This window comes from Pararge aegeria, chromosome 20 (genome assembly GCF_905163445.1).
Source record: "Pararge aegeria chromosome 20, ilParAegt1.1, whole genome shotgun sequence".
NCBI lineage: Eukaryota > Metazoa > Arthropoda > Insecta > Lepidoptera > Nymphalidae > Pararge > Pararge aegeria.
Genome location: NC_053199.1, coordinates 2,006,313 through 2,058,778, shown reverse-complemented (window position 1 = coordinate 2,058,778; position 52,466 = coordinate 2,006,313). Strand labels below are relative to the sequence as shown.

The window sequence follows — 52,466 nt, the reverse complement described above, 5'->3', positions numbered from 1 at the left end:
AGGCTTACTTTTATAAGTACTAAGGCCAAGCGCTTATCGTGTTAATTTACACCTTTATTATTGGTTTGAAGATGTCAAATTTTTACGTTTGGTCTTCCATAAGAAATGACGGGCTTACGCTGACGTAGATGTGACGTTAATTCACATGAAAGCTTTAGTAAGGGACAACGCACACTAGCCGCGGCCGTTCAGAGCATTTAATCGTTACCCGTTTTAACTCGCAGTGGAATAAAAACCTAAAGGTAAATTCATACATAACCAGTGGTAGTACAAAACACTCACATTTACCCAGGAAATCCTTTGTGATGTCTTGGCGTCGACCTCTCAACATTCGAAACTGTATCTTGTTACCACGGGTTAAGTATAAAATTACGTTGGGTAATGATATAATGCTCTACACTATACGGTGTGCGCTGGTTAAAAGGATACAGGCTACAGTGGTGTCCAGGTTTCTTGATATATTTTGGTATATTGCTATATCACAGCAGAATTTTTTTTTTTTAATTTGTCAGTTATTTTATAGTCGGAAAAATGTAATAGGCCCGTTTTGACATTTGTGCAAGATCATAGAATGTAACTTGGAACGAAACTGAAAGAAACAAAAAAATAAAAATCAATTACATACAGTGTTTAAAAAAATACGTAAATTTTTTTGGGACGTTAAATAATATGAAAGAATATATCGCGAGTATTCTTTTTGCTCTTACTTCATAGTAGCATGCAATTTATAATTGTTGCGAAACGTTCCGAAAACAGTTACGTTCTCAGTCTTTTTTTTTTATACTAGAGCTGTAACCATTTTTTTACTGAATATCGAAACTAAATATTGTGTAGTTATCTTTACTGCAAAGAATAAGCTTGGTTCTCAAAATGGGTTCTAAATAATGAGTCTGAGATGATGTATCTGACCAAGCGGCACATGACTGAAGCGTCCCCGCGCGCACTGCGCAGTTTTTCGTTCCTCATCTTGTAAAGTTGACTGTGCGCTCGTTTAAGTTTGATATATATTGTTTACTATTACGTTAACTATGGCTCTTCTATTTTGGACATTAATTTAAACATAGTGATTTGACTCGAGTTTTGTGTTTGTTGTTATATAGTACTAACTCTGTTTCAACATGTTGAAACGTGGACGTATAATCAACAGGTACACGCGTATTGGTTGTGAAGTTAAAGGAATACTTTGAACGAACGAACACTTTACAATACATAATAATATCAATCCAGTACTGATACAAACTTGAATTGATTTATCGTGAGTATCGAGTACAGAGTCTTATGGTTCCATAACTAGTTACGTCGCGATGACAAATGTCAAAACGGGCCTATTACATTTTTACGACTATAGTACAAGATTTGTTTGTTCGCGGACAAGCAGTTTTTTTCGCATATCAAACTCTATACCGTCAAAATAAAGTGGGCCTAATGTCACACATGTTAAGAGTCGTTAATCTTGTATTTATAATTTTAATTTTACAACCGCAAATCTGACCTTAAATACAATTTGAGTAACATCCATTTTACTCTGATGTTAAAGCAATTTGATAATCGAAACCGACTCATCGATTGCAAGCGAGCAAATCTTGTACTAAGGGTACAAGATTACGTCATCAACACTTATTCCCAGGACCCTGATGTTCTATTATGTTATAATCGTATCACTTTTGGTGGCATAAAAGCATTATTTTTGCGCAGTCAAATTACATAGCCAGAGTTAAATAGATGTCGATAAATAATCGTTAACACTTTAAAAAACAGTAAGGATATGGATATGAGGTGGTCGCTTAGTTTTTAAAGCTTTAACGATTATATTCTTAATCATGTCATATTAATATTAAGTAAACAATCTATTCAGTACTTTTTAATTTTAGGTTATTTTTATAGAAGTTTGTTAAAATAATTTAGAGCAAAGGAGACATTTACGTTATGAGTGTGTGTTGTGTATTTTTTTCTTTGTATTTTTCATTACACTTTCTAGTAAAATGGAATTCATTACAAGATATTAACTTGTGTTTTATTTATGATGTCCAGATTAGGATAAGTTTGTACCGCATTACAAGTCATAGGTATTAAGATGGACAATCTTTAATCTAACAGGGAAATACAGATTATTTTTTTAAGTCGAACAGAATTTTCTATGCGGCTAAAAATAATAATTTTCTTAAATTAAAATGAATGATTTTGGACCTTCTTTATAATGATAAATTAACGTCAAATTAAGATTTTAAAAAATCACAAATTATATTTAGCCTGTTTTTTGCTTTAAGTGTGATGATTATCATCGTATGAAACACGTATTGTATATTGCTTTTTACAGTTGAGACGGTATTAGGCGCGCGAGCTGAAAGCGAGGCCGATTAGGAAGCCGAGAGTGATACAATGTGCAATACTCGTTTAACGTATTTAAACATACTTCACTCTAAAAATTTAAAAAAAAGGTTGTTTTAATAATATTATGACAAGTAAGAAATAATGGACTACTAGATATCTATTCATAATAGCTAAGGGACCAGGGTCGCGAGCCGAATGGGTATCTTGCAGCTCGCCTCGAGTATCCGTGTCACTGAAGATCGCCAGAGTGCTTCTGTATTGGCCTGGCCTGGTGGGACTGGTGAGCCTGGTGCGGCTGCGATTGATGAGACTGGTGCGGCTGCGGTGGGTGAGACTGGTGCGGCTGCGGTTGGTGAGACTGGTGCGGCTGCGGTGGGTGAGACTGATGCGGCTGCGGTGGGTGAGACTGGTGCGGCTGCGGTTGGTGAGACTGGTGCGGCTGCGGTTGGTGAGACTGGTGCGGCTGCGGTTGCTGAGTCTGGTGCGGCTGGTGCGGTTGGTGCGGCTGGTGCGGATGCCTGCGCCGCGGCGCCAAAGCTGCGAGCAGCGCTCGGGCGGCCGGGCCGCACAGCTCCGTGCCATCGCGGGCGCCCGCCACCCGGCCCCCGCCGCCCAGCGAGTTGGCTATGTGCCTGCACCACGTCAATTATTCACTATCAATATCAATAAGGAACTCATTCAAATATCACTTGCTGCAACGGTGAAGGAAAACATCGTGAGGAAACCTGCATACCAAAAGTGTGTGGAGTCCACCAAACCGCACTGGGCCAGCGTGATGGACTACGTTGGCCTTAACCTCTCCTCGTTGTGGGAGGAGACCCGTGCTCTGTTAGTGGGTCGGTAATAGGTTGATGTGATGAGATAAAGACTAGAGACTTATATTAAGTTATTTTTATATTGACGTATAGTATTTATCCGTAAGTCATCACTGGCAACACGTGTGAAAATGGGGTCGCTTACTTTTGCCCTCATAAGAGATCCGTAGAATTAGAGGTGACATACTCAACGAGTCGCAAAGCTGAAGTTGCAATGAGCGGGGCAAATAGGTCAGAAAACTGATTATGGGTTAAAGGGTGCTGGAATATCGACCGCACAGGTAAACACAGCGAAGGTCGGCCCCCAACGAGGTGGACAGAAGTCATCAAACGAGTCACTGGGAACCGCTGGAAACAAAGTGTTGTTTAACTCTCTACAAAATACCTAAGTCCAGCAGTGGCCGTCAATCGATTGAAGTGATTATGATGACAGTATTTATAAGGTTTTTTATGTTTTTTTTATATGGACCAACTTGCCCCATCATAACCATCATCATGTAGTTTAGGTTTAGGACTACACACGCCAATGAGAACGTTTTGGAGAAATTTTAGGTATGCAGGTGTCCTCACTACGTTGTCCTTCACCACGTTGGTAAACCAATATAATTTAATTGCTTTAAATCAAAAACGCACATAACTCCGAAAGTACGTATAACCATCAACTGAGCTGTGTAACTATCTTCCTTCAAAGTAAAACCAGTACCTGTGTAGCTGTAACTATCGCTATACGCAAGCGAAGATCGAAGAATTACAGCGCTGTGAGTGAGCTAAGGTACTTTAATTGTAAGTAAGTAAGTATTTTGTTACTATAGCTGCAGTTTATTTTCTTATACAGTTGTGCGTAAATTGTGAAAAAGTAATTCTTGGTATTCCTTATTTAACCTTTTCCATTGGTAAATGGTTGTCCGGTATTTGGTAGCGGTAAGGTTGTCTTTCAAAAGGTAAGTGACGAGCAGGTGATCGCAGGAGCGTAAGTATGCCGTAAGTATTAGGTCCCCATAAATTAGAGGCTCGTACCGGGGATCAAAGTCGGTCCCTCCGGAAGGAAGGCCAAGTTCCATGACAGGTGGACAGCACTGTTCCGTGAATGTTGAGGTACTCGTAGAATAGTGTATGATTTAAATTCAATATTCGCCACTAAAGTACACTACACTACAGTCTTATATAATATTTTAATGTCATCTTTCGTTCATTTGTAGTTATCAATAAGTAATGTATTTCAATGTAGTTAGTGTAAGTGGCGCTGCCGTACAAGAACAAGAAATAACCTACAGAAGTTTGCACTTAAAAAAGGTTTAAAAGTTGCTTAAAAGCATTCTTGCCAACTCGCTCACCTGACCACGTGGTAAGGCACATGTTGCGTAGAAATGAACTCGAGGCTTCCATTCGCATCGGTCAGAGAAGCCGCGCCCGCGAACTTTGACGCGTTCGCACAAGAGAAGAACACCACCACGCGATGGCCGTCCTATGAAAACAACAACAGTTGAAAAATCCAAAAGTACACGCCTCATAATCGCATTCACAACAGAAAAAATGAGATTAAATGTAAATAATAATTAAACTACATCTAATTATACCGTGAAAAGTAATAGGCTTCTATTCCTCAAAATACTGAAGCCTATAAAAAAAACAAACTCGATAAGTGACCACAAGATACGGGATCTGCACATACAGACACACGGACGTCCAAGACAGAACATTTTTTAACAATTTTTTTATTATTTTAAATAATAAAAAGAGATTTAAAAATATCATGAGTGTTAAAAATAGTGTTTTTTTTTCACCATTTGTGTATTTATATTCACTTATTAAGCAATAAAGAATAAAAAAAGTGACATTTTAAGTTGAAGAATCACTCGGTGTGCGTAAACTGACAGTAATACCCACCTCAACGCTTCGCTTATGAGGCGTGCAATATTACTTATGGAAATTTAAAGAAAAAGTTTTACTGGACATTAAAGTTTTGAGGTTTTTGTACAATTAAACCATCGGAATGAACCTGTTATTTGTATTCATGTCCATGATAATAAAAGCCTTTTGTTAAACTTAATCTAATTTAACTTTATTTAACCAGTTTCTGTAAAGTTGCATTTGATCATTTTTCGAAAAATAAGGTCTTTAAGAAGTTTCACTTTTTACGTGTGTACACTAGTACACGCACACATTTTTTTTCTTACCGCCGCTAAAGAAGTAAGTTCTTGCTCAGTCTTGTTCCACAATACTTTTTTCCGTTCGACACTCTGCTTGATACAGAGTTAGGTAAGGCCGTTAAATTGCACAGTGCAGTTTGGTTATAGGCCTGAGCTGTCAACTGAGAGCCCAATACTGTGTCTTAAACAGACTGTGACAGATAGGCAGACACGTGTAAATATGTGGGTGTTTTTCGGATCTGTCCAAAGCATTTGACCCCGTTTCCTACGAAATCCTAAGGAAAAAAATCTAAGGCGGGAAAGCAGTCTGAGACCAGAACTAATTTCCTTATTCTAGAATACTAGTATGATAACCAGGCTAACACGGCGAGAATTGAGATGAGGAAACGCCCTCAGTGGTCCCTATAATGGCTGGAATGGTGCGTCCATTCGCACCAGAGCAAATCGCATAGGCGGCTGGCCCATACCGCGAGGTAGATAATAAGGAGTAACATAAAATAAGTAAGTAAGTGCTACAAACACAAAAAGTTTCCTAACATAGTTTACTGAGTAAATTGTTACTAACAAAATAATTATGGTCCATGTTCTGAAATAAATACATTATTATTATAAAACAAATTCTTTTAGAATTTACTAACTAGTGTATTGAAATAACCCACCTGCTTGATTTTCTGCAACTTCTTCCCTGTGTTTTGCGTGAAGGGAAAGCTGGTGCCATTTTGAGCCGCCTCCACGCTGTGCAAATCATCGGTTTTCACCACAAAATATCTCGTACTACCCTCATTGTTTTCCGCGTACTTCTCTATGTTCGCCAATAGAGTCTTCCCATTCGGGGACATGGGACTTTTGGGGCCATTGTATGCTTGTGGGGAGAATCCTTGGGGCATCCCATCGTTCCTCCATCCAGGCCTTTGCCCGTTCCTGTTCTGATAATAGTTGTTATGGTGGTGGTTATTAGGGAAATCGCCTTGACAATATTGAGGATAGTATTTATGCTCCTGTCGGTATTGTTCTTCGTCCAATCTCATACGCCAATTTGGGGAGTCGACCGTAAGTGGCTTTGGTCGCTGGCCGATTCCACTGGGCTGATTTAGTCCTACATTCTTTTCCTCAACCCCTAAAACGTGGACAACGGTATTTAGGATTTGATCGTCGAGTTGACTCATGGGTTTGGCTGGGTTAGACATCCTTCGGATGACTAAAGCGCAGAGTTTTTGCCGTAAATAATACACGCTTATTGCGTCAGACGCGTCTGCTGTAAAAGCCATCCAATCATCTAAAGTTAACACTGCTGTATCCGGGGAAGCGTTGTTCTCTTCAGCCTCACTGTCTGAGTCGCTTGACAACCCAGGAGGGTTAGCTCTTTGAGTTAACGCTCCAGGTGGAAGTCTTATTGGACCGCCGAATAAAGCGACTGTCAAAGGAGTCACCAATGTGGTGCATCGGATGAAACAAAATCGCCCAACCCGAGATATTTCCTCAAAGACAACCCAATCTGTTGGTAAATTTTGGACGGATTTTAGTGATCCAGAAATTCCACCTCCACAGTGTAATGTCGAACTGGGATGGAAAGCCACTTTTACTTCCTTAGACGTCCTTAATGTGCAAGAATCGCGGTCTACGCGTGCTATTGAAGGATACAGTCCACTAACCAGAACAGCTTTTACTACATGCCACTTTTCCGAGTTCACATTCACGTCTTTTATATCACCGGTCCCTCTTGCTTTGACTAGGCATAACGCTCGAAGCTGTGCTAAAAGTTGGGAACGATAACCTACTATCATTTCCATGGTAGCTCCGCATATTAAATTTTTGGCGCAAAATGACCGCTCTGTGCCATTCTGCCTGGCACATTGCCAGGCTTGGAAAGCTCTCAATAATGCCATATGATCGGAATGACTGTCCGCCGCAAATTCCTTCCGCGCTAAACCTCCTTTCTTTCTGTTCTCCGGGTTCATTGATATTTGAAAAGGTTCTTTGTTCGCCAAACTGCATACAATCGTCAATATAGGATCTAAACATTTCATGACGCAAGCATAAAGCAACATTTTACCTAACTTCGGTTCCACAGTCAAGTCTAGCAAATGCTGCCCAATTTCAGTCAAATCTTCCATGGGAGTTAAAGCACCGATTGTTTTTAATAACGACACGGCGTTGCGTACTGCCAAAAAAGATGGCGGTTCTAATGCTTTACACAGGAAGTCGGCTATGGGAGTGTTTCCTGGCGACAGCAATTTGGTATGAAGGCATAACTCTTGTAGAGGAACTCTCAAAATTTCTGGCACGGAATTCAATGGTAGCGTTTTAAATCTCCTTTTGGAGCACATATGGAAACAATGCCCAGGCTTGGTTCTGCCCGCTCGACCCGCCCTTTGCTGGCAGCACGCCCTCGAAGTCCAAACACATTGTAAAGAGCAAACACCGCCATTCGACTCGTAGTATTTCTCCTTGACCTTGCAAGAGTCTATCACGTAAACTACATCGTCAATGGTGATAGATGTCTCCGCTATGTTTGTGGATATGATTATTTTCCTGGCGTTCGGCAGAGGATTGAACACCTTTTTCTGGTCCATAGTTTGCATGTTGCTGTGCAGAGTGAATATTTGATATTTCATCACTGTCATTTCTGTACATCCTTGGATTAAATCTTTTAGGGTGACGATGTCGTCATACCCCGGAAGGAAGACTAGTATGCTTCCTTTGGGCATATTCAAGTGAATGTGCTTCACTAGGGTGAGCATGAGATCATGGTCTATGACCTCTTCTGAGACGGCATGATTATAAACGTCTAGAAGGAAGTTGTCTGCAGCGTTGTCATCTTCTTGGTTGCTCTTGGGTTCCTCTGTGTTGTTGAATGTAGCTAACAGTTCGGCGCACTCTGTGTGTCCGTTATCCACGGCGTGATCGTAAGCCGATTTGCCACTTTTATCTTTGATAGATGGATCTGCGCCTAAAAGCAACAATGATTACATTTTATTACCGGGTTATCATAAGACGGAATTGGCGATCAACTGATCTCGAAACTTGGATGTTTCCGGTTAATAAGGTCGAAGAAGGGTTGGCAGAATTTTCGCAACAACTAAAGTGTTAAAGTATTTTGTCATATTTAATTATTTTATCTCTCTCTGCTTTCTGCTGTCGTATGTCTGCCTAATGGGAGGATCTGCTATCGCTACAAAATTGCTACGATGGCAGATCCAGGTGTGGTATGGTAACGGCAGATCAGAAAACAATTGTCTCCACCGCTTCTGTTCGCGCGGGTGTCGTGCGAGGGACATAGTAGAAATAGAGCGGTCATATTTATACGGAATTTCAATGTATTTAGCAGAGACAATCTAGATTATTTAATAATTAAGTATGGAGATCAAATGCCAGACTGTGAGTTAAAGTTAGTCAAGATGACCAGCAAGCGAAATGAATCAACTTCACGCGTGTTATTATTTGCGTTACAACTAGTTCACAGATAAATGATTATTGATTAATTAATAACTAGCCAGAAGTTGATTATTGTTTTTTTGAATTGAAAAGTGCATTTCACTGGTTTGTTTTCTCATAAATTAAAGTAAATATTGTCAAATATGGGCTCAAATTGCAAGCAAGTGTGCAAGTTGTTTCTGTGGCAAAATTTGGCGTGTTCGAACATAAATTGGCACACAAAAGGTAAACTATTTAAATTTCATGAATAAAAATACAGCTCTTTACTGCACCGAAACTTTCACCAGACTTGTGTATTTCTCATACTAAACCCATCAACGACAGTCTAATAGATCTGTAGAACTCTGTTTGCTCCCATTCTAATATATTTTTTTTAATATTGCTTTTTTTTTCTAATGAAAAGAATTGTTGAAACGCGTCTGGTCACGACGTAACTTATCAGGCGCTATAAAAATTAAAGCGACCAGAATTCACAGAAACCCTTATCGGAGTTATGTGATTTTTTTTTTAATTTTTACAAAACGCGCACAGAACTTCTTTATCCACCCAAAATTCCCAATCATAATTTGCATGTTGATCTCAATCGTAGTGTTTTACAACAAGTTGATATTGTTTGTCATTTAGCACAACAAGACCGATGACTTCGAGATCATGACGAGTTAAATTTGTCCTATAGGTAACTGCTTTAATGCTTAATAACATACCTAGTGTTAAGCTTAAGTTGAGAAAAAGATTATTGCTTAAGTAATTTTATTTCCACAATATTTTGTTTTTTTTTCTTAGTAATTTATATTTTTTTATATTATTTTAAATTTGTTTTTTTAGCCGTTTGCAGCAGCCTTATGTACCCAACGTTTTTGCATGCTATGTTCGCATCGAGAAGGCACAATTGTATACACATGCCAAATAGTTTATATTAGAGTAAGCAATTGATTGTCAGTTTTGCGAACTAAAAAATAAAAAAGAAAAAAAAAAACTGGGCTTGCTCAAATAGGGTCTTGAACCCTAGGAACGCCACTGAGTGCGATAGTCTGTGGCTCGGGCCAACCAGTGGGAAGTGTTGTTTTAAGCTAAACTGTAATATTTTTTGAAAGGCCTTAAAGGACTTCAATGAAATGGCCATGGCCGTGAAATAAATTAAAAAAAACAAAAATTGGAAGTGAGTCTGTGTGCGGCGGGGGGCTCACCGATGCGCAGGATCTGCTGCGCGGTGTTGCACAGGCCGCGCGCCGCCGCCGCCATGAGTGCGGTGCGGCCGCAGCGCGCATGCGCGTAGTGCACGGGCACGCCCTCCGACAGGAACATGTATAGGATCTGGCTGAACGAGTCCTGCGACACAAACACCACGGATGCAGGCGGCGACCCCCCACTCCCACCCACCCACTGTGCTCTTGTGAGTGGGAGGTCTGCAGGGCGCTCACGAATCTCGCGACAGGCGCAAATCTTGCAATCACTGCTGTCGAACGGCAGCTTTCCATACAATGAACAAACAAAAGTGTCGCAAGCCAGTCGCGAGATACGTTATACCCCTGCCGGTCTGGTGGGAGGCTTTGGCCGTGGCTAGTTACCACCTCACCGACAAAGACGTGCCGCTAAGAGATTTAGTGTGCCGGTGCGATAATGCGTGGAAACCAATTAGGGGTTATGACTAACCTAACCTAACAGGTTATCCCGCTACCATCTTAGACTGCGTCATCACTTTACACCAGGTCAAATCAGGAGATTGCAGTCAAGGGCTAATTTGTAGTGGATTAAAAAAAAAACCTGTGAGCCGCCACGGGACGCCTGGCAGATGTTAAACATCGAAATTGTTTTCTGTAAGTTATTGCAGATATTGCATAATTAAAAGATAAAGCATTACAAATTTGTTCCACAAATAAAAAAATACAACCAAATGGATAACCTCCTTTTGTAAGTCGGTTAATAACGACTGTTTTATTACAAAATTTATATTAATTTCTATTGTTACATACGATATACAAAAATGTGGCGACACAGGCCGTCAAGAGTGAATTTTTACGATGCGCGCGCACACCGACACCTGAATTCTACATCGTAAAGTTCGTTCTAGGTGGCATGAAAATCCATAACTATGTTCAAGTTGTATATTCTAGTATTTTTATATTTAGAACTAGTGTTTCGTAATAGTACAAACAGTGTCAATAAATAATTATTCTGACGTTAATAAATCCTTTACTTAAATAAAATCTTTTTGATTAATTTTAATATTTATCGTTAATCACTACTGCATTTTAGTTATTTTTTTTCCATACGCCAAAGAAGTATAACTTCCAACGCGTGTACATAAGTACACACTATTTTTGTTTTTGTAATTCGATGTTTAATATGTTACTTGGGATTAAATGGCATATTTATTTATTTTTTAAGTTAATAAATAAATAGAAAAAATAAGAGGTACAAAAAAAATTACCAGACTGCCTTCATTGAAGCATTCATCAAGAAACTCATCCATGTCGGCTTGTAACGCAGGGTCTATATCCGTCTGTTTCTCATCTTTACCGCTCCCCTCTTGCGCTAGCTTCTGACCTGAAATTTAGCTCTTTTTAATATCTGCCTGACCTTAAATTACTTGATCATCATGACAAGGTATTCGGCAAGTAACTTTTTATCTGTTAGAAAAATAATTATGGCACAATACATGTGATAATATTCTTGGCGAAATAGTATTTAAACACAAGCTAAAAAAAAATTACATAAGCTTAGCTTACAAATTGAAGCAGCTAGATTTATGTATGCAAAATGATTTCTGTTTGGAATAAATAAATAAACAGGAAGTCATTTAATCAGTTATATATATTTGTTGTTTTGTTTATTTTTGAACTTTTTTTTTTTTTTTAATTTTATTTCTTTACTTTAAAACGGTTAGTTAGTTTTAGTTTTATTTGTTCTTTTTACAATTTTTTTTTTTTTATTTATTTAATTTTTTTATTATAAATTAACTCTTGTTATAACGCAACGGGCGACGCGGTTTTTTGCTCAGTCTGATACTGGTGACTGACTGACTGAAAATCAGCGCTAAGCATTGTTCCTAATGCACAACATAAGGCTGAGTTTGCGGCCATTTGCCATATTGTTACTATTAATTGATAAACATTTAGTTAAAAATCTTGTATTAACAATAGTGTATGGCAATAAAGGATTTTAGTATTTTTATTATTATTATTAAAATAAGTATCATAAGCTTTTTAATTTTCTCTTGGTACTTAATTTCTAAGCCATTGTGGTTAAAAATTTAATTAATTCTAATACTAGAATTGTGTGCATGGATTTGAACTCGGCCCTTCAAAAGTGAAGTTCTAACCAGCTAAGATCATAGCTTTATCGGAAAGTATAAAAAGTCACTTTCAATGTCATTCTACAAATAAATTATTAGTTCTAAAAAACTTTAAAAAAAAAAAATTAATTTCTCCCTTTTACTATAAAATTAACGTAAAGTTTATTTAAGAAAGCGTGTTTTTTTAGTTTTTTTTTAAAACTATTTTTTTTGTTGTTGTAACCCATTGACCACCATATTTGATATTATAAGAGAAATCGGCCAAAGGTAATGGTTGGAAAACAAAATTAACATCATTCCTGCCATATCGAGTATAGATTAAAATTATATAAATCAACAAATATCTTATTTTGAAAATTGTAGAATGGAATAATCTTACCAAATTAGTGTAATTTCATCGGCCCTCGATATAACCGCTAAGTTTAAACGAAATCAGACCTTTTTAAAAGACTCAAAATCAAGTCCAAAGTTGTCGATTACAAAAATACAAACATACATACAGGCAATGGCGTGCACTTAATATATGCACAAAAGCACTGCATACCCTAATATTGCTATATAACCCGTATTATGTATAGGATTAGAATTTTAGCCGTTATATTCAATTTTCCTGCAGTATGCATACCCTGGTAAGAAACCCAATGCACGCTACTGCATACAGATGAAGCTAATAAAAAGTGTGTAATAAAAGCAATACAATCCTTCGCTCTTATTCCATTTTAAAGGACAAATCAAAATCAACAAACGTTATTTTTATCTCACCTTCCAATTGTGACCAGAAGCTCTGGCCACTCTTCAGTTTCGACTTCAACTCCATTTCGATTTGCATCATCCTCTTGGTGTTATACTTGGTCATCTTCAGGATGTCTTCGAGGTAGTAGCGTTGCACCTCGAACAGCCGCCCGGGTATGGTTACCACGGGACAGTTGCCGAAATACCTGGAAATTAAATTTTGATGACCCTGGCGCAACGGTGAGCGCTGGGGCAGTTTGGGAATTTACAATTTCCGAATTTTCTCTGCTCTAAATCTGGCGGAAGGCTTTGGCCGTGGCTAGTTAGCACCCTACCGGCAAAGTCGTGCCGCTAAGCGAATTAGTGTTCCGCTGCGATGTCGCGTAGAAACCGATTAGGGGTATGACAACCACACTAACACGTTAGCGCGCTACCATCTTTGATTGCATGATCATTTACCACCAGAGATTGCAGTCAAGGGCTAAATTATAGAAAAAAAAAAAAAGTGGGCTTTACATAGTTTAGCCGCCATGGAGTGGCACGATTATGTTGGCAGCCGATTGGCGCAGTGGGCAGCGACCCTGCTTTCTAAGTCCAAGGCCGTGGGTTCGATTCCCAAAACTGGAAAATGTCCCTGTGATGAACATGAATGTTTTTCAGTAATTATCTGTATTTTATTAGTATTTGTGTATACTTCATCAGTAATCTTAGTACCCACAAACTACACTAACTTTGGGGCTAGATGGCGACGTGTGTATTGTCTTAGTATATATATATTTAGTATATCTAAAAAATTAAAAAGATGTGTGGAACTCGGGGACTTCCACGGTTAAGCTATTGCATAGCATTTTTTATGAACTTATGCTATTATAGTTATTGTAATAAACAAAAATTAAGTTTATTCATATTTAAAACACTATGTACACAAATTATACAGGAACATTGTCCAACAAAAGAAAAATATTAGCATGTGTGCTACCAAGATTGCGGGGTGAAGAGGGGTATTACGCATGCGCAATAACGCCGATGCAACCAATGCCACCTAGAGGCGAGTTGCTGAACTAAAGAGACAAGCGTGACATTTCAAAAAAGTCATTAAAAGTTCTTCTATTAATCGATATGGCATTTGATGGCATTTGATGGCAAAACTATATATATAAAAGAGAAAGTGTGTGGGTATGTTCCGTATAGGCTCCGAAACGGCTGAACCGATTTCAATGAAACTTTCAGGGAATCACCGGATTGATCGGAGCACTCCTATTTTTGAACTGTCAAACTGTCAAATACAGCTTTTATTTACTATGATGATATTCTACTGTTGGGTGTACATGGGTGTACCCGCACGAGAAGAGAACAGAAGAGAATGGATACGGAGAGAAATAAATGATTTAATATATTATGAGACTTAAATTAAAAATTTAATGATGTAAGTTTATTGTTTAAATAAAATAAAGCAAAATCTAGCCCGGCGAAGCAGCTGGGTACACTTATAAAAATCAGATTACTACAGCAACGAATAGAAAACGGACCTGGAGAATATGAGCGTGTCCATGGTGGCGGACATGAGCACCAGTTTGAGGTCCTTGAGCCGGAGGAGTGCGTCGCGTAACGCGATGAGCAGGAAGTCGCTGAACTTGTCCCGCTCGTGCACCTCGTCCACCATCACGTGCGTCACGCCTGCGGCCGGATACAGCACTTTGAGCTGGTTTAGCTCAGATACCTATTTTTTGGCTTTTCTCCCTGGCTTTTTTTGCTCTACAGTAATAACTAACTGTTGTCTGGGACTGGGAATACTTAACATTGCTATCCCCGCCACATAAAATACTTATTAAGAAATAGTTTATATTTTAAGCCTACTTATGATTTTATTTGTAATAGTGTAGAAAAATTGTAAGATTTAAGCTAATTGTAATGTTTTAAAGAAAATGATAATTACTTAGTTTTAAGCTAACATTTAATATTTCTTATCTTAGTTATAAGCTAAACTGTAATATTTTTTTGAAAGGCCTTAAAGGACTTGAATCCATGGCCGTAATAAATTAAAAAAAAAGAAACACATTGCTAACTGTCAAATTCAAATTCAATTTCAAAACTTCTATATTCATGTAGGCCTATCACAGGCACTTGTGAAGCGTTCATACATATTGACGGCCGACTGGCGCAGTGGCGTGGGTTCGACTCCCACAACTGGGAAATGTTTGTGTGAAGAACATGCATCTTTTTAGTGTCTGGGTGTTTATCAGTATATTATAAGTATTTATGTATATTATTCATAAAAATATTCATCAGCTATCTTAGTACCCATAACACAAGCTACGCTTACTTTGGGACTAGATGGCGATGTGTATATTGTCGTATTATATTTATTCATTGATATATTTACACCAGCGTATTCTCGCGACTTCATCCGCGTATGAGTCAATCGAAAATCTAGAATAGATCTGATCTCTGACGTGGCTTTATTGTTTATCGGAACAAAAAGTATCCTATACCTTGACCCGGAATATCAGCTACCACTATACCAAATTTTATTTAAATCCGTTCAGTAGTTTTGACGTGATGCCCGGACAGACAGACAGACAGGCAGACAAAAATTAAATAAAAATCTGTTTTGGACTCAGTATCGATTATAAAGCATCCCCCGGTCAAAATTTTCACTGCAGGATTTAATAATCGAAAACGACTCCTTGGTTGCAAACGAGCAAATATTATTGTGAGGCTACAGCTTGACATACCAGTAAGTGCGGTATCTCCGCCCATGAGAGTACGTAGAAGTACTCCGTTGGTGCAGTACGTGAGCACCGTGCGAGGACTGACGCGGGACTCGAGCCGGATCTGGTACCCGATAGACTGACCTATCTTCTCCATACGCTCGTACGCTACCTGCGAGAATATTTCACGTTATTTAAGAAGACTAGTTTGACCAACCTAGACCTCATCATTGCTTTCTAACGGGCATGATTGTCGTCAAACGCTGGCCTATTGTTAATAAAAAAAAAAAAAAAAAACGGACGATTGGAGCAGTGGGCAGCGAACCTGCTTTCTGAGTCCAAGGCCGTGGGTTAGATTCCCACAACTGGACAATGTTTGTGTGATGAACGTGTCTGGGTGTTTATCTATATATTATAAGTATTTATGTATATTATTCATAAAAATATTCATCAGCTATCTTAGTACCCATAACACAAGCTACGCTTACTTTGGGACTAGATGGCAATGTGTGTATTGTCGTAGTATATTTATTTATTTATAGACTTTATAAAGCCCAGTGCCCAGTTATTTACTATTCCCAGTAGGTATTGCTTCGTCTTCACTCTCGAGGGGCCGATATCGGATTCTAGCACGCCCCTGTAACTATTTCAAAGTTACGTCCGTTTCGAGCAATTAAAATATCACTTGCTACAACGGTGAACGATAACATCGTGAGAAAACCTGCATGCCTGAGAGTTCTCAACACTTTTTTTTTTTTAATCCGTGCCCTGTAGTTGGCCGGTAATGGGTTGATACGATGATGACAATTCCCGTAGCCATTTATTATAGTGTGCGCTAAAAACCGTAACCATTTATTGCAACTGTAGACGGTGCATAATAAAAAAAATACCGTTGCTTATATAGTCCTTTTAAACGAAAGTTAAACCTTTGTACAATACAAAGACAAACTCTTAATTTATTCACATATTTATGTATTTTTTTTTATATATATATTAATAGTGGGCAAACGAGCAAGTGGGTCACCTGATGATAAGTGATCACCGCCGCCCATAAACACCTGCAGCACCAGAGGAGCCACCGATGCGTTGCCGGCTTTTAAGGAATTTGTTTAACCGCCCCTTGAATAACCCTAGATAACCCTTATATTAATAACCCTATTTATTTATGTTTTAACTTATTTATTTACATATATTAAGTGTACTTATTTGTATGTATTTCTTATAATTATGCACCGCCTACAGTTTATTTTGCTCATGTCTTCCTAATCCTAAGGTTGCCTGGCAGAGATCGCTACTAAACGTTAAGGCCGCCTTTTGTATTCTGCTTCTATCTTTGTTTTACAATTCTCTTGTTTCTTCAACATGGAGCGCTGTGCAAATAAAGAGTGGAAATTAGTAAAATAAATTCTATGGTAATAAAGAGTGGTAATTAATAAAATAAATTCCATGGTAATAAAGAGTGGAAATTAATAAAATAAATTCTATGGTAATAAAGAGTGGAAATTAATAAAATAAATTCCATGGTAATAAAGAGTGGAAATTAATAAAATAAATTCTATGGTAATAAAGAGTGGAAATTAATGAAATAAATTCTATGGTAATAAAGAGTGGAAATTAATAAAATAAATTCTATGGTAATAAAGAGTGGAAATTAATAAAATAAATTCTATGGTAATAAAGAGTGGAAATTAATAAAATAAATTCTATGGTAATAAAGAGTGGAAATTAATAAAATAAATTCTATGGTAATAAAGAGTGGAAATTAATAAAATAAATAAATAGGTGATTCCCTCACCCTCTCCGCGACGGAGACGGCGGAGATCCGTCGCGGCTGCGTGCAGTAGATCCTGGCTGGCTCCTGTTCCTCCTGGAAGTGGTCCAGCACCAGTTGGGGCAGCTGAGTGGTCTTGCCGCAGCCGGTCGCGCCCGCTACTATTATCACCTGCGAGTTTACTATTTGGTAGCATTACATTGTTACTAGCTGTCTTCGCGACTTCGTCTGCGTTTGATTTTGTTTTTGTGATGTGGCATTCAATTTAGTTGTGTTCTAAAAAAAATATAGTATTCATTATATGCCGGCCGACTGGCGCAGCGGGCAGCGACCCTGCTTTCTGAGTCCTAGGCCGTGGGTTCGATTCCCACAACTGGAAAATGTTTGTGTGATGAACATGATTGTTTTTCAGTGTCTGGGTATTATATTCATGAAAATATTCATCAGCTATTGGTACCCATATCACAAGCTACTAGGCTAGATGGCGATGTGTGTATTGTCGTAGTATATTTATTTATTTATTATAGCTAAGCCTTAAGCCTTTGGGTTTGCGTCTGACCGCTGAGGAATTCTGTCCTCTATCTCCAACCACATTCATTAGATATTAACAAAATTTGGGCAAAATTAAACCCATATTATAACCTCTTCTTCTTCTTTCGAAGAATAATTATTTAAATCGGTTATAATTTGTCGTATGGTGTAAAATCGTCAAACACTTTCATCCCCTCTCCCAAATGAACCGAACTTAATGTCGGGATAAAATGTATCCTATATTACTTCCAACACTTCCAAGAATATGTGTACAAAGTTTCATGAGGATCGGTTTAATAGTTTTTGCGTGAAAGCGTAACAAACAAACTTAAATTGACGTTCATAATATTAGTAGGGAAGTAGGGATTAGAACAGTGCCAAATTGAATTTTTTCTACCTAAGTAGAAATAGAACTTATTTCATTGCGTAAGAACTAACTACTATTTATATGGTATCGAATTAGCGCCATCTAGTGAGTGTTGTTTCCCAACCATCATCATATAAACCAATTACCGGCCCACTAAAGGGCACGGGTCTCCTCAATGACAAGGGGTTATGGCCGTAGTCCACCATGCTGGCCCAGTGCGGATCGGTGGACTCCACACATATTCGAGAACATTATGGAACTCTCAGGCATGTCATTCCTTCACGATGTTTCCTTCACCGTTGGAGCGAATGATATTTTTAATTGCTTATAACGCACATAACTCAGAAAAGTTAAAGGTCCGTGCTGGGCTTCGAACTCTAACCCCCGAAAGTGAAATCGAAGTCCTACCCACTGGGCTATCGACGGCAGTAGCGTGCATAGAGGGTATGCACAGGGTATGCAGATGATACGAAATGAAGAGAATCTCGAGTACTAATTATAAATACTTAAGGATAGGCTTTTCATAACTCTTACAATACCTATCCTTAAGTTTTTTATAGCTCTTACTGGAGATTTTCTTCATTTTATATCATCTGTACTGTATACACTGCATACCCTCTATGCACGCCACTGATCACCGGCTATAGGTATTTTATTTTTTTTATATTTTGAACCACCGACAGAAGTACACATAAATCATTAATATAACAAGGCCTTAATTACGAGTACACATGTAACTCCTCATGAAGGTGCACGCACGATAAGAAAACAAAAGTCGTACGAACACAAAAATATTGAATTGAAACCCATAGAGAACATTAGCAAGATTAAAGAAAATACCCCAAAAATATTAAATTTAAAATTTTACCTCTCCCACCGGAAATAATAATATAATATTAAATAAATACATATTTGCACCGGGCGGAGGATTACACCTCCATCAGAGCGACAGGCTTAGGAATCGGCGGACTATCCTAGCCGAGTCAAGCAACAACACTTTCTGCATCTTGGCTGCCAGGGAAGTATTTTTGGGGTATTGAATTTTATCTTTATTATTATTATTATTATTATTATAAATAACTGACCCATACCTGGTTGTGTAATATAGCGTTAATGAGATCCTGCCTGTGTTCATAAACCGGCAACTTCTCTCTGAACTTCATTAGGTCTGGGTTGTAGAATGTGTTTGGGATCTGCAAAGAATCATTATACTAAACAAATATACTTAGTGCAGAGCACCTTTATAAATAAATAAATATACTAAGACAATACACACATCGCCATTTACCCAAACCCAAAGCAATTATAGCTTGTGGTACTAAGATGACTGATGAATATATTTATGAATAATAACATAATTACTTATTATATATATATATAAACGCCCAGACACTGACATTCATGTTCACTTCACAAACAGAATTACGTTTTTTTTTATATATACTGTGTATATATATATGATTATATATATACTGTTTTTAATAAAGCACAACGTCCTGTATGTACGCGGGCCGTCACTCGGCGAGCGCACGAACATTTACCTAGTTCTTCGGCTCATCAACGAATTACCCACTGATGTACGAGATTAATCCTCGTAATAATAAGAAAAAACTGAAATTCTAATTTTTAAAACACTTATGATCATTTTTATAAACGACATGTTAAACTGGCGCAATGGAAAATGTTTGTGTGATGTTTTTCAGTGTCTGGGTGTTTATCTGTATATTATAATTATTAATGTATATTATTCATAGAAATGTTCTTCAGTCATCTTAGTACTCATATCACAAGCTACGCTTACTTTGGAGCTAGATGGCAATGTTTGTATTGTCATAGTATATTCATTTATTTATTATTTTTTTGTTTATATTTTATAAAAACCCAATTTTTCCCAGACTGCTACATATTCCTTACTTTTTAATAGTTATAATTGATTGATCAAGATGGCCAACCATGGCTGCCGGAAACCATTGACTATAAACAGAATAACACTTTGCGAGCCATGCAAGAAACGTTATACATAGTGGTTCTCTCTACATCGTGTTCCTCATTGCTGGGTGTCGTGACCCCTTCCACTTACAAACTTTTGGACGATTTTGTGCCATTTGACTCTGCTTTGAGCAACGTTTAAAGCAGTATGCACTTTGGTGTCGAGAGCAGTGCGGATTTGATCCGACCAACGAATCGGGCTACGTCCTCGAGGTCTCTTTCCTTCCACTTTGCCAGTGACCACTATCTTTTCAAGATTGTCTCCATCTCTTCTGGCAATGTGACCGAAGTACTCGAGAATCCTCTTAAGACAGGTGGTTGATAGCCTTCTTGTAATTTTAAGCTGCCTCAATATCGATGCGTTGGTCCTGTGTGCCGTCCACGGCATTCGCAGCATTCTCCTCCAGCACCACATCTCAAAAGCGTCTATACGTTGTCTATCAGCTGCTTTAATGGTCCATGTCTCAGTTGCATACGTAAATATAGGAATAATAAGTGCGCGGACCAGACGCACGCAGACATAGTGGTTCCATAAACCTAAGTGGTTGGTGTTAAGCCTCTTAAACCTGTAACTTCACCTGCAAAAACACCTTTTACACTGGAACACAGTGATGCTGCTTCGCGGAAGAAATAGGCATATATATATATATATATAGGCCCTGGAAAAGCTCTGTCACATAGTTAATATGAAAAAAAGGAAAATCTAAATTTTATACTACTCTAATGTCATTAACCTGTGGCACACCATTGTTCAACTGTCCCAGAGATTTATGGGCTAGCTGTGGGCTCCGCTCCTTTTCTGGGCAGGTGTTCAAGTCATCCTTCTCCTTGCTTGTAATGGGGAATGCGGTAAACAGCTCCGCAATACTAGATCGCATGCTAGTGTCCAATATGAGTGTAGCATCATTCTGGATAATTGTTGACCCTAACCGTTTGTATATTGTTAAGAACCGGTTCACACCTGCAACAAATAATTGTATGAAATATTTAAAAATACCAACAAAAACAAATTCCCAATAATCTCCTGCTGCAGGGCTAGCACGGGCGGGAGACAAAAATTATATCCCCTGACAATATATAGGGATATAATTAACGTGTCCACCTGTTAATCACGGGAACATGGAATAGGAGAAGTTTACCCCCGTTTATTAATACACATATTTTATTTGGATATTATTTCCACTTGTGTGGAAGAGAGTTGATAAAGCTGTGGGCGAAGATAAATTTTTATTCTTTCCCCGTGGAGATAATTGTCTCCTGCCCATGCTAGCTGTGCTGGGAGAACTATCGCTTGAAGTAGTATTATTTTAACATTGTTTGGGTTTCTGTTCAGAATTACCCTTCAGGCCTGCTTTGCAGTGCTGTGATGATAACGTAGGGGTCACGTGTATGGGATGTACGGGACCTACTGTGATGTGTTTGACCGTAACAATACACAGATCTTCCTCGGAGCGAGTTTTCGTGCTCCAGGACTGTCTGTTTGTACTGACTCTACCACCAGTTCGGAAGGCAGATTCTACCGAGAAGTAGCGAGCAAGAAACTCAGCAATTGCTCTTTCCAACCATATAATATCCCACCCATGCCAGATAGTCATGAGTAATTTTACAAGTTGAGCAATAATAGTGAAAATAAGTTACCATATCAAACTACTCATTTATACAAGAACATGTAGCATGTATTTGTTTCATATATTACCACTTCATAATTCTATGTCAATTTGGATTCTATGTTAACTTTCTATTGGAAAATGACAACTGTTGATCAAGTCAATTTAGGAAAGCAGTTAGGCATAACTCAATTTCAATTTATTGTGTAATACAAATGTTCAAGTCATACATATTTAGTGATCTGATGAGGAAATGTCTTATAACTGTTTATAATGGGGTAATGTTATAAAATGGGATTTAAATAAACACATCTGCAATTGAAAAATTCAGAGTGGGGAGTAATCACTTCTGTCCATGCACATCTACAGCACCAGAGGAAGTGAAAAGAAATTGCAGGCTTATTTCTTCAAATGTCAAAGTCAGCAAAGCATGGGTGGCTTTTCTGTATTTTTCATGGGTGGTGCTGATGATTCAACATCTTTTGACCTTCTTGATTTTTTATGCACCATTTAAATATAAAATTCTATAGTCGCTATTCTTTGTCACATTAGTTTACCCATCTTTATATATTACGTATGTTTGCTTTGTAACAAAGACTAATGATATAGGTTTGTGATAGTTAACCAATAATAAAAACTAGTTGAGTGCTTCAGCAGTTTCAAGCAACCAGCCAAGAAGTTTCAGAAAACTTCAAAAATAACACAGTGGCTTAAATTAGTAAAGGACACATTCATGTTAGCACAAGATGTGTTTTTTTTTCTATAGTAACTACAGAGTGGTTTAAATAATCAATCTGTGCATTAAAAGTTTTTTTGATCTGAATTCTCCTGTTTATAATGACCAAACCAGAAAGATATATTTTACCTTTCCCACGCGATTTAGACTTCAGTCCCAACTTAGCAACAGTCTCGTGGATGAACCCTCGTTCTTGAGCAGACAGGAACGATGGAAACTTCAGTTCAGTCTCATTTTCATCACTAAGAAACTTATCAAGCTGGATCTTCAGCGCTATGCTCACAGATTCAGCGATCGGAAAGTGCTTATTGCCTAAATTACGTTTGCCCTTCTTCGAACTCATTTTTAAATGAATATTATACTAATTGATAGTAAAATAAGTAATATTATCACATTGAACTTAAAATCAGATTTTATTTTGTTTACTCCTAAAATCTAAGAGAATAAAAATTAACAAAAGAGTTGACAGTCTATTGACAACAGCAACAGCAAAAATAGATCACAGATAACCAATTAATGATAAATAGGTCACTCGGAGCGCCAGGCTCGAATTAAATAGATATATCGATATCTTTTGTTCGATTTATTCATATTTTTTGGATATAATAATGAAGTCAAAATAGTCAATCTCTTTATTGCCCATGACTTTATATATTGAAGTGGTTTTTTATTGTGAAGGAACATCTTGCCTGCAGTTTCCCCAGAGTTATGCCCAGAGTCAACGAGCCCTTCCCGATCCACTTATAACAAAAAATAAATAAAACGTCAACCAATCCTGACATTGACGTATAACAATGACATTGTTGAACTCTCTTGCACGTGCAAACAGCAAGGGAATTGAAAATTGAATAATATAAATTGTGTTTTTACAAATATTTCGTGAATAATTCTGAAATAAAGATCCGAAGCCACTTCCGCAGCTAAAATTATCGCATAAGCAATAACATTTTGTTTGTTACATGTGAGGTTACAAAATGTCCAAGAAAGTAAAACACTTGGTCGTGGACACAACTGCTTTCATTAGAGCAGCTAATTTGCAAGAAATCGCAGAATCTGCGTATACAGTTCAAGAAGTGGTTGACGAGATAACCAATGACCGGCAACGTAGGAAACTCGTAGTGCTACCGTACGACTTAAAAGTTAAGGATGTCTTCTCCGAAAACATCAAATTCATCACGGAATTCGCAAAGAAAACTGGCGATTACACCAGCCTCTCTGCTACAGATATTAAGGTAATGGCGTTAACGTATCAACTTGAGAAGGAGGTTATTGGTTCTGACCATCTTAAAAAAGAACCAACAATACAAAAAACCATTAAAGTCACTGGTCTACCAGGTTTCAATTCGAATACAGATAAAAATACAACTTCGACATCTGAGACTAATACAGAATCTTTAAAATTAGACAATGATAACTATAAACTTGATTCAATAGCAAAACCTGATGAAAAACAGGCTCTAAGTACACAAGGAAAAAAATCGGATGCTACAGAAAACAAACAAGTTGATAATGACTTGAGGAATGTTGAAATTACTGTCAAAGATGGTGAAGAAGAAAATGACGATGATAGTAAACTAGCTGAAGAAATTGCAAATCAAATCAAAAATATGGATTTGCGAGATGAAGAGGATGTAGAAAACTGTATTACCAAAGTTTCTGATGATGATTGTGATGATGAATCGGAAAGTGAGGAATCTGATAGTGATAATGGTGAATGGATAACACCAAACAACCTAAAAGAAAAAAGGAAAGAACTAGAAGATGGCGTATTTGAGGAGAAGAATGTAGAAGTTGCATGCATTACTTCAGATTTTGCTATGCAAAATGTTTTTAAACAGATTGGCCTGAATGTTACATCTATTGATGGAAGAGTCATAAGGCAACTAAGGACATTTATTTTTCGTTGCACAACCTGCTTCAAAACTACTAGTATTATGACAAAATTATTCTGTCCAAAATGTGGACATGCAACATTGAAAAAAGTTTCAGTGAGTGTAGATGAACATGGTAATCAACATATACACATTAACGGTAAAAAACCTTTGACAGGTAGAGGGAAAAGATTCAGTTTGCCCACACCTAAAGGTGGGCAGCACTTCCAATATCCAATATTAACTGAAGATCAGCATATTCACAAGAGATTTGCAACAAAAATAGCTCGTAGCAAAACAAATGCATTAGACCCAGATTACACTGCAGGTTTTTCTCCATTTGTTATGAAGGATGTGAACTCAAAATCTGCAGTTCTAGGAGTGAGGGCTGACAAACAAGATGTTAAGTACTGGATGAAACATTTCTCTAAGGGAAAGAAGAAATAAAAATACTTTTAAAATGTCATTTCAGTTTTGTATTATGTCAAATATACTTATTTACATTATATGTACTATTATAAAGTTATTCTAATTTTTTCACATTTCCATCTCATGGAAAAGCATATGGCTGAACATTATATCAACATTCTTTATTTTAATACAGCAGTGGTAATTAAGTAGCATGATGATTTTGCACATATTTGTATACATTGAAAAAAAAACAAATCTAACAGTTTGTTCCAGAGATTAGTGCATTCCAAAAAAAATTGGTTGTCTGTAAAGTCGGCTTACTGACGATAGTTGAACGTGACAACGTCTTAAGAAAATACTGATGGAATGGTTGCATTTTTCAAAAGAAAATTTTAATTTTATTTGTTTGATAGATATTATCGTTGCTTTAAACAGTTGCTTTTCACTGCACTTCATCCTTGCCGAAAACATGTAAATGTATTATTGTATAGAAGCTGTCCACGCGGAGGCCGACTGTGCCTCTTTGTCGCTCGTTCCGCGCTCTTGCTTGCACTTCAAGCCTTACCCATAGCCTACGTCATGTTTTTTCGTGCATGCAGCCGGCTCCATCGAACTATAAGACGTTGTAACGTCAAAAAATATAATATAGGCTTTATGCTACTTCCAATGTGCAGCTTCATAATCATCAAGTCTCCATGCCCCATTGTTTGTCATAAGCCATAAAGCAGAGAAGGTTGTACCCACCTACTGTGCTACCAGCATCACATTCACATTGGTTTGGATCTTGTCATGCTTGTGTAATTCGGCTAAAACCAATTCATGCTTCAATTGCTTTTGCGTTTAGTAGTGAAAACATGAATAGAAATCACATGGACAGAGTCACTTCTACTAACCTAAATTTATTTATTAATTTTGTAAAAAGTTTACAGTAACTAAATTCCGAAGCTAGGCAAGCCCTATCTGTCATGTTTGTATAAATTGTGCTATTCTTTGTGCCTGACTTGTATTTTATATCACAATAATTATACTCAAAATTGGTGAATTAGATATTATTTATTCTCTAAGCTTTTCTTCAAAAAAAGTGAAGACTGAATCTATACATTTACATGATGTCATTTCATGTTTTGGGTGACCTGAAAAAAGAAAATAAATTATATTAAGTAAATTTAAAGATAAGTACTTTTAACTGAGTACTGTCATTATTACAAACATAACTGAAAGTACAAAGCGCAGATTTGTAGACCCCCTAGATAGATAGACACATATCAAACAATCCACTAGGATCAGCAGTAAATAGTAAGCAGAAAGTAAACATTTAAAATCTGCACCAAAGATCCTTTTATTTATTTTTATATTCATAGATACATTATATAATAGCTCATCACTTAATTTTAGGTTTGTGCAAGTTTTAAAAGAAGCCAAGAAAGGGGTTGTATATTTTAGTATGGTGTTTCAGTGGTGTGCACAGGGTTTTTTTTTTCAATTTATTTATTTATTTATCATAGATAGGTACTAGTACAAGTAAAGTAACGTAAAGTAATTATAATAATTATACAAACAAATGCGTACATCATAACTTATATTGGTGTGTACGTAATAAATGTATGTAATGGTACAATTTAAAATCTGTCCCTGATTTAGGTAAAAACCTGTATAGCAGGCGACAGTGCTCTCCTTAAATTTTGGTCTCGATGATTGAGTGTATGATTGTGCGTGTGTGAGTTTGCGTCGCGTAGGTACTTGTGTCTTGTACTCGCGTATGCTCAGTGTAGGCATAAAGCAGTAGGCTGGCATAAAATCAAAGAAAGAAAATGGTGGATGAGTAGTTAAGCTAAGGCATTCAGTTTAAGATATGTACTTATTTATTTATTTATACTCTTTATTTGTACACCACTCAAAAAAACGAGACAATAAAGAAAAAACATATGAAGAATGAAGCAGGATACAAAAGGCGGCCATATCGCTAAGTAGCGATCTCTGCTAGGCAACCTTAGGATTAGGAAAACTAAAAAGAAAACAAATAGGTGGGGTACACTATTTAGTGCATACATACGAATATCTACATACTAATACATAAACCAGACTACACAAATAAAAAAATGCTATTGATAAATATACAAAATAAATATACTAATACATATCTTAATATACTTAAATATGAGTTTGAGTAGATAAATAAATACTTAATTAATAGTACTTGTATGCAGTTCATTTTTTTATACATTAGTCATCATCAATAACTTATGGAAATCGACTGCTGGACTAAAGGCCTCTCTTAAGGGAAGGGTTTGCCCATAATCACCACTGGGCAGACAGGTTTGTGAACACAATAGCCGGTAGTAGTAACAAAGAGGATGCTACAAGAAGCGGGCAAACAGCAGACAATATTTAGTTTTGAATGGGGCTTCTATTTAAACTTCAATAGTCACAAACTAAATATTTTAGACATAGAACTTTCTGGGCGTCTTACCAGCTGAAACTCTTGTAATATCAAATTCTGGTGTTTTCATTGGTGTATCTAATGGCGATGTGCTTGATATCCAATTTTTTGATATCTGAAATGCAATAAAATTATTTATTTTTTTGCATCCTCCACATCAACATTCGAAATTCAAAAATGTTTTATTCACGTAGACCTTATCACAGACACTTATGAAGCGTTAACATGTAACATAAACAACAACATTTAACATGTTACACTAATGTTAGTGATGACAATATCTGCATTTGACTAATACAAGGCACGGGTCTCCTCCAACAATGAGAAGGTTTTTTCTTGCATATCTACTATTAAATAACTACCTATATGTACTTTCATACTGATTTTTTTTCTCAAAATCGATTCAGTCTGCCTGCTATACAAATAGCCCAGTTTACTCTTGCTGAGTATTGAGCAAGACTAAACTAGCAAAATACTTGCATTTGAAATTTCTGTCTTGATAAACACAAGTTAGAGAACGTGCTTCTGTTTTGAATATGTAGTAAATATATTTTTAATAAATGACAGTCATTTTTAAATCTTACTTGAATAAGTATAGATACTGTTACATACTAGGTTTTAAGGATTTGTAATAAGAGCCCCCATGAATCTGATTAGACCAGACCTGATGGTACCAGAACAAACTGTTCCTTTGTTTTATTTGGAAGTCTCTTTGCTTTGCTCTCGGAGCCGAGTCAGTCGCGACACAGCTTTTATACCACTTCTTTGAAGTCTAGAACTTTCTATACACGGATATCGTAAACAAGGGGAATGATACACATTTTGATATACTAAATAACGGAATTCCCAAATACTGTTCAAGGGTGCATAAGTTTATTTCCTAAGGAGGTCACCCTATAAAAATATGAAATGAAAAAAAAAACTTTTATTCTCCATACAAACTACATAATTCTAAACATCTACGTGTTTCTTTATGGCAACCCTATTGAAAATAAAAGTCCAACACGTGGTGACGTGCATAGTACCTACGCTACGTCACGCGTACCTAATTGAGTGGCAGGAGTCCCGAGATTTTACTTTTGCATGTGATGTTAGGGCTGTATCTGATTTATTTCAGTAAAAACTATAGCAATGGTTTACTTAAAAACTATTAGCGTTTCAGTTTTACAAATAAGTCTCAGAGACAGTAAATAATGTACCCCGTAAGATTCTGAAGTATTATTTCGGTTCTCATTAACAAGGTGTATAACTAGTTTTATATCAGGTATCAGGTTTACTCTTTGCAATAAAAATACAAGGCAAGTACTTACTCTTTTCAAATGCTTTGAAATTTTAGCACCTGAGAAACCGTGAACCGAATCGGTCAACGCTACTGCTTTGACCCTTTTCTCAAATTGTTTCTTTTGTGTTTCGGCCAACATGACAGTTATGACTCCACCATAACTATGGGCCACTATAACAATATTTGAAGCTTTTGTGTTCGTTATGTATGCATCCCATACATACCTGAAAAAGTTAAACATTCACAGTAAAAAAATATTTTATTCTTGACCATATTTCTGACTCATTTAGTCAGAAATATTTAGTTATCTTTTTTTTTTTGTTCCACTACAAGTTAGCCTTTGACTACAATCTTACCTGGTAGTAAGTGATGACGCAGTCCAAGATGGAAGCAAGCTGACCTGTTAAGGAGTTTGGTAGTCATACCCCTAATCAGTTTCACACAGATCGAATATAAGTCTTTGTCGGTAGGGTGGTAACTACCCAAGGCCAAAGCCTCCCGGAAATCATAGATTCCCAAATTGCTCCTGCTGGGAAGCGAACCCGGGACCTCCTACTAAACCACACTGCACTAGGGAGGTCGTCAAAATATCACTATAGAAAAAAATTACCTATATAGGGTATATATTATAATTAAATGCTGCTTGTTCAAGTACTATCTCATTAGAGGTCTCCAAATATATTTTTGCTGAATTTATATTAAAATATATTTAAATCCCATACATACACCGTATGTTCCTCAGCTGTACTGCTATGTTGAATTTTCTTGTCTTCACGATAATTGTCATTGCAATTCAGTACCATGATACCATACCCACGCTTAATAGCTTGCCTGATGTATGGGATTTGAGTGCCAGTGTCAATGCAGTCATTGATTATAAGCCTGTAATTAATAGAAAATGAAAATCAGAAATTGATCAGAATTTTTTTAATTATTCTAAGCTGTTTTAGCTTGCAAAAGGCAGACTTATGGCTAAAGCATGTTCCATCAGTAAACATTAATCTTAATAATCAGATTACGTGTTAGGTTATGTTCTGTGACCTTTTTTATTTTTATTTCTTTCAGAAAAGTGTAGCATTATTTATATTCATTTATTCTAGAGTGTGGGTTTCTGAACATTCTAATTATTTTTACATTCCTGCGATACCTTACCTTAGGTAATATAGATAAATATTTTAATGACTTTCTTTTTTATTTTCATTGCAACTAGATAAACATAGAAGTACGAAACATAGAGAACATAATGCTAGGTATTGCCATGCAATCTGTACCAGTCAATGTGTCAATATATCTTATTTCTGCAGCATATTGTTTCATCATTGCTAAACAAAATTTAAAAAAAGACATAAAATTCAAATTTAAATTCAAAACTTCTTTATTTGTGTTGGCCTATCACAGGCACTTATGAAGCGTTCATACATATAGTATGTTTACATAATTGTAAGGAGATGGTGATAACTTAGTTTGCCAACTTAAACCAAAAGCTACGAGGGTTCCAAACGTGCCCTGGTCTAAGAAGACACAACAAACTTAGCCGGGTAATATAGCATATTGTACATCAACACACAACTTATATAACATATTGTACATCCAACCAACTCTCATTGGAGCAGATGTGATCTTGTGACTTGTATCATCATAACAATCCATTGATGTCCCACATTCATCAAGTCAACCGATTGACGTCCACTGCTATACATAGGTCTTTTGTAGGGCGTTCCAAACTCAACAATTCTGGGCCGCCTGTACGCAGCGTCTTCCTGCGACTCGTTTGATGTTGTCTGTGCATGTGGTCGATCCCATTTTGTGATAAATGCTTTTAGTATTTAGGGGGTAATGTAAAGAAAACTTGGTGGCAATACTTACGAGCGAGCCCATTGCCCAGCTCTGACAGCACCAGAGCCATGTATTAGCACCATTAAGACATCCTGCTTATCATAGTCTTTTGATACAAATATAAAAGTACCATTGTCTTCCGTACTTCCTTTAGGTACAGGCAGCTTATATAAGCCCTCTTTCTCTAGCAAATTATATATGTATTGAGTAATTGCTGTGCCAAGGACTTCATAGTGAGCTTGACACTCCTGGTGGTCATTGCTGATTGTAAACTGGAATTGATTGTCACCAGGCTGACCATTTTCATCTATTTTTCTCAGTTGACCATCTGGAAATATTATTTATTTATTCCCATCTTACATTTTTGTCATTACAGGAAAAAGTTATCCTAATACAACAATGCAGCATATCATGTAAATAAATAAAAAAAAAATTATAAATTATACCAAGGTGATTGACACTAATGCAAGGTTGCAAGTCTACATTGTAGAATACAAAAGTGACAAAATTAAAAAAAAAAAAAAAGCCCAGCAGACTAAAACAGACAATAGTTCCAATGCGTGTTCCGGGGATTGAACCTTATACAACGTTGCGTGGAAATAGATTGGGAATACAACTAGGTTAGCCTGCTACCATCTTAGACTGCATCATCACTAACCACTAGGTGAGACAGCAATTAAGGGCTACCTTTGAAAAGAAATGTACCTTGTAAGAGGCATGTGCAGTGGAACATGGAATGGGATGATAGTTGTTTCCCTTGGATAAAAAGTAGCCTATATTACTCTCTGTTATTTCAACTAACTCTATGCCAAAAATCAAGTTGATTGGTTGCTTAGGAAGGACTAACAAACAAACACACACACTCGCATTTATAATATTAGTAACGATTACCTGCATTAAACGCATATCCCAATTCTGTAATAGTCTTATTAATGTTCATGGTTTGTTTATGAGTCTGGTTCTTCCTACCAGGGCCGTTAACAGAAAATCTTTTCTCGCCTTTAGCGAGTGATTGTTTACAAAACCGGAGAAGTTTACTCATGAATCTTCTTGTTTTGAAATTTACGTCATAGAAAGTAGAAACAGAAAATTTATGAACTAGAAAGAAACAAATAGGTTCTTGTTTAATTAAATAAAATTAATGACTTCGGTACCTAATAGAAATTAAAATTCGGAACATAAACTATGAAGTCCATTCCATACGTCATTTTAAAGGTAAACAAATATCAGTGATCACGTGATCGACTTTTCAAGTGGTGGAAACATTGGCAAAGGAGTTACGAAAAAACGATTGAATTAATACATTCTTAAAGCGATTACCAAATACAATGATTAAAAAATTACCTTTTGATGTTATAAATCGTATTGTATAGACCTCTAGATCCTATTAATAAAAACCTCGAAAAACAAGAACTTCTAGTTCTAAATCAATGGGTTAAAAAAAAAGATTGTTGGGGGATTTTTGAAAGGCTCTATGATGGTATACCCTTGCTAAAAAAAAACTTTGAATGTTTGAATTTTTATTGCAATCACAAGAGTAGTACAAACAACAAAATATTTTGATTGCAATTTATTGCTTTAGTTGGATTTCTGTGATTGTTCATAAAATGAATGTTGAATTACTTATTGATTTAGTTAAACGAGACCCTGCCTGTATGATCCTAAAAACTAATTGAATAAAAGTAAAAATGATAAAGATAGAGTTTGGAAATAAATAGCTTCAATGATAAACCTAATTGGTATCTAAGCATCATTTAAATTTGCTTCAACACATTTGCTCCGGGAGTTGTTGTGAAAAGTTATTTTTTTAACAGGATTTTGTTGGTCTGTTTCAATTAGATATAACTCTAATATTAGACTTTACAAGAGGAATAAGAAAGTAAAAGCACACAATATTGTTATTTTTAGACGAAATAGCAAGGAGTTAATGGAGAAATCTAAAAGATAGATATTCTAAGCATTTAAAAAGTAAAAGGTGTCCAAACAGACATTCATCATCAAAATACATACACTGGCAATGGGCATTGCATATGGAATTCATGAAACAACACCTATGTTGATGATTAGATACCCAGTCAAGTTCAGATCAACAACTTCTAGAGGTATCGCATGAAGGAACAGTGGTAACAAAGCAAAGGTCCTGTGAAGGGAAATCTGTATTAATGCGAAGGTGTCACAGTTTTGTGTCAAGACCTGAAAGAAACTGATGCCCAAACACAGATGGAATTGAGCAATACTTAGACAATGAATCAAATGAACTTACAGCCTAGTTTGGAGTCTTGATATTGAAATCAGGACTGTTGCCACTCACCAACACTGAAGCATCATCAACTATCATATGACTATTCATCATCTCCCCAGCATAATCAGCATTCATCTGATTATTCATCTTCGCCCCAGCATCATCACTTATCATTCAGTTTTTCATTATATCCACAACATAATCAGCAGCAGTCAAACAAATCAAACTATTTACCATCACAAGAAGGTCATCCTTTTGTATGGAGAGAATCTGCACTTGAGCCTCTGCAGGGGATTCTTTCTGTCCAGAATTAAAAATACAGAGATGAAAGACCTAGTTTGATTGAATAGGTCTTAAAATCTTGATTTACAACTGCCTGCACTTTAGCTGCTGTACGGAAAGTGATCATCTTCACTGAAGAAGTAGGTATAGAGGATGTGAACTTCAAATTTACCCTAACAAATCTATTATGACATGATAGCTAGCTGCTGTATTGCTTTGCAAACCAATAGCTTGAGCAACAGCAGAACTTCCTTGTCGGCTCAAGTTGGAAAGTCTCAGTGAAAGTTTGAATTTTTTTTTTATTTTGGAGAAAACCAACTTCTCAAATAACAAGATGGTGTTCTATCAAAAACATGAGATACTAAAGCTTTTTTGAAGAAACATATGTGTAAGAATCAATTGCTTGTCTAAATTATTCAAATTATGTTGTGATCACAATATTTTCATTTTACTCCTTTTAGTTGTATCACTAGTAGAATTAAAGGTAACTAATATACTAATAACAATCAAATACTGTAGAACTTATGAACTTTATTTATTTCATCTATGATATTGTGCATAGTGAAGCAGAAAAACATAAATCTTTACAAAATGGTCATCTTGCCTTCACCTATATTAAATTTGAATCTATCTCTCACCAGCAATTTAGATCAAACAGACCAGGCTTTTACTCAGGACATATCTAAGAATCTATCAAACTGTAGGAGGTGAGTAGGACACATTCTCATCAAAATTGGCTCAGTAATTTTCAGAAATATATTATGAATATGGTTCCATCATAGGTAAAAACAATACAATAATGTAATGAATTATTTATTCACTTTGACCAATGATAAGAGGTGGCCTTATTATATCAATGTAATTCAATTCATTGTGTTTCTTAATTAAACAATTCTGTAGTAACTGTATGGGGGTACATTTCTGGCCCTGCTTTACATTCTTAGTCATTATTACTAACACCTGATAATAATTTTCATTAACTAAATATTGCCATTTACTCACTATCCCACCAAACATTGGGCAATTGTAGTAGGTAAGCTCTACACCTCACTCCTATGAGATAGAAGCTTTATATTGAGCAGTGGAACATTAGTGCCAATTTCATGGAACAAAAAGGATCCAACCTAATGTTTTTTTCCACAATGTTGTCATTCTCTTGTTGTATAACTATTAAAACATTGTTCCACATTTATCAGCTTATAAAGCTGATACTCAGAAATGTCTCAAAGCCTTTGAGATGTTGTGTTCTTGTAGAAAGTTTCTGAAAGTTAGAGTACTCCAGGAGTTACTGCAAATCATTAAAAAGAGAAAAGTCTAATATCTGGGCCACATCCTGAGACATGAGACACAGATTGGATCCTTTTCATTTCAATATGCCCAATTCTTTTGTACACAAATCACAAAAATTTTGTTCTAGAATTAGTGCTATCCTTTTCACAATTTACCCTGTAGAAAAAGACAACTGTACTTTTAGACCTATTAATTATTTTAGTAACTGTGTACCATTGAATTAGCACTGCTATGTAAAATATATTGCCAAAGAACCTATTTTAATTAAACCAATGATTTTGTTCCTTTATTTAGTCATTATACCAATCTAAGAACAGTAAAGTAAACGACATAACAAGCAAGAAGAACAATACATAGACCCTCAGTCCAGCGTTCCTTTGTATAGCTTGTTTAATTTGTTCATTAGCATCCTTCATAGTTTCAGTTGTCCCCACAACAGTGTTTGCTATCCGGTCAATGTCTTGCTCTTGTTGTAGAATCTAGAAAATATAGGGTTTTGGTTAATGGACCATCCTATCAAAGATGGACTAGATATGCAGTCCCATACAAGAAAAAGACTACTATTTCTGTTTTTTTACAGATGGTGATCTATTTAGTTTTAATAATATTGAATTATGTTAAAAGTGTATACCCTTGAAATCCCATTAACTCAAGAATATAGGAAAAAAATGTTTATGAAATTTCAAGATTGGGTGTATTGCTTTTTGTAAATGTCAAAATGGTTTTTTGGATTTTGGATTTTGGATGCTAAGCATAAACACATTGGTTCTTTCAGTCATCATCATAAACCTAGAGAAATAAGTTCTCAGTTTCTGGGTGAAGTGATCTGGTATATTGTGGATCAAAGAATCTGCCTCTTTCAGCTTTTGTTTCAGGAAAAACTGTAGCAAATAGATCTAGCTATTTCTGTGTCTAGTTGTAATACTCTCATAAAATTACCTCAATAAAATTGAAGTTTTCCTGCCTAACAAGACACTATCAGGCAATTATTAGACCCAGCACAATATATAATTACCTTCTCTGTGAATATCTCTTGCAATTCAGCAATGTGCAATACTTTGCTCTCAATCTGTCTCACTTCCTCTGTCATACTATTTAGCTCGTTCAACAACTGAACATTTTCTGATTCAAACATCTGCAGCTCTTCTGGGCTAAGCTCTCCTTCGTCCGATAACACTGCAACTTCATTCTCTGACAAATCTAGTTTACTCTTAGTATTATCTACATCTTCTATTCCTATGTTATCCTCTTTAAGTATCTTTTCTTCTATAAATGGATTTGGAATGTTTGATTTTATCTGCGGTAATTCTAAACGCGATAATTTTCGAATATCCAATGCTCTTTTTACTCTCAACGCTTTTAACTCACTATGTATTTTACAAACAGCTTTTAAGTATGAATCTATAAGATCTATTACTGCGTCCATGTAGTCTCGAGTCTGAAGAGACAGGGGAACTTTGCGATTATCGTTCCTAAACTCTTTTAAAAGGTGACAACAAGTATTAATTATACGTTGCGCTCCCGTATCTATTTGGTCCCTCTCGGCTTCAGACATTTCGTCCCTGGTCACATTATTAAAGAAACTTAAGTACCTCTCTCTGTGCTCTAGCAGAAAGTCTCTAAGTTTAGTTATTTGGGACGTTATATCTTTCGCCGTAGCCATAAACCCTGTCTTCGGCTTACTTCGAAGTATGCGTTGTTTGTCATCGCTGGTGGGGCTTTGAATGCCGAAAGCTTTATTACGAGTTTTAACAGTTTTTATGCAGGCTTTAAATAATGGTGTTATGTCCATTGTAGACAACTTATATAAAAATTTATAAATTGAAAACGTAAACCCGCTTTTCACTGCATTTCATTAGTGATTACATTAATCAGTGCCGTGGTGATGACAATTGACAATGACATGTAAATCATCTATCTGTGATAGATACAGATTATTGAGGGTAGAGGTAAGGAGAGTCATCTGTGTATATGAAAAAGTGTCGTCAAAATGTATTAAATTAGGATGGCGCCACATTTGCATCAGGGTAACTCTTAAAAGAAGCGCCAAATATAAATATTGTTAGAGTAGGCTTGAAAAATAAACAAGGAAGTATGGAGATACAAGGAAGTAAGGTTATATTTACCACAATATTTTGTACAACGTAAGTTGTTGAAATTCTCAATAATTAACTACTTTAGTCGATAATGACATTAAAGTTTTTAAACTCGGCATACTTCAATTCATCTACGATTGCTACATTCATACCATACCCTGTGCATCCACCAGTGCCGTTGTGGAGGATTTTTGAACTGTTATTTAGCGCAACAACTGGACACTTTTTCAACTTTTCTCCCATATAAGATAACTCTCCTTACCTCTACCCTCCATATTGTCTGTGATGTGAAGGCCAAAGACTGCTGTGTGCATTTAGTTATACTGAAGTCATGGCTTGTTGCCTTACAATTAAATAAGACATTTGAAGACATGGCTGTAAGGTGATATACCTTTGCCATTTCTCTATGGGAAAAAAGAAATACAAAAATAATGTGCAATTTGTCCATCGTTCTTAGGTGCGTTTAGGTCCTGTATCTGAGATCGTGTGGAAACCACAGAGCCCATACCTATAACTATAGTCGGAAAAATATAATAGGCCCGTTTTGACATTTGTGAAAGACCATAGAATGTAACTTGGAACGAAACTGAAAGAAACAAAAAAATAAAAATCAATTACATACAGTGTTTTAAAAAATACGTAAATTTTTTTGGGACGTTAAATAATATGAAAGAATATATCGCGAGTATTCTTTTTGCGCTTACTTCATAGTAGCATGCAATTTATAATTGTTGCGAAACGTTCCGAAAACAGTTACGTTCTCAGTCTTTTTTTTTTTTATACTAGAGCTGTAACCATTTTTTTACTGAATATCGAAATTAAATATTGTGTAGTTATCTTTACTGCAAAGAATGTGCTTGGTTCTTAAAATGGGTTCTAAATAATGAGTCTGAGATGATGTATCTGACCAAGCGGCACATGACTGAAGCGTCCCCGCGCGCACTGCGCAGTTTTTCGTTCCTCATCTTGTAAAGTTGACTGTGCGCTCGTTTAAGTTTGATATATATTGTTTACTATTACGTTAACTATGGCTCTTCTATTTTGGACATTAATTTAAACATAGTGATTTGACTCGAGTTTTGTGTTTGTTGTTATATAGTACTAACTCTGTTTCAACATGTTGAAAAGTGGACGTATAATCAACAGCCAGTCACGCGTATTGGTTGTGAAGTTAAAGGAATACTTTGAACGAACGAACACTTTACAATACATAATAATATCAATCGAGTACTGATACAAACTTGAATTGATTTATCGTGAGTATCGAGTACAGAGTCTCATGGTTACATAACTAGTTACGTCGCGATGACAAATGTCAAAACGGGCCTATTACATTTTTACGACTATACCAGAAAAGCTGATGTTGACAAACAATTTGCGCATTTATTTTTCTATTTCCCTTTAGAAATTTATCTCAAACTCGAGTTTTACACAGTTTATGGAGTTTTATATTATTAAATTGAGGGTGGTCTTGCAACTGAATTTACAATAGCATAGAAAATGACATCAACTGATAATAGCATTCGTCATAGCAAGCACTCTATACCAACTGATATATTGGATGATCTTTGCAGGTAATGAGCAATTTTATAGCCAAACAATCCCATTTCAATATTTCCTGAAACAATAAAACAGAAAGGCATTGTCTTCCGTGATAACTTTCCTATAGGTAAAAGATTAAGTAAAAGTTTTCTGTTTACTAAAATCAAATAAGAAAATGTAAATATTGCAATGGCGTACACCGCTAATACTCAACCTGTTAAGTTTCCATAGATTTTGTTCTTATATTTTATAGTAAAAATGTTTTCATGAAATCCAGTTATAGAAATAGAATAAACATATTTCAATATCAAAGTTTTCTAACTGTGATAATCTCGGAGATTCAGATCAGAGAGATCAAGATTAAAATTGTCTTTGTTTGTTTTTTAACCCAGTTTTTTTTATTTCAGCCGTTTTATAATTAATCTGCCTCCTGAAGACAGGGGTAACCTTGTAAGGATCTGCTTCCAAATAGAGCTGGCCCACTGGTTCTACTTAGACTATTATTGCACTGATGAGTCGAATAGACTGAACCCTTGCGGCATAAGAGATTTTGCAGCACATATTTTTCAGGTATATAATCATTTAACCATGCTCAGTGTTTTCATCATCATCATTATCAACCCATTGCAAGCCCAATACGGGGCACGGGGCTCCTCTCAGAATGAGAAGGGCTTAGATTTTAGTCCAACAATCTGTACGAGTGCAGATCAGTGACTTCACACACCTTAAAATTCAAAATTCATATTCATTTATTACAAGTAGGCCTACTTTATAAGCACTTTTGAAACGTCAAGTATGTATGTTTTAGTGACTCTACCATCGGTTCAAAAAGCAGATTCTACCAAGAAGAGCCGGCAAGAAACTCAGTAGTTGCTCTTTTCCAACATCAACATTTACAATCATTTTGCTGTCTTGCGGGAGATGAGAGTGAGGCTGGCTGCTTCCAATCTACCTTGTCATTGAGGAATTCATCAAATGTAAAGTAACCTTGCTGTACTAGATGCGTTTTTACACATTTTTTAAATGTATGCATTGGTAGGTCTTAGAGAACATTATAGAGAAATCTTGGGCAGAGGTTTCCTCATGATGTATTCCTTATATACAAACTCTTAATGTTAATTGTATTATAATAACTGACATTAAAAACAGGCCCAACCTTAGTCCCCCTGAAAGGAATGCTGAAGCTATGCCCACCAGGCCACCTCTACTTATTTGTGCTCAGTGTTTCATATAGACAAAAAAGTCACATTCCTTTTGCTCCCCAAAAAAATGCAAGTTATCATAATGTTTAAGTACCCACTCTCGTGCAATATTCTATTTTTTTTTATTTTAAAGATGTATCAACCAACACTTCAAACCTGTATACTTCAATCTTATGTTATTGTCTCATGGTCTCACTTGTACTGCAATTTTCGAAAAACTTTATACCTAAATATGCAAACACCTTTCATATTTATTTCTTGTAACTTAAAAACAAATGAGTAAAAATATGGCATCAGCAGTCCATTGCTGTATAGCTCAACTCTGGATTCTCACCCTTTTGAGTTTTATATTATGAAATAAATGATGACAAAAATATTAAGGCTTAATGCAGAGTGTAGTAGTGAAACATGTTATTTTTTTCATTATATCATATCATATGAGTGTAGATAAAGGTTTCAATGCATAGTAGTCCTATAAATCATAATTTGGTTAAAGCATGTGCCACAGCTACGAGAGCACATAAGAAACCTTGATGAAGTTCTGGTCAACTGGCGCGAGTATAAACAAACTGTACCCACATATGGAGCCATCTTACTGGACAGTGACTTGACTCATGTGCTACTGGTGCAGTCCTATTGGACGAAAGCTTCCTGGGGCTTCCCTAAGGGGAAGGTTAATGAGGATGAGGAGCCCTGGAAATGTGCTGCCAGAGAGGTGAGCTACTTTTGCTAAGAAGTCCAACTAAATAGGGCTTTTAATTGCAATGTAAACTTTAATCAAATATGCCTTACTGAAGCAAGGATTTAATGCACATCAAGGTCTGAGGAGGAGCACTCAATATCTGCATGCTTATCAGAATGCTCTGCATATCTAATGATTTAAAAATCAGCGCTTAAGTTGCATATCACATATTTTTTTATAAATATCTAAAGTGATCAAAAAATTAAATCAGAAAAGAATATACTCATAGACGAAACAGCTACTGTAATTTATTAACAGGTAGAGAAGGTTTAGTGGCATTGAGAAGGGCTCCAATAGATCTCCTAGAGTTAAATCCTTACTAATATTATAAATACGAACGTGGGTCTGTTTGTTGATCCTTTCTTTTTCCCTAAGTAACCAATCAACTTGATTTTTGGCATAGAATTAGGTAAAAGGGCAGAGAGTACTTTTTACACCAGAAGAACAAACCATTCCAGAGAATTTGTAAAAAAAAAAAAAAAAAGGTAGACAAAGAATTATATATTTAGAGCACTGGGGGAATAACTAATGCAATTTTGTAACAATGCATGATAATATGTCATTAAGGCCATTCAATCCAGCTTATATCCAGGATAATATCTATATATATATAATGAAAATGGTGTTCCTTTGAGGCTCAATCACGCTTAAACCACTGATCGTATCGACATGAAACTACCACCATTCGATGCGAAATTTTTCCTAGATGGTTTATGGCTATTTATTTTTCGAATTCTAACGTTCCTTCATTTTTTTATTGCTGTTTTACTTTTATGAACATTTATCCCGCTAATAAAAACGTTTTCTCTTGATTCTTTTGTTTTCATGGATTTCAACGGAGTTTACTGAACGGATAATGTTCTTTTACATTCAGCTAAGAATCTACTCACGGTAGTGGAGAACGGCTGGACCAATTGGGCTTTTTTTTATCTTCAGAATTGTCAGGAGAAAGTTTTGTATGTAAGAAAATTTTAAAAAAGCCCGATAAAAAGTTAAAAATTTCGATGATAATCGAAGAATTCCCATCTATATAGTCACTCACCACGAAATCTCGGGAACCATAAGACTTAGAAACGTGAAACTTGCTAGGAATATTACTTTTGCTATGTAGAGGTCAGCTATGAATAGATTTTAAGAAATTCATTCCCCAAAGGGGATTGCGGGGGCGTTAACAATGAACAATTCCCGTTTTTAAACTATAGCTCCTATAGACTTCAAATTTGGTAGGAATCTTCTGTAAGAGGTGTAGAAATAGGCTATGAACGAATTTTACGATAGCTCACCCCACAGGGGGTTGCAGGGGTGGGTATTAACAATTAATATTTTTAATTTTCCAGCTAAAGCTCCTACAAGCTCCAAATTTTGTAGGAATTTTCTATAAGTGATGTAAAAATGATTTATGAACAAATTTTACGATATCCCACCCCAAAGAAGATTGCGGGGGCGTTATCTATCTATCTATATATATATAAAATGAAAATGGTCTTCGTTTGAGGCTCAATCACGCCTAAACCACTGATCGTATCGACATGAAACTACCACCATTCGATGCGAAATTTTTCCTAGATGGTTTATGGCTATCTATTTTTTGAATTCCAACATTCCTTCATTTTTTTATTGCTGTTTTACTTTTATGAACATCTATATATATATATATAATGAAAATGGTCTTCGTTTGAGGCTCAATCACGCCTAAACCACTGATCGTATCGACATGAAACTACCACCATTCGATGCGAAATTTTTCCTAGATGGTTTATGGCTATCTATTTTTTGAATTCCAACATTCCTTCATTTTTTTATTGCTGTTTTACTTTTATGAACATTTATCCCGCTAATAAAAACAAAAGATAAGCATTTTCTCTTGATTCTTTTGTTTTCATGGATTTCAACAGAGTGTATTAAACGGATTATGGTTTTTTACATTCAGCTAAGAATCTAGTCACGGTAGTGGAGAACGGCTGGACCAATTGGGCTTTTTTTTATCTTCAGAATTGTCAGGAGAAAGTTTTGTATGTAAGAAAATTTTAAAAAAGCCCGATAAAAAGTTAGAAATTTCGATGATAATCGAAGAATTCCCATCTATATAGTCACTCACCACGAAATCTCGGGAACCATAAGACTTAGAAACGTGAAACTTGGTAGGAATATTACTTTTGCTATGTAGAGGTCAGCTATGAATAGATTTTAAGAAATTCATTCCCCAAAGGGGATTGCGGGGGCGTTAACAATGAACAATTCCCGTTTTTAAACTATAGCTCCTATAGACTTCAAATTTGGTAGGAATCTTCTGTAAGAGGTGTAGAAATAGGCTATGAACGAATTTTACGATAGCTCACCCCACAGGGGGTTGCGGGGGTAGGTATTAACAATTAATATTTTTAATTTTCCAGCTAAAGCTCCTACAAGCTCCAAATTTTGTAGGAATTTTCTATAAGTGATGTAAAAATGATTTATGAACAAATTTTACGATATCCCACTCCAAAGAAGATTGCGGGGGCGTTAACAATGAAAATTTTCAATTTCCAAGCGATAGCTCCTATAGACTCCAAATTTAGTGAGAGTGTTCTATATGTAATATAAAAATGATCTTCGAGCGGATTTTACAATGAATCACCTCCAATAAGGTTCGCGGGGGTGGGTGTTAACAATAAAAAATTTCAATTTCGAAATATAGCTTCTAAAAATTCTAAATATGGTAGGAATCTTTTATTATTCACATAAAGAACATCTCAAAATGGATTTCAATAAAGTCTACTTCCGACAGGAATTGCGGGGGTGGGTGTTAAAATCAAAATTTTTTATTTCTAACCTGTAACTTCTACAGACTCCAAATTTGGTGGGGATCTTCGTGTATGTAGGGATATTCGTGTATTTCCTTACAACAATCGTCTTTTTGGCAGCGGAGAAAAAGTCATTGAGAGGTTTCAAAATCTTAACTTTACATGTAGCTATCCAATCAACGGACTAAGAATTTTAAATTCATTTTACTTTTGCAGACTACATAACCGACGAATTCTTTTATTGCGGGATCGCGGAAATGTAACAGATTAAAATGAATGCATTTTCCAAGCACATGAGACGTGGAAAAGAAATTTAGTTACTTATTCCAATAGAATTCATAAAAAACATGCACAATTAATTTTCTATAAAAAATTGATGTCACGGAGAAAATTTTAGCTAACAGAAAATTCGTCGCACTTGAACCTAGACAGATTTCAACTTCACATATGAGACTTGCAATGACTTTAACTTAAACTTTCAATGCTCATTTCAAATTTTTTTCTTCATGTCAATTATTATTAATTTTTGGAAGAAAGGCACGGAAATGTTATAATGATTGCACATTGAAAGTTACAATGAATATTAGTGAGAAAAATCACCTGGATGAAAGATACAGGCTAAATCGATGGAATTTGGAATTTGAGTAAGTCTAAACAATATCGATGCTTACAGTTCTATCCGCGGGGCCTATTTATGTTCATACAAAAATAAAAAAAAAGGACAATAATAAAAATATGAAAAAAATAAATAAAAATGAAACATAAAATGTAATTTATTTCCTTTTTCAATTCGCCCAGCGAAGCGGGCTGGAAACGGCTAGTAACTTATATGTATGATTTAAAGTAATTGAATATCACGAAAATCTAATCAAATAATCGAAATTGTAGGCCTAGGTATAAAATATAAATATTTTTGATCATGAACTGAAAATTCATTAGGGTCATTTCGCCTGTTTGCGTCCACTTAGTGGAGTTGTTAGGTTTGAACGTGAAAAAAAAAATGTCCGTGCGGTAGTTTTTAATCAAATATGGTTGTAATGTAGTCCCTATATAGTCTTGTCAAGTTTAATGCACAGTTTTGGACAACACATCTGATGTTTTATTCTACACAGGTACAAATAGCTGAAACAGGCGATTTTCCCATTTTGCGTCCACAAAATCCAGATTGCGTCCGCCTGTGGACCAATTGGCGTCCACCTGTTTAGAAATAATTAGGAAGGGAAATAGGAAATAAAAAGGGAAGCTTGTGATTTTAATCAAAACATTTATTTAATACCTAATTGCTGATATCATAAAAGTTAACATAAATTGCACTTCAGGATATTTTTTTTTCTCCTCCAACTAACTCATGTCGATGGCTTTATACGATTCTATTTTACCATTTCGGTACAAAGCCTTTAAAATTGGCCAAGTGCGAATCGGACTCAGACTACTTTTTAATATTTATTGTTATAGCGGCAATAGAAATACATCATCCATGAAAATTTCAACTGTCTTACTATCACGATTAATGAGCTACAGCCTGGTGACAGACGAACAGCGAAGTCTTAGTACTGGGTTCCTGTTTTTACCCTTTGGGTAAGGAACCCTAAAAATGGACCAAATTTCAAATATTGGCTAATATATAAAATAATTTTCGTATAATAATTGTATATTTTTAGGTTATAAAGAGTTTGTTTAAATAAAATTATATAAATTATACTCTATTATTTTCTTTTTTCGAAAACTGCGTCCAAGTCTGATTTTTACAAGTAGCGGCACGAAACTCTAGCGGTGACCTTCATTGCGCAGAAGTCGAAAATAAGGTATCATGGGGGAATAAGCGGGTTGCGGGGCGGGCGTGCGTATCGTTTGCACGCGCTGATTGGTTCTCCAGTCGCATTCCGTCCCCCGTACCGATACGACGCCCCGCGCACTTCCAGTGTACAGTCGCGTTCTAAATTGTATTGTTATATCTTTTAATTTTTGTTGTTGCTCTTTGTTAAGTTTAATTGTATTATCTGTTAATTTTTGTTGTTGCTGTTTGTTAATTTGGTTTGTTTGTGACTTTATTATATTCACTGTTGAATATGCCTAAAAGATATAATACTGTTTTGAGAAGACAGGCACGGAAAATGGTGTATGACGTGCATTGTTTTTTAAAAAAGAGTCTAAGGAATTAATTGTTTCTTTACAACAAATTAAACGTGAGATAGACGACGCTACGAGTATTTTACTCAGCCATTCCGACAGCAGCAGCCAGATGAAACAAACTACAGAAGTTTTTAAGGCAGAAAATATGAAATTAAATAGTTTAATCAGTGACTTAGGGAAAATCCAAAAAAGGACAGCAGAGTCTACAAAAACTTCAATAGCAACGGTAAGGAATATCACCAATCAAGCCAGTAGTTCCGATTTAATCACAGTGTTCAGAACACCTGGCAAAAAACGTTCCCGAACAAAACCGGTCACAAATATTGATAACTTTGACCAAGGAGTAATAAAGAGGTGCATTCATAATTTTCACAAAACAAATAATGAACTTCCTACCGTCGGAAAGCTGAAACAAAAACTAGAGGAAGACATAAATTTCAACGGCTCAGAACGAAGTCTTCGGCGAATAATTAAGGGTTTGGGATTTCGGTGGAAAAACACCGAAAACAATCGGAAAGTGTTGATTGAAACATCAAATATACGTTTTCAACGCATAGAATATCTACGTAAAATAAAACAATATCGTCAAGAGGGAAGGCCTATTGTATATACGGACGAATCCTATGTAGATTCATCGCACTGTTCTCGAAAATCCTGGACCGATGGTTCTTGTAAAGGCCTCAATAAACCAATTTCGAAAGGACAGCGAGTTGTCATTCATTGTCCACGCAGGGTCTGAAACTGGGTGTATACCCAATGCGTTGCTCACTTTTAAAGCTGGTACCAAATCAGGCGACTACCACGACAACATGAATTACGAGAACTATAAAAAATGGCTCAGAACTCAGTTATTGCCCAACCTACCACCCAATAGCGTCGTGGTAGTTGACAACGCGTCCTATCATAATAAACAGTGGGATCTCGCACCAACCTCTAATTCAAAGAAAGCTGACATGCAGGCTTGGCTCACTGATAAAGGCATACAGTATGAGGAATCACTTCTAAAACCTCAGTTATACAATTTAATAAAGGCAAACAAGAAAAGATTCACAACATTTTCGATTGACCGAATCCTAGCTGAACAAGGCCATCAAGTGCTGAGACTACCACCTTACCACCCAGTTCTAAATCCTATCGAAATGGCATGGTCCAATATAAAACAATATGTAGGCAGCAAAAATGTGAAATGGAGTGTTACTAAATGTATAGAGCTAATTCAAGAAAAAGTTTTATTGATGGGTGCATGGGATTGGCAAAAATTATGCAAAAAAGTGAAGGATATAGAAGAGCAATATGCAATGAGTGACTGTGTCGTGGATTTGGTAACAGAAGAATTCACTATTCGCGTTAATGAAGATAGTTCAGAGGATAGCCTCGGTGAGTCCGATGATGATGACTCTGCTAGTACCGACGACCGGAGCAGCCCTGAGTCCCAGCCATCAACGAGCAAAAGGCCCTGTCTAGAAACCATTGAACGCGTGATACCATTATCTGATTCAGACTAGGAAAAGGGCAGCTTAGGTTGTGTGAATGTATGTGATTGTCATATTGCCCATCTTTAGTTCAGAAACTAGTTTTTTTGATGAATTGAAAATTCGTGAATGTTTTTATTTTTCTACTTTTAAAGTATAAACTTGTTAAAAATTATTATATCATAGGTAACATGAAACTTAGGAATTTGAATTTGGAACTATAAACTTTCATTAATATTACAAACACATACACTCATACACGCACTCACACCACACACACACGCACACATTACAGTAAAATAATATCATTATCATTAACAAACAAACATTACTTATTAGTAGTTAATTTATTAAAGTAGCGATTGTATTGCGTGCGCGACAGTCCCCATGCGCAGATATCCCCTCTTCGTTTCCTTCAGCGCTAAAGTTACGTGCCGCGATCTGTAACATTCATTATCTTTTTTTATATTTCTAATAATATGGACGCAAATCGGCCATCATATTATGCATGTTAATGTTGTTAAAATTGATAGGAAGTTTATATTGTTTATCCCATGTTATCGTATTTAATTAAACATCTTACTGAGAAATAGTTAGAGTAATCTGCGACCACAGCGGACGCAAAGTGGTTTTTTTATAAATTTTATGTAACAGTTCGCGTCCACCTTATATAAAACTGTCTTAGAAAAATATAAGCACAAACATCGTTATTCCTATAGTGTGGTTCACAATTAAGGTCTAGGGATAACAAAGTCTTCTAAATTTCACATAAACACCTTAAATACTTACCGTGAAAAGTACAGCTGCTCACTATTTTTTTTACAACACATTCGCGCGTCAGCACTTGTTTGTTGCACACGCAAGATTAGTTTATTTTGCATTAAATTTGGGTTGCACGCACAGATCTTTTGTTTGTGTGTGAGTACCTGTCATAGGTCCTGTCATGAATAAAAATAATGCGGCTAGATATAAATATAAAGTGAAAGACTCGGAAGACAACCGTGAAAAATATCATAAATTACGGAACCGCTGCAATACCATGTGTAGAGATGCTCAACGACGCCACATTCATAAGTCAGTTGAAAATGGTGATACCATTAAAACATGGAAATTTCTTGAGTCGCTTGGAGTTGGTAAGTCATCCAGTCATACTTCTATTAATTTCGATATTGATCTCCTGAATAAACATTTCTCTACTTCCGATACAATCGATAGTGTCGATAAGGAAAATGCTCTGAGACTTCTTTCTTCTGCCTCAACTCCAGACTTTCCTGCCTTTAACTTCAAATCTTTCACTGAATGTGATGTTAAGAAGAGCATTATGTCCATCGCCTCGAATGCTGTCGGTACTGATTGCATAAGCCGTAATATGATCATTCCTATTCTTGATGTTATTTCTCCCATTCTAACTCATATCTTTAATTATTCAATCCACTGTAGTAAATTTCCTGATGCATGGAAAAATGCACAGATTATTCCTCTTCCTAAAAAGACAACCCTCGAATCTTTTTCGGATTTTAGACCTATATCTATTCTACCCTTTTTGTCAAAAGTTCTTGAAAAACTAGTTTTCCAGCAACTGCATCTATTTCTTAATAAACATTCCTTTCTCAATCCTTTGCAATCGGGATTTCGTCTTGGTCATAGTACGGTTACAGCATTAGTTAAAGTGACCGATGACATTCGGCTGGCGATGGATAATAAGCAGGTTACAGTTTTGACTCTGCTTGACTTTAGCAACGCTTTCAATACTGTTGACTATGACATTTTGCTTAGTCTGATGTGCTCTATTAACATATCTCCATCTGTGATAGACTGGTTTCGGAGTTACCTCTATGGTCGTCGACAACGCATTCGCTTGGATGAGTCTATGTCTTCTTGGTGAAATGTTACGGCCGGGGTACCTCAGGGTGGCGTGTTATCTCCCTTACTCTTTGCTATATTCATCAATTCCATTACTCAAAATATATCTTCTCTCTACCACATGTATGCAGATGATATCCAAATTTATCGCCACTCAAGCATTGAAAATCTTGGTTCTGCTGTCTCTGCTATAAATTTGGATCTTGGGGTTATTTATGAGTGGAGCAAGCAATATGGTCTAAAAGTTAATCCTGTGAAGTCTAAATCAATCATCATTGGCAGCCCTGGAATGATTTCGAAAGTTGATGGACGTAACTTATGGCCTATTCTTTATAACGGTGTAGGTATACCTTTTTCTGCTACCGTTAAAGACCTTGGCTTATATTTAGATCAGGATTTGTCTTGGTCCACACATAAAAGAAATGAGTAGACGTATGTTTGCCACCATGGGCTCGCTGCGACGCCTAAGATCTATTCTCCCAATCCCGACTAAAGTTATGTTGGCACATTCCCTCCTTCTATCTATTCTTGACTATGCGGACGCAAGCTATCTTAATTTGACTGAGGACCAGCTTAACAAACTTGAGCGTCTCCAAAATCTTGCTATTTGGTTCATATTTGGCCTACGCAAGTATGACCACGTATCTGAATTTCGACAAAAGCTCAAGTGGCTCCCTATTCGCCGTCGCCGAGATATGCATGTCCTTTCACTTCTGTACTGTGTGTTATTTAATCCTAAAACACCTTCGTACTTGAAGGAAAAATTTGATTTTGTAGGATTGCCTGCTGATTTGAGATCATGTCGTATGCTGACACTTCACATGCCTTTTCACAAGACGAAGTTCTATAAACTCTCGTTTACAGTGCAAGCTATTGAGTTGTGGAATGCGCTCCCACTAAATATACGTGAGGCAAAATCGCTTGAAACATTTAAAAACGCGGTGAAAGCATATTATTATCTTGCACTATAATGACGACATTTATTATACCTTGATTATGTTTATTTTTATTATCTATATGTTCATATATGTATGATTGAGTATATATTAGTTTATTATTTTATATTTATTTATTATATTTTTCTTATTTGTCCAATTTTGTTTATGTATTTGTATTTAGCTATTTGAATGTACGTTTATAATAATTTTACACCACCTGTCCGCTCTCTCTCATCTTGTCCTAATCCAAAGGTTGCCTGGCAGAGATCGCTACTTAGCGATAAGGCCGCCTTTTGTATTCTACTTCTGTCTTTGTATTTCTTTTGTTTTTTTATTTTCCTAACTTCATTGTGGTGTACAAATAAAGAGTTAAATAAATAAATAAATAAAATAAATAGGTCCGAACATCAATAGAAGCGCTCTTGTTTAGATTGGTGTGTCGGTATTGTTATTTTTCACTGTTGTATAACAGTGTACCGTCGTTTGGACGCGAATTGGGTGTCGGACGCGAAAAGGCGAAAAGACCCTATAGGTATATTAGCCAAACTTGAAATATTGCAAGAAACTAAGCTATCTGGTAGGCATTGATTTTTTTTGTTCATAAAAATAGTTGTTACTGTAACATGCAAGAAAAAGATGCAGTATATATTACCGTACTAATGACAGAATATAATATTATGTGCCTTATCTATATTACTGTAATATTTGTGATAATTGACCCCAAATTTCACTACCTTTTTCGATCCCTTTTATTGCCGAAACTATACGTAAAATAATAGACTAAAATATTAATTTGTTTTAGGTTCTAGAGGAAACCGGTTTCGATATCACCGGCCTAATAAATAAACAAGACTACGTCGAAGCGATGATCCACGATCAAATAGTCCGCCTTTACATAATCGGCTATATACCACGCGACACAAAGTTCCAACCGAGAACTAGGAACGAAATAAAAGCGTGTGAGTGGTTCCCGATAGCTGATCTACCCGCGAATAGAAAAGATATGACGCCAAAAGTCAAAATGGGGGTCGGCCCGAACGCGTTTTTCATGGTGCTGCCATTTGTCAAGCGCATGAGACGCTGGGTTTCGGAACGAAAACAAAAGATATTTAGGCGAACACGGCACAAGTCTATGGGCGAAATAGAGTCCTGTAAGGGTAAAAACAAACCCATCTCACAAGGTTTAGAGAACGAGATACATGAGTACCAACAGAATTCTGACCAGAAATACAAAAATAACCATGGGAACCATTCGAATACAAAGAACGGCAACACTGCCAACGGGAACAGAAAAAGCGGGAAAATGGCGAAACGTCAACTATTTACGCCTCAGAATACGCACACTAGTAACTTTTCTCCTGTCAACAAAGATAATAGTCCGACGAACGAATCCGAGGAAACTTCTTACGTTATGAATTTCGTGGCGCCATCTTGGTCGAATTTCAAGTTTGACAGACGCGCCATCTTGGATTGCCTGAGTTGAAATTAGTTATTGTATTAATTAGGTTTGATCTCAAAGTTCAGGCACTCTGCAAACGAAGACACTTTTTTATCATCACGGGACAGCAACAAATTCATGTTTTTTTATTTCATCATCATCCTCAGACTAATAGTTCAGAGTAATGCTTCACTATTATCTCAGAGGAACGAGATATTTATAGCTTTACCCTCAATGTTGTTTAACTCTGAGTTAGCTTTGTAATTAGCAACCGACTGCTTAACTTGCTCTCCGAAGCACGGGGATGTACAACTCCAATTTTCTCACTCCCAGATGGTAATGAGAATTTGTAGAAATCAAAACCGAATTCCTATCAAAAAAAATATTCTAACGTATAATCTTATAATACTTGATGGACCTTCCTGTAAAACAACTGAAAACTAAATAGTGGAAACAGTTCCAACGATGGTGTCTACGTGTGCGGAAAGTTTGCAGATTTGAATAACTTTTCTTGAAAATGTCGTTATTGAAAATAAATTTTTGACGTAGTTTTCTGCATTTTTTTTTAACAAATCGTTGTATTTTACACAGAATTAAGAACATATGGAACCCTTTCATTATTGCATGCAGTCCAATAACAGTGAAAACGGCCTGAGCACATCTCACGTCATACCCGTGATATTTCACGATGCTACCTCACAAATTTTTCCCATTTTCTCCATTTTATGATTAGCACTTAGAACATTAGAGGTAAAATAATAAGTGTCAACTGCTAAATGGAATAAAGTGGGCACTACTAAGCTGGGGTGGTTTCTGATTCAATATTAGTCTTGTACACGGTTTCTGTATGTACCTACATCTGCGATTTTTAATTGTAAATAACCATTTACTTTCTTATGCCGGTATATTTTAATTTGTACCTTAATTAGTTACTGATAAAAAATGGCGACACACGAACGTATGGACAGACCGACAACAAGATGATGATAAAATAGTCCCGTTTCGAGATCGAGGCTCTGAAAACCCTTAAAAAGAATGTCAAAAGTTGTGTTTGTATCCTCCTTGATTAGTCCTTATATTCCATTTGCATATGAAGGCCTAGGCCTAGGCCTATAACTGCCTTCATGCACTGCAAATAGTACTTTAAAATTTAGTCTTAAGCAAACCACAAACTGCGAACTTAGTAGAAGAACATAGCATTTTTTTCAATATATTTTTGCTACAGCATGACAATTCAAAGAAATGAGATGTAATAAAAACGGTGACCGTCAATTCATAAAAATCAAATAACAAAGTGTCATTCCACAAACAACGTTTTGGAAAATTTTGAATCTTTTATTCATCATTGTGCAACTACTGGCTCCACAAATAATTCACTTGACAAAACAAATTACTAGATAAATTGTAATTTCATAAATTATTATTTGACAAACAATTGATATCTTAATTGTGTTAATAAGTGAAACAACGTGTAGCATATTTTAGGGTTAGGTTTGAAGGGCAAGGCATCCTCTTCGTGGGTATCTTTTTAAACCACCGAAAAAAAGGAGCCCGCGAATCGGATCTCCGTCGACTGGGGCCCGTTATTATTGATTTGTTATTAGTTCTGTTTATCATATAATAATTTACCATCGACTATTTTGTAAAATTGTGAATTTGGAAAAAGCCTTGTTTGGTAAAATAATAAATTTTAGAATGATATTTTAACATCCATTTTTTTGCGAATATAATATTTGCAAAATGATTATTTTGTCGAATACGACGTTAGTGATTTGATTAGTATTTAAAACGTTTTTTGTGATTTTAATCATTAGTGAACCAATAAAAACGAGTATATTTTGGTATTCATTTATTTTATTTATATAACATTTATGATTAATCCAATAGAAACAATAATATCACATTCATAATACAATTCTAACAAATATTCTACAGAAATAGTATGAGATATTTCTAAACACAGTAAAAGAGTAAGAGTACATTTACTAAAAATATTGTATCTGTAAAGTTTTAATGTTTTAAGTTTTTATCTTGCTCATAAAAATGCATATACATCAATATAAAATATCATATCACCTTAAATATGAAGAAATGAATGTTATTTACACTGACAGAAGAATACAAATGGCACTA

General features: G+C 36.1%; 5 protein-coding genes across 6 annotated transcripts; 2 read left to right on the top strand and 3 right to left on the bottom strand.

Annotated features, from left to right (window-relative positions):
• Window positions 1-2,205: 2,205 nt before the first annotated feature.
• LOC120632709 (3'-5' RNA helicase YTHDC2-like) lies at window positions 2,206-22,841 on the bottom strand. The gene is made up of 12 exons (XM_039902683.1): window positions 22,600-22,841; window positions 20,862-21,088; window positions 19,230-19,331; window positions 17,265-17,411; window positions 15,494-15,641; window positions 14,288-14,435; window positions 12,789-12,964; window positions 11,163-11,278; window positions 9,919-10,060; window positions 5,956-8,246; window positions 4,481-4,611; window positions 2,206-2,963 (listed from the first exon to the last, which is right to left on the bottom strand). Exons 1-12 carry the CDS (start codon window positions 22,811-22,813, stop codon window positions 2,561-2,563), a joined length of 4,245 nt encoding a protein of 1,414 aa, XP_039758617.1. The 5' UTR covers window positions 22,814-22,841; the 3' UTR covers window positions 2,206-2,560.
• Window positions 22,842-23,252: 411 nt separating this feature from the next.
• Window positions 23,253-24,867, top strand: LOC120632737 (RNA-binding protein NOB1). Its single transcript, XM_039902724.1, has one exon. It carries the CDS (start codon window positions 23,445-23,447, stop codon window positions 24,786-24,788), a length of 1,344 nt encoding a protein of 447 aa, XP_039758658.1. The 5' UTR covers window positions 23,253-23,444; the 3' UTR covers window positions 24,789-24,867.
• A 413-nt stretch (window positions 24,868-25,280) lies between these two features.
• LOC120632786 (FAM172 family protein homolog CG10038) lies at window positions 25,281-31,501 on the bottom strand. Its single transcript, XM_039902795.1, has 6 exons — window positions 31,202-31,501; window positions 30,341-30,638; window positions 29,201-29,356; window positions 28,503-28,698; window positions 27,223-27,307; window positions 25,281-25,885 (listed from the first exon to the last, which is right to left on the bottom strand). The coding sequence occupies exons 1-6, from the start codon at window positions 31,350-31,352 to the stop codon at window positions 25,806-25,808; spliced, it is 966 nt and encodes a 321-aa protein (XP_039758729.1). The 5' UTR covers window positions 31,353-31,501; the 3' UTR covers window positions 25,281-25,805.
• A 2,127-nt stretch (window positions 31,502-33,628) lies between these two features.
• Window positions 33,629-36,003, bottom strand: LOC120632635 (syntaxin-18). Its single transcript, XM_039902582.1, has 2 exons — window positions 35,140-36,003; window positions 33,629-34,603 (listed from the first exon to the last, which is right to left on the bottom strand). Exons 1-2 carry the CDS (start codon window positions 35,914-35,916, stop codon window positions 34,415-34,417), a joined length of 966 nt encoding a protein of 321 aa, XP_039758516.1. The 5' UTR covers window positions 35,917-36,003; the 3' UTR covers window positions 33,629-34,414.
• A 1,569-nt stretch (window positions 36,004-37,572) lies between these two features.
• Window positions 37,573-50,884, top strand: LOC120632661 (m7GpppN-mRNA hydrolase). Of its 2 annotated transcripts, XM_039902610.1 has the most exons (4): window positions 37,573-37,794; window positions 38,170-38,332; window positions 39,461-39,679; window positions 49,698-50,884. In XM_039902610.1, exons 1-4 carry the CDS (start codon window positions 37,721-37,723, stop codon window positions 50,376-50,378), a joined length of 1,137 nt encoding a protein of 378 aa, XP_039758544.1. In that variant the 5' UTR covers window positions 37,573-37,720; the 3' UTR covers window positions 50,379-50,884. The 2 variants fall into 2 exon arrangements, with proteins under 2 accessions (XP_039758544.1, XP_039758545.1); XM_039902611.1 differs by lacking the exon at window positions 39,461-39,679.
• The last annotated feature ends 1,582 nt before the right edge of the window (window positions 50,885-52,466 follow it).

Coding starts and splice junctions, on each gene's coding strand:
- LOC120632635 (XM_039902582.1), bottom strand. CDS start 35,916: ATGGACATAACACCATTATTTAAAGCCTGCATAAAAACTGTTAAAACT. Junction 34,604..35,139: donor AAGAGATATTCACAGAGAAG/GTAATTATATAT, acceptor TATATTTTCTAG/ATTCTACAACAAGAGCAAGA.
- LOC120632737 (XM_039902724.1), top strand. CDS start 23,445: ATGTCCAAGAAAGTAAAACACTTGGTCGTGGACACAACTGCTTTCATT.
- LOC120632709 (XM_039902683.1), bottom strand. CDS start 22,813: ATGAGTTCGAAGAAGGGCAAACGTAATTTAGGCAATAAGCACTTTCCG. Junction 17,412..19,229: donor ACGCTATATTACACAACCAG/GTATGGGTCAGT, acceptor GTAAACTCGCAG/GTGATAATAGTAGCGGGCGC. Junction 15,642..17,264: donor CCGTCTCCGTCGCGGAGAGG/GTGAGGGAATCA, acceptor ATATTCTCGCAG/GTAGCGTACGAGCGTATGGA.
- LOC120632661 (XM_039902610.1), top strand. CDS start 37,721: ATGACATCAACTGATAATAGCATTCGTCATAGCAAGCACTCTATACCA. Junction 38,333..39,460: donor TTGCAGCACATATTTTTCAG/GTATATAATCAT, acceptor ATTTGGTTAAAG/CATGTGCCACAGCTACGAGA. Junction 39,680..49,697: donor GGAAATGTGCTGCCAGAGAG/GTGAGCTACTTT, acceptor AATTTGTTTTAG/GTTCTAGAGGAAACCGGTTT.
- LOC120632786 (XM_039902795.1), bottom strand. CDS start 31,352: ATGAGTAAACTTCTCCGGTTTTGTAAACAATCACTCGCTAAAGGCGAG. Junction 30,639..31,201: donor GGGATATGCGTTTAATGCAG/GTAATCGTTACT, acceptor TAATATTTCCAG/ATGGTCAACTGAGAAAAATA. Junction 25,886..27,222: donor TATTACAAGAGTTTCAGCTG/GTAAGACGCCCA, acceptor TTCTTTTTTCAG/GTCACCCAAAACATGAAATG.